Genomic DNA, 68,330 nt, shown 5'->3' with positions numbered 1-68,330 from the left:
TGTAGTTGAGTGACCTGGAACTCACTATGTAGTCCAGGCTGGTACCAAACTCACAGCGATCCTCCTGCCTCAGTCTTCTGAGTGCTGGGACTACAGGCGTGCGCCACCATGCCTGGCTGCTCAGCCTATTTTTAAAAATATATTTTCAATGCTTCCAGGAATTCATTATCACAACTGCCTGGCAAATTATTATTTAAAAAAAAAATCACAGTGAGCCCTAGTGGGGATGAAGACCTGTAATGTAAACCCAGTGCTTATGAGACAGGAGGATCAGGAGTGCAAAGGCCACACTGGCCCACTTTGTGACTTAGTGAAATCCTGCCTCAAAATTTTAAAATTGTAAAAAGGGCTAGGGATGTATCTCCATGGGAGGACCCTGGGCTCGATCCCAAGTACTACCAAAAAGAAAAGGAAAGAATGAAAGGAAAAAAGTCTTCCTTGCTGTTCCATGCCCCAGCAGGGACAAATGTTGACACAATATCTTTCCACCCCTCACCTGCCCCATCTTCCCCTCCCACACCAGCCAGGCAGAGAAACCTTGTACTTTCCCATAACAGCCAGGTGTGGTGGTGCACACCTGTAATCCCAGCCTTTGAGAAGCTGAGGCAGGAAGATCACTGCAAGTTTAAGGCCAGCCTGGCCTACATAATGAGTTCAAAATCAGCCTGAACTACATAGGGAGTTAAAACAAACAAATAAAAATAGTTTTTCTCTCCCATAAACATACAGTACTGCTTTGTCTTCTGTAGGATAGTAGCCCACTTTGTCCCACCAATGTGCACATAGTCCTTGCCTACTAGCCTGTGAGTCTGTTGCAGGTCAAGGTTCCCTGACAGCAAACACAGCTGCCCCTCTGATACCATCTGCTACAGTCAAGGGGAACTTGCCAGGTACCACATGTACACAGCACTTCTGTTTCACATGCATCGTGTGGTTGCAATGGCCACTTGTTTCTGCTCCAGCTCCCCTCCTGCTCTGTGAATAGGAATCACCTCATTACCTAAAGTAGCCACTTTAGTGCCAAACATGGTGGTAAACACCTATAATCCCAGCACTTGTGAGGCTCAGACAGGAGGATCATGTGAGTTTAAGGCCGGCATGGACTACAAAACAAGATGGTCTCAAACAAACAAATAATAGCCATTTTAGCATTTTGTGGTTGTGCACACCTGTAATCCCAGCACTCTGGGAGGCCAAAGCAGGAGGATCTCAAATGCAGGGATAGCTTGGGCAATTTAGTGAGACCCTGTCTCAAAATAAAAAATAAGAAAAAAGACTGGGGATATAACTTAGTGCAAAGGCCTTGGTTTCAATCCCCAGCCCTGCAGTCAGTCAAGCTATCAATCAATCAATCAACCACTTGCACTTAGAAAGCAGAGAATGTGGAGTAAGAGCTTCTACTTCTATAGCTCCAATGTGGCCCTGCTCTTGAAGAGGAATGAGCCAGGTCCTTAAGGGAGAAGAAAGCCTCAGAGTTTGGGATTCCAGATTCCAATTCCAGCTTCATCTGAGGACATGAAGGGAATTCCTCTCCTTTCCTATGGAGAGAAGACTATGGGGGAAGATTGTGAGATTGTGTAACACCCAGGAGCTTATGCATACATCTAATTGGGACATTCCCTCCCGCTTCCTTTGAGTATTAAACCCAAGGCCTATCATTGAGTTATTATATCCTCAGCTCAATAAATTGCCCAGGTTACACAGGTAACCAGTACTTGGGAGGCTGAGGCAGGAGGCTTGCCATGAGTTCAAGGCCAGCCTGGACTATATAGTGAGTTCAAGGCCAGCCTAAGTGAGATCTTGTCTCAAAAAAAAAAATTGTCCAGGCTGACCTCCAACTTGTAATCCTCCTGCCTCAGCCTCTCATGTAACTAGAATTAGGAGATGTCACCACCATGTCCAGTTTAAACTTTAAAAAAAAAAGTTAAGTCTTAGGTAGCTAGGGACTCTTCTGCTAATTTTGCTGGGGAAGAAGTTGGGTTGCATTAGGAGTAGGCGAGATATATAATTTTGCATAATTACCAAAGGAAAAGAAATCTAAAGTTAGACGGGCAGGCTCCTGGTTCCTTTCCCTTCCTAAGTCTGCCTCATCTGACTTTCTCCAGGGTCACTAGAGCCCATCTGGCTTTCTCCAGGATATCCTGGTGGACTTGACATGTGCAGGCCATTGGTATCACTCCAACGGTAACAGAGCCAAAGATCCAAAGGTGCCCCAGCTAATGGCCCAGGACAGCAGGTGGAGGAGAGGGGAAAGCTTTATGATTGTTACCAAACTGTATGATAGTTGACTTTGATTCTTATCACATTCTGCTTGGTTAAAAACAATGCCAGCAGGTATTGTGGTACAGGTCTGTAATCCCTGCCTCCCAGGAGGCTGAGGTGGGAAGATCACCACGAGTTTAAGGGCATCCCGGTTACATAGTGAGTTGAAGCCAGCCTAATATTTAGTGAGACCCTGTCTCAAAAGAAGAAAACAAACCAAAAAACTGATGCTAGCAGGTACGTTGGTGCACTTCTGTAATGCCAGCACTCAGGAAGCTGAAACAGAATTGAAAGTTTGAACCCCGCCTGGCAACTTAGCAACTTAGTGAGACCTTGTCTCAGAATAAAAAAACAAGGGAGCCAGGGATTTAGCTCAGTGGTGCCATGCCTACTTCACAAGCACAATGTCCTGAGTTCGATCCCTGGTACCGGAAAAAAAAAATAATAAAAATAAAAACCAAAAAGGACTGGGGATGTAGCTTGGTGCAAAGACCCTAGGTTCAATCCCCAGTATCACCATAAATAATAATGCTGTCTCAGTACTGTTTGGCTCCTCGGTGAGTTAGGCAAAGGGTCCAACTTTCTATACAGCTGCAGGCCCAGTTCCAGCTTACAAAGCCTCTGGGCCCTTGCAGAGAGCTACATTATTATATCAAAAAAGAGAGCAGAAGAAATCTCATTCTTTGTTTTTTTAACCAGAGCTTACCAAAATGGCAGTCACATCCACCTGGCTGATCAGAATAACAGTGACCCTGGACAAATTCAGAATCAAGACAATTTCTTTCCAAGTCAGTTCCAAACCAGTTTCTGTGTCTTCACTAGCCTTGGCCCTGCCTTGCTGTTGCCCCCCTTCCTGGCTGGAGGCTTCTCGTCCAGTGTGCATGTGGCCTTATAGTCCTGGCTGTCCCTGGCATGGCTTTGTCTCCTCCTCAGCTGCTGCCTCAACCTTCCCCAGGGATCCAGGGCAGCAGCTCTGGCCCACAAGTCCAACCCATTTGACTCAGAGATCATCTGGTTTCTCACCAGCAATGCCACCCAGACATGAGGGGCAGCTGATGGCCATGGGATAAACAAGGGCCGAAAAGGAGGGAGGCCTCCTGATTGTCCCCAGTACCCAGAGACATCCATGTGTGAGTGAGCAACCATGGCCATGCACTGTGGTAATGCACACCTTAGGTTGCTTTCCTTCCTTCCCTGCCTCACATTCCTTCTTCTATGTAGCCCAGACTGGACTCGAACTGGCAACAATCCTTCACTACAGACAGGCCTGCACTACCACTCCAGACCTCTTTCCTCACTCTTTGTTGTTGTTGTTTTGGTACCATCGGCACCATTGAGCTAAATTCCAGGGCCCTTTCCTTACTCTTGCTAGCAACCTCCACAGTTTCACACAGCCTCCAGCTGTTTCCCAGGAAGACAGGCAAGCTAGGCACTCACTGTAGGTAAAAGGTTTGCAAATTCTAGAGGCTTTCTGGGCGGTCTTCATCCCATAGCATTTCTCCTCTGAACCCTGAAGCAGAAACTTCCACTCTCCTCTCTGGGAGGGAAGGGTTCTGGGAAAGAACTAATCCGCCTCCCAGGCTGCAGCACTCCAAGGAGTGAGCAGCCATCCTTGGAGGAAGGATCAGTGGTTTCCCTGCACGTTACTCACCAGCATTGCCTCAGGATGGGGGTAAATTTGTCTCTGGAACAAAAGATAGGAAGTCCTCTTGGATGTCAGTACCAGTCACATATTTCCAGCCCAGCTTTATCAGTAGTAAAGCTGTATTTTCACCTCAGTTTATCTGTTCCTAGGTTTCATTCTCATTTGGTTCAGAACCTATGATAGCTGGAGTATATATTATATTATTTTATTTTATTTTTGAGACAGTGTCACTATGTAGCCCAGGCTGGCTTCAAACTCACTGAAATCCTCCTGTTTCAGCCTCCTGAGCTGGGATTACAGGTGTGTGCCACCACGCCAGGAAGAGGATTATGATGTTATGATTTTTACAATAATGATGGTGAACTCATATAGCGTCCAGGCTAGAAAAGATATGGAGAGTAGGCTTTGCAGGCCAAGGGTTCTCCAAATGTGGCCCAGGTGTGGTAAGCAGGCCAGAGCTTGATAAGAATGATGCTGGTGTGAGAAACAAGAGCATCATATTAAAATGTCTGTATTTTGCTTTAGGCCCAAATTTAAAATGTGCCCACAATATGTCAGTGTATTTTATCTCGTCATTGTGTAACTCCATCTATTACTTTTAGGCAGTTGTGTTTTGTTTTTCCCTCCGGTGGGTTTTGGGGTTTTAATGGTATGCTCAGGTGTGGGTTACAGATTTGTGGGGAGAAATGGGACCCCTCAGTGCTAGAGCAGCTGGGGCCTGCAGGAGGTGACCAGTCTGTCTACCTGCGTGTCACACAAATGTTACCACTGGCCAGCTGTGGGAGGAGAGGTGGGAAAGTCTGGGAGGCACAGAGGCAGACTGTACTGTTGTTTCTTTGTTTTCAGTACCGGGAATCAAACTCAGGACCTTGCACTTGCCAGGTAGGCATGACACCACTGAGCTACATCTGTGGTCTGGCACATCGTACTTTTAATAAAGGATCTTTTGCTTCCCTGAAGCAGCCTGCTAATTGAAAACATTTTAAAATTATTGATATAAAAAGAAGGTTCATGACAGGCATGGTGGAGCATGCCTGTAATCCCAGCACTCTGAGAGGCTGAGGCAGGAAGATCACAAGTGTGAGTCCAGCCTGGGCAACTTAATGGCTTAGTAAGACTCTGTCTCAAAATTAAAAATTTGAAAAGGGCCGGGGATGTAGCTCAGTGTGAAGGCCCTGGATTCAATCTCCAGTATCACAGAAAGGGGAAAGGGGGATAATAGGAATATTTGTTGAATGAACCAGTGAATTAATTAAATAAAGTGAAGACAAAGTGTCTTCATCTGGTATCTTATGATAAAGAGATGGTTAAAAAACATTTTGTCTGAGTAGGGAGATTGTATGAGATAGGGCATAAGTGAGTAGGACCACAGAAACTCCAAAGCTTTTCTTCTTTGGGCTTTTTCACTCCAACCCTTCTCAAAAATCATTAGAGAAATGCAATGAGCTATCATCTCATCCCAGTTATGATTATTGTTATGGAAAAATACAAAGAATAACACAAAGTGCTGGTGAGGATGTGGAGGAAAGGGACTCTCCTGCACTGCTGGTAGAAACGTAAGTGAATATAACCACTATGGGAAACAGCATGGAGATTCCCAAAAGACTCAAAACAGAACTCCCACATGATCCAGCAGTCCTGCTCCTCGGCGGCTATCCAAAGGGAAACAAGATCAGTGTCTCAAAGAGATCCTTGCACGCCCATGTGCACTGCAGCACTGCGCACAATGGCCAGGAAATAGAATTAACCACGGTGTCTACTCATGGAAAAGTGGATTAACAAAATGTAACTCATATACACAATGGAATATTATTTAGCTGTCGTTTGTGGCAATATGGATGGAGGACATCGCATTAAATGAACTGTTCCAGGCACAGAAAGACAGCACTTTCTCATTTTTGGAAGCTAACAAAGTCAATCTCTTAGAAGCAGAAGGGGGCATCAGTAGAGGCTAGGAAAGGAAGGAGGGGTAGAGAGGTAAGGTAAGGTAATATAGGGTAATGGGAGCCAACATAAAATGAAAAATGGAAGGAATCACTTCTGGTACCCTGTAGCACAGTGGGGTAACTAGAGTCTCCAACGGTTTGTTATGGTGTTTTCGTTTTGTTTTGTTTTTCTTTCTGAGACAGGGTCTCGTTATGTAGTTCAGGCTGGACTTGAACTCACTACATAGCCCAAGCTGGCCTTGAACAGTTCATTATGCATTTCATAATAAAGAGAAAAGTCCAAAGGTTCCCAACACATAGAAATGATTACTGTGTGAGGAGACAGAAATGTTACCATCACACATTTGTATACATGTATAGAATTGTTGCCCCATAAATACATGCAAATACCATGTGTCAATTAAGACTAATTTTAAAATCTTGTCTCTCTCTCTCTCTTTTTTTTTTTTTTTTTTTTTTTTTTTTTTTTTTTTTTTTTTGCTGTGGTGGGGATGGAACCCAGGACCTTCCCTCTGAGCTACTTCCCAAGCCCTTTTTATTAGCCATAGTGGCACCTCAGATAAACCTCATTGGCTATGATACTGCCATGGCACAAAGCTTCCCCCAGCCCTTTTTTAAAAATTCTGAGTCAAAAGCTGGGCATAGTGGGGCATGCCTGCAATCCCAGCATTTGGGAGGCTGAGGCAGGAGGGTGGCCACAAGTTCGAGGCGAGGTCAGTCTAGGATACATAGTGAATTCATGGCCAGACTGAATTACGTAGTAAGACCGGGTCTCAATAATTTAACATACATACATACATACACACATACATACTCTGAGACAGGCTCATTCCAAGTCACTAAATTATCCTGGCTGGGCTCAAACTTATGTTTCACCTGCCTCAGCCTCCCAAAGTGTGGCCATTACAGGGATATAAACCACATTTGTATTTCCTTGCCTCAGAAGTAAATCAGAGACTGACCCCATCCTTCCTAAACTACTCGACTTTACGGTCCCTTTAGGCCGGTTCCCTTCTCCCTCCCACCCCTAAATAGTTCTTGTCCCCCACCCCACTAGGAGGCTTGGCCCAGGCCTCAACTACCTCCTCTTCCCTGGGGATGTGGCCTTTTATGCTCCTGTGATTTGCCTGTCCGTTTGTTTGCATTCTGCTCACCTCTTTGGGGCTTTGAATTTTGAACTCCTGAAAAGGAAACCTTCTGGTATTCGCTGGCACTAAAGACAGGAAACAGTCATGCAGCTTGGAAGAGTTGCAGTACATGCTTTGTGATCGGGTTTCTTTGCCCAGGAATATCAACCAATATACAACAAGGGGCCGGGGTCCAACATCCAGCACTTCTGAAACACAATCAGGGTCTCAGGACCCCTTGCCTGGCCTCCTTCTCCCACCCATCAGGGCTGGTGTGGGTTCCCTCTGTGGCCACTCAGCCTGGCGTCCACCCCACCTCAGACAGGACTTATCTCATCTTTCCTGCTTCCCTCCTTAGCTTCTGATGACCAGTTACCTCCAGTGCTCAAATATCTCTCCCCTCTATGAAAGTGTAGAAAAGGGTGCAGAGTGGGTGACACTGCCTCTTTCTGCAGAGAGGAAAGAAGTCCCTAGGTGACCGGCAGTCAGCTCCCAGCCTGCTCTCCCCTGCCTGCCATCTGAGCTGTTGGCTTCCTCCTGAGGCCCCCAAGTGCACACCTGTCTGGTCTTCACCTGTGGCCTGCCGCACTTTAGCATGGTTCCAGCTAAAGACAGGTCAGAGCGGTGCCAGGTGCTCCTCCAAGCTGACCACACCAACTGCTGACCCAACCTCACAGGCCTTTTTCTCCTCACTGGGAACCAGAAGAGGACTGGTGGGGAAGATGTCCAAATTAAAAACATAATTCAAGCTGGGCGTGGTGGTGCACGCCTATAATCCCAGCACTCGGGAGGCTGAGGCAGGAGGATCACTGTGAGTTCGAGACCAGCCTGGGCTACTGTGGAGAACATAGACCAAGACAATGTAAATGTGTTCCCAAGAGTGGAGAGTGAAACCCCCCAAGAGTGACTTAATGTGTGAAACCTGTGTGTAACCCCAAGTGTGAAGTGTGATATCTAATCAAACACTCTATTAGTGACACCCTGTAACGCCCTGTGACACCCTACAACGCCCTATGACGTATGTAACCCCCAATATGTGTGAAGTGTTAAACCCGAACCAATGCCACACACCCCAAGCTAGAATAGTATATAAGAGAGAGCGCAGAAGACCAACTCATCCCACTCGGACACCCCATCCAGCTCGACGGCAACCTTCCAGAAGAGATCTTGGATGTCGCCAGACAAGACCTCGGAGGAGACCTCTGTCGAGACATTGGACGCCTGCCCCAGTGGACCCCCGGATGGAGGAGGAGGCAACCGGATTGACAACCACAATCACCAGGAAAGGAGAAACTAGGTTGCACTCCTTGGACTTGTACAGGTACAGGGAGTGACAACTGGCGGGTATGAATAATATGTTTGATAAGTGACATATGTATAAAATATATAAAAATCTAGGTGGCAACTACTACTGTCTCAGCCTCCATTTAGTGCACACTCCTGCTCGTGACAGCTACACAGTGAGTTCCAGAGCAGTCTGAACTACATAGTGAGATCCTGTCTCGAAAAACTAAAAAAATAAAAATAAAAAAACATAATTCAACTATGACTTCTGGTAGCCTTGAAAAAAGAAGCTCCCCTCCCACCCCAGTACTGGGGACTAAACTGAGGCCCTTTGCACTGAGTTACATCCTCAGCCTGTTTCTTTTTCATTTTTTAACTTTGAGATGGGGTCTCACTAAGGCTTGAAGTTGCCCAGGCTGGGCTTGAGCTCTCGGTTTTCCGTCCCAACCTCCAGAGTGCTAATGTCGCAGGTGTGCGCTTCCATGCCCAGCTGGGTCAAAGACTTGATTTTCACAAAGGTCATACAGTCATCAGCAATGCTGGGAAATGTCAGTCTGAAGACAATTGTTAGTAAATACCAACTACCTCCCCCCAAATTAACTTCTTTTTTGTTGTTGTTGTTGCAGTACTGGGGGTCAGACCCACGGGGGCACTACCACTACATCCCAGGCCTTATTTATTTTTTAAATGTTGAGAGTTTCCATACATTGACTAAGTGGGTCTCAAACTTGTGCTCCTCCTGCCTGCCTCAGTTTCCCTGAGCGTTGGGATTACAGGCATGCGTCACTCCTGGCTTTTCTCCTTTTATTGAAAGTCTACTTCTTCCGCTGGCCAGACTCCAGGTTTGTGTGGAGAAAGCTTCTCCCCGCTCTCTTGTCCCCCAAGGAGCCCCAAGGGCGTCTGTGCTGCTGAGACCTCAGTCATCTGTGCTCCTTCTCTTTCCTTTCTGCTCTTGTTCTCTCACTAGGGATTCTGTCTGGGGCAGGTTCGAGGCCTCGTGGTGGGCAGACCTCCTTCCCGTCGCCCCTCTGGGGTCAGGCAGTTCCAGACCCGTCCCCACAAGTCACAGCCAGGGCAACCTTCACATCCCACCTTGCCCAGCTGCACCTTGTATGGCAGATTTCAGGTGAAGGAGGGATATCTCTGATTCCAGTCCAAGAGTTTCTCCCACTGCATTCCCACTGCCTTCCAGATCAGGAATTGAGTCGAGGAAAAAAAGAAACCACAAATTTGTTTGGTCCGACTTGTTTTGTTGAGATGAGTGTGCATGTTATTAGATCCTTTCTTGAAAGCCCTGCTGGGTTTTGATCAGTGTCCCTAGAGGTCACACACTTGGATTGCTGGAATTAAATTTCCTTCGGGGAGGAAAAAAAATCCCTCGCTGAGGAATAACACATAATCTCTACCAAGATAATTGTGTGCATTTCCAGGGCCCCTGTGTCCAGGAAGGGACAGAGCGGAGATCTTGAGTCCCAGGGCTAAGGAGCCTCCTTTGGCCATGTGCCCTTCTGAGGCAGAACAGGCCTTACTTCTACGGTCAGTTATACTAACTGCTCATTTCCAGCACCGGTATCCAGAGCTGCTTTGGCTGTTTATTGTTTGGTCATTTTTATTAACACCTTGAAGCCAAAGTTTTAATGGAGCAAACACAAAACCAAACCAAAAACCTCCCCATCACACACAAGTAAATAAACCAATAAACAAAAAAACTGACCCAATTTCTGTCTCTCTCTCTCTCCTCTGTGTGTGTATGTGTGTGTGTGTGTGTCTGTCTGTCTGTCTCTCTCTCTCTCTCTCTCTCACACACACACACATACACACACACACACAAGAAGTCTTCCTATGTTTTTCTTGGGTGAAGCCTATGCTAATTATACTATTTTTTTTACAGACAGGATCTCACATAGTTCAGGCAGGCCTTGAACTCACTATGGAGCCCAAACTCATGCCAATCCTCCTGCCTCAGCCTCCCCAGGGCTAGGAAGTGCTAGGATTACAGGTGTGCACCACCACGCCGGCAAGAACATTATTTTTTAAAATAATGCGATCCATATGCTCATTGTTACCCAATGCTTCATTCCTATGATCTGTGTGGACTGCTCAGTCCGGACACCTACTCATGAGTGAGGGATTCCGGGAGCTCCTCCTGGAAGAGACCTAGGAATGGAGAAGTAAGGAAGATTAAGGCTGGGAAGTGGCGTTGGGAAGGAAGAGACAGCAACACAAAGAAAGGACAGGCAGGAGACCCAGGTACACTAACAGAGAGCACAGTGTGGCCAAGTGTGGAGAGAGGACAGAGGGGAGGCTTCGTGTCTCCTGTACCTTCAGGTTGGAGGTCAGTGAGGTAACCCCGCCACCCCCAAATGGCCTGCTACACCTTTCTCTGAACTCAGATCTACAGGGCATACATCAGTGGCCTCTGGCAGCTGCCAGTCCTTAGTAGCAGAGAGAACTACCCCTGTAGCGCCCTTTCTTTCAGGTAAATCCTAGGCAGTTTTGAGGCAGGAGGTTAGGGCATGGCAAAACTGACTGGGGAAGTAGGTGTGACCTGTTGATTACAAACCCTCCACACAAGTGCAAAAGAGTTCCGAAAGCCCTGCCCAAGGACTTCTCTGGGCAGGTTTTCCATAGGATGATTTAAACCTGATATCAGCCTGAGGCATGGGAGACACAAAAGGCCAGTCGACCTAGGGCTCTCTACTACTCTTTTTCCTTCCTTCTTCCTGTTTTGTTTTTTGAGACAGGACCTTGCTATGTATTTCAGGTTGGCTTTGAAGTCACTACGTAACTCAGACTGACCTCAAACTCATAGTAATCCTCTTGCCTCAGCCTCACCAGTGCTGGGATTACAGGCAAGTACCATCTCTCTCAGTGTGGCCTAATATTTATGATCCTCCTGCCTCAGCCTCCTGAGTACTTTGTGTAACCACACCAAAGTACTGCCCTAAATTCTTAACTGAAGTCCCAACTCCCAGTACCTGAGACTATGATCTTATCTTTAAAGATGATTAAATGGGGAGGGGAGGAGAGGGTGAAGGGAGGGGGGATAAAAAGAAAAAAAAAGATGATTAAATTCAAATGAGGCCATTAAGGCAATGCAATAATTTAATCTTTAATATGTCTGGTGTCCTTACAAGAAGACATCAGGACACATTGCAAATTGAAGGACAAGAGAAGAAGTAACAAGGGGCAAGTCACCTGTAAGCCATAGAAAGAGGCTCAGAGGAAACCAACCAGAAGCACCTTGATCTTTAGCATTTGCAGCCTCTAGCCTGCAGGAAAGGACATTTCTGTCACTCAGGGCACCCAGCCTGCAGTTGTTAGACAAGGCAGCCCAGACGTGGCCAGTACAGGGAAGGCTGGGGAAACCATGTTCAGTAAGAGGGACATCAGTGTGTGCAGAGGATTTTATGGCTTATAGCTAGATGTCTCTCCAAAGCCTCATGTACTCACTGGTAGGGCTTTTCAGAGGTGGCTGGATCACAAGTGTGGTGATGCTGGATTGGGATGTACGCATATGGATTAAGGTGTGATAACTAAATTAGTCTGCTGATTAGCATAGCTCTGGGTGTGGATAATGGGAAGCCCTACCTACCCTGGGAGTAGGTGGCACCAACCAATAGGCTTATAGCCTGGATGGGATGAAAGGAAAAGCAGAATGAAGGCTGCTGCTGCTGCTGCTTCCTGCCTACGCTGCCATGAACTGTTTCTCCTCCATGACGCCCTTCAGTCATGTCAGACTGCCTTGGAGCCAGGTGACTATGGCCTAAAACCTCTCCAAACTGTGAGCCGAAATAAACCTTTCCTCCTTTAACTTGTGGATGTCAGATATTATGAAAGGAAAAGTAACTAAGACAGGGGTGTAGATAATGACAATGGATCAAAGTTCTAATGAGGTTAAGCCTTGCTTCAGCTGGATGAGAGGCCCAGAGACCATGAGGTGAGGAAACAGGAAGGAAAGGTGGGACTGAAGGTGGGGCAGCTCCTCCCTCAGCTGGTGGCCAAAATGGCTTCCATGTGACTGAGCTGCTTCCAGAGCCAGGCAGATGGGACCGCATCTCACAGAGGAGGAGCCCCAAAGTGCGTGTTTTATGCACGTGTGTTGCTGGGAATTGAACCCAGGGCTTCATGCACGCTAGGCATGAGCTTGGCCACTGAGCTGCACTTCTAGTTCTCACAAGTGCTGGGATTACAGACATGTGCCACCACACCTGGCTAGAGTGCTTCTTTCTCTAAGAGCAGAAGTCTCCCCCAGAATGTCTGCAGAAGCTTTCCACTCGTATTTCAGAGGTGGGGAAATTGTACGTTTCTCTTATTAAATATATGTCAAGCTGGGTATGGAATTGCACACATGGAATCCCACAACTCTGGGAGCCTGAGGCAGGAAGATCTTAGGTTCAAGTCAAGCCTTGGCAACTTAGTGATTTAATGAGAAGCCAACCTCAAATAAAAATTAAAAGAGAGGGAGGTATGTGCTAGGGATGTAGCTCAGTATGAAGACCTTGGTTCAGTTCCTAGTCTCTTCCCCCTCAAAAAGAATGATTACCAGCAACCACCAGGAGCTGGGAAAAATCAAGGAAGAATGAACCCCTAGAGCCTTCAGATAGTGTGACCCTGCCAACACCTCAAGTTCAGACTCCTAGCTTCTAGAACTGTGAGAGAACAACTTTCTGTTCTTTTAAATCATCTGGCTTGTGCTAATTTGTTACAGCAGCCACTGAAAACTATCTTTCTTTTGCTGGAACAAAATACTTGATGTGCACAACTTAAAGGAGAATGGACTTATTGGCTCATGGTTCCAGGGGATCCAGTCCCTGGTCAGCTGGCTCCATTGCTTTTAGGCCCATGATAAGATAGAAACATCATGGCAGAAGGGCACAGTGGAGGAAAGCTGCTCATCTAATGACAGCCAGGAAGTAGAGAGAGCTAGAGAAGAGTCAGAGAGAGGGGAAGGGGCTGGGGACAGGCCCTCCCACAGGCCCCACATTGAGCCGTGAACTCACTAGTGAGTTAGCCCATCGATGTGGTTAGCACCCTCGATACAGGTGTCATTGAGGGACACTTCCCATTTAAACTTACATAGATCAAGTGCTCAATGACTCTACTTGCTTGGTAAATGTAATTAAAGCAAAACAGAATCAAGCTCGGAGTGGTAGCGTGTGCCTATAATCCCAGAGCTCTGGGAGGCTAAAGCAGTAAATCACAAGTTTGAGCCCAGTGAAGGCAATTTAATGACTTTGAGAGACCCTGTCACAAAATAAAGATTTTAAAAAGGGCTGGGGATGTAGCTCGGTGGGAAAGTCCCCTGGATTAAATCTCTATTATCACAAATGAAATGAAACAAAACAAAACAAACCCACTAGTTGTACTCCAACAACATTCAAGTTTACATGTCTAACCCAGACTCTTCCCTGAGCTCCAGACTGATATACAGAGCTAATTTCCTTCCTTCCAGCATTTTATGTGTGCACAGATTCTGCAGGTCATGAGTTTAGACAGATCCTGGAGGGGATGGTTTGTCTCCACAATGTTCAGGAACAGCCAGAAATACTCGAAGGCTAGCTGTGAATTAACAGCTAGAGGCTATCTCTTGTCTGCCTGTGCTCAGGCTAGAATGACTTAAAGACAGTCAAGCTTGATGGGCATGGTGACCCATTCCTGTAATCCCAGAATTCAGGAGGCTGAGGCAGGAGGATCACTGTAAGTTCGAGACCAGCCTGGGCTACATAGTGAGTTCCAGATCAGTCTCAACTACATAGTGAGACCCTGTCTCAAAAAACAAAAAACAAAAACAAACAAACAAACAAAAAAGGCCAATAGAGGGGCCAGGGATTTAACTCAGTGGTTCTGCTGCCTGCCTGACAAGCGCAAGGCCCTGAGCTCCATCCCTGGTACCAAACAAACAAATAAAAAAAAAAAAAAACCCAATAGACAGCTCAGGTAGACTGCTTTAGGTCATTAGCAAGTTGAGAAAATAGGTAAGTGGACACCTTGGACAGGTTAGGAGCCAAGTCACATAGGCACACAGCATTCTAAACAGACAGGAGACCAGAGCCCTTCCCTTCCACAGCTGGGCCCTACAGGGTGATCAAAACACCTCACATTTGTATCTGAATTAACACCCTTTCAAAGGGCTTTTACAAATGCTTACTTTTCACAGAAATCCTGTGAAAAAGACAGGATGGGTGCTATTTACCCTCCTGTTTCAGATGAGGAGGGAAGGTGGATTACCCACCATACCTGTGAGCCCAGAGCCAGGTAGGGACAGGGCCCAGCTGTCTCACCTCCTAGGGTGCCCCATCAGGCCTCTCCCAATGCCTCAGGCCAACAAGGCCACACAGCCAGCTCTCCATCCACTCAAGTGTCAAGATTCCCAGAGAAACCGGGCATGGTGGTGCATGACAGTAATCCTAAGTACTCAGGAGGCTGCAACAGGAAGACTGCAATTTCAAACCCAGTTTAGGCCATTTAGTGGCTTAGAACCTTTCTCAAAATTTAAAGGAGGGCTGGGAGTGTAGCTCATTGCAAAGGGCCTGTGTTCAATCCCCAGGAACAGGGTGAGGAAAAAGTCAACTTGAAAAGACCCTGTCCTAATGGACATTAAAAAGAGGGGAGAGATGGGGAATTTAGCTCAGTGGTGTTAGGAACCTGATGCTGCCATCACAGGCTGCATTTTCCTGGTGCTTCTTGGCTCTTAAAATGACCTCATGCTCTTTTCTTTAGTTTCCCTCCCCCCAAAGGCCACAGCGGTCTGGAGAGGTTAAACCTGTTTCTGCAGGACTGAACCCAGAAAGGGCAACCTGGCCTGTGATAAGTTAAAAGTAGCCCACTCCTCATAAATAAGCAATAGCCCAGCCCAAAAAGCAATAAAAAGACCTTCCTATGTTCCTCTCTCTCCTTCTCTCCTTTTCTCTCCTCTCTCCTGTCTGTCTTTTCTCTCTTCTTCTTTCTCCTCTCCCTAACCTGCCTTCCCTAATAAAATCTCCCGTCTGACCTCTCAGTGTGTGGCCTAGTTGGTGAGCGTTGCTGTGCCTCTACAAGTGGTTCCGCCACCTGCCTTGCAAGCACAAGGGCCCGAGTTCATCCCCAGTACCAAAAAAACAAACAAAAACAAAAACAAAAACAAAAACAAAAACAAAAGAGGGGGGCTAGGGAGCCCCTGGGCTCAATTCCCAGGATTTCAAGGAGGAGGAGGGGCCGGGGATTTAGCTCAGTGGTTCTGCTGCCTGCCTTGCAAGTGCAAGGACCTGAATTCGATCCTCTGTACAAAAGGAAGGAAGAGAAGGGAGAACAAGAGGAAGAGGAGAAAGGAGCGGGTGAGAAGGAGCAGCAGCTAGAACCCCCTGCCCTGTCCCAGACCGAGAGACAGTTCCTGAGCAGGAGGCCGGAAGTGCACAGTGCAGCCTATGAGGCTCAACTCAGCCAAGCCTCAGACCCCTCCAGGCCCACTTCAGAGGGCCCTCGGCCTCCTGCAGTACGAAGCCAGTGGCAGGAGTTTGAGAGCCCAGCCTCAAGTCTCCCCTTTTACCTGCTCCCTTCCTTTCATCTTTTAGGCAAAAGGAGAAATTCCTCACATAGGCTACAGGAATGTTACTGAAGTAAAAGATTACAGAAAGGAGAGTCACTTTGGTAATTTGGCATAATATGAGTAAGTCCTATGAGCTGAATGAACAGAAGAGACTTGATCCCCAGCATGGTGGTACATGCTTGTAGTCCCAGCACTGGGAAGGCTGAGGTAGGAGGATCACCACGAGTTCCAAGCCTAGATGGGCTACATAGTGAGTTCAAGACCAGCCTGAACTACATAATGAGACCCTTGCTCTCAAAACAAAAAACAAGTGGCAGGGGGTGGGGAGTAAACATTAAAAGGAAGCATACAAGGGCTGAGGCTGTAGCTCAGCCATACAGCGCCTGCCTGGCAAGCTCCAGGTCCTGAGTTGGAATCCTGGTACCAGAAACAAAACAAACAAAAAGGAAGCACACAAGATCACAACCACACCCGTGCAGAGACCACAGCACTAGGTCCAGACCCCAGCTTGAGGAAGCACTGAAAGTGGACTAAGACCCTGGAAGGCATTGAGGTGACCAGCTGTGGTCACAACGAGAGAGTGAGCCAGGTGTAGTGCTGCACACCTGTAACCACAGAACTTCAGAGGCTGAGGCAGGAGGATTGCTACATGTTCAAGGCCAGCTTGGGCTACATAGCAAGACCCTGTTCTCAAAACAAACAAACAACCACTGAGAGGGTGAATGAGTGTATTGCTGTCCACAAAATCCATGTTTGTCACTATGCATATAGAAGAAGAGACTGAAGGGTGGGTGGTGCAAGAGAACACCTCTCCGGAGCTCCAGGTCCACAAGCCCAGCTGACTGCTGGAGATCTCCAAATCCTCTGGTTGTGGTGGCATACACCTGCGGGAGGCTGAGGCAGGAGGATCACAGATTCAAGCCCAACCCAGGCAATTTAGTGATTTAGCAAAACCCTGCCTCAAAATTAAAAATGGTGGGGATGTAGCTCTGTATGAAGGCTCGGGATTTGATCCCCAGCATCACAAAACTAAACAACAACAAAAAATGCAAAAGAAAATTCCAAAGTAAACAATTCCTCAATTTTAGACTGAGCCCAATTCTGCATCATACATTGAAATCTGGTGCCTACCTGCAGGTGCCACCTGGGATACAAATTGTGCATTTGCTCAGTGTTTCCATGCTGTCTATGCTACCCACCCGAGAGTCACGTAGTAACCAGCTCTCTTATCAGATTAATGTCTGTGTTTGTGTCCCTATAACCTTTAGTTTACTTGAACATTATCCTACAGCACAAGAATAACGGTACCGTGCAGTTTAGCAATGGCAAAGAGATGTAGAGCACTTCCTCTAAGGGCAAAGGCCAGAGGACAATAAGAGACCACAGCTATTAATCTTTTGCTATGCCTAATTTAGAAAGCAAACTCTCTCTTCTTTGGGGATGTAGCTCAGGGGTGCCCAGGGCCCTGGGTTCCATCTCCAGCCCTGAACCCCTCCCCAGCCACCCTCCAAAAAAGCTATAAAACTACCTTTTCATAGGCATCTACGTGCAGGGAAAATAGTATGTGCAGTCCAGTATGATCAGAGGCTTCGGCGGCGTCTATTAGGGGGCTTGGCACGTATCCCCAAAGGACAAGGGAGGAGACTATATAGAGAATCTTTTTGTTTATATTTTGTATGTGTGTTACTGGGGGGTCAAACCTAGCGGTGCTCTACCACTGATCTCTACCCCAGTCCTTATTAATTAATTAATTTTTAATGTAAGACATGGTCTTACAGGACTGGAACCTGTGATCCTCCTGTATCAGCCTCCCGAGTGGTGGGATTACAGATGTGTGCCACCACGCCTGGCTAAAGAAATATTTGTAAGTAAAAAAAGAAAAACACTGGGTGCAGTAGGCAGCAGGATGACTTCCAATGCCCTTTAACGCCACGCCCCTTTCCTGCACTAACTGAAAGCTCTCCTTTTGCTCCCCATTCTGCAGGGCCTGAGTCAACTCCTTCCAACCTCTCACCACCCTGCCACACAGGAATGACGTGGATGAGGTGGACAGGCCGAGGACCACTGGCCAGGGAAATTCGCCTTCCCAGAGGACCTGGGCACAACCTCTCAGGCCCTGAGGCTTAGGCCTTCTTTGTAGCCTCTTTCCTTCCAGATAACCCAGGCTCTGTGGTCCTTCCCTGCCATGGACACTTGGACAGACTTCCCTTTGGAGTCTCCCTTTTCGTTCTGGGAAGACATCGTCTGCTCCAGGGTTTCCTCTCCTAAAATATTTGTTTGTTCATTTGTTTGTTGAGATAAAGTCTGTATGTAGCCCAGGCTGGCCGCAAATTTATGGCAATCTTCCTGCCTCAGCATCCCAAGTGTGGGGTTACAGGCATTCGTCACCACGCAGGGCTGGGGCTTCCTGCTCCTGTTGCCGTCTTACGGCAGGAACCAGACTGGTGTACCCCCTGGCGATGACTCAGGCACTCGGAGGTGACAGGCAACCTTCCTTCAACCACATTTTTCAGGCAGGCCAATTGAGGCGAAGGGGAAGGGAAGGTCCTGTGAGAGTCACAGAGCCACTTCCCTCTGATGCAGGAATTCAGTAAGTGTCCTCCCAGTGGGGTGGGGGCTGTAATCTCAGCATTCTGAGGCAGAGGCTGGAGGATGGCAAGTTCAAGCCCCCCATAGGTGGACTTAGTGAGATCTTGTCTTAAATTTAAAGGGCGGCGGGGGGGAGCAATACAACCTGAGTTCAATCCCCAGTACAAAAAAAAGGTGATGGGATCAATTGGGAGCTTTTGGGAAAATTTTAAAATCTCTTCTCAAGAACGAAGTCACATTGAATTAGGACCCATGCATAAAGCCTCAATTTATTTTATTTTATTTATTTTTGAGACAGAATCTTACTGTGTAGTCCAGACTAACCTTGAACTCAGTATATAACCCAGGCTTGCTTCAAACTTGCAGCAAGGGCCCAAGGGCCTCATTTTAATATAGTTACATCTTAAAGGCTCTGTCTTTGACTCTAGTTACATCATACTACTGAGCATTAGGGCTTCAACCTATGAATATTGAGGGGACACAATTTAGTCTGTAGCAGTGGGTGAGAAATCACCCTCCTAACACAAACCAGTCCAGTTGTAATTTTCTGTTACTTGCAGTTAAGAACATACTGCTTCATGGGCAGAGAGGAGTGGAAAAATAAAGAATTGAGATGTGCTATGAACACGTGCCATTTCCTCACAATGAATGTAATCATTATGTACTGCAAACATGTCCTAATAAAAATTTAAGCCAGTGGGCCAGGGATTTAGCTTAGTGGTTCTGCTGCCTGCCTTGCAAGTGTAAGGACCTGAGTTCAATCCCTGGTACAAAAAAAAAAAAAAAAAAAAAACCAGGCATGGTGGCACATACCTATAATCTCAGGAGGCTGAGGCAGGAGCATCACCATGAATTTGAGGCCAACCTGGGCTACATGGTGACAGCCTGTTTTTTAAAAAAAAATTCCTGCTTCAACATGGTGTGGTGGTGCACACCCATAATCCTAACACTCTGAGAGGCTGAGGCAGGAGGATCTCAAATTTGAGCCTAGCCTGGAAAACTTAGTGACTTTGCAACACCCCATCTCAAAATAAAAAACTAAAAAAAGGGCCAGGGATGCAGCTCAGTGCAAAGGCCTTGGGTTAATGCCCAGTACCAAAAAACAAAACAATTTGATTCCTTTCCTTTCTGAAGTGATCTGATTCCCTAATTTACTCATTTATTGACTGTGTCTCTCAGCAGCATATGAGCCCTGTGAAGGAGGGGACTGGCCTGGCGGATACCACTTGTGTCCAGGCCAGCATCTCACCAAGAACAGACAGACGCTTCCTGCATGAATGAGGCCAAGCCACCTCCTGGACCCTGTTCCTCTCGCTAACACTCCCATGGTTTATATTCAAAAGGAAGAATCTGATAAGCAAGAAAGCCAACTCCTCCGCCAGGCCAGCGGGAAGGCAGCCCTTCACTGGGGAGGTCTGGGACAGCACGGTTCCTGCTCTGCTTTATGCAGAAGCCAAAATGATGCTGGCTCCAACCTCAGCCTCTCGCGTTTCCAGTTTCAATCAAAACAAGGAAGTGAGAATCAAAGAGACCATGGCTGCTGAGGCACTGACTCTGCGTTCAGTGTGTGAATCAGAATCACCTGGAACCTATGCCTGGCTCCACCCCACACTCGGAGTTAATGGGTTTAAAGTGGGGCCCAGGCAGCTGTGTTTTGAACAAGCCGGTCAGGTGGTTTTGGAGACCACTTGTGTTTTGTGGACAACATACTAGGGCCAGCTGGAGGAGGAGTTGACCGAGGAAGTCTGGGAAGGGAAGGAGTCAGCTGTTGTAATCCTGGTGCTGAGCTGGGTGTGGTGGTGCATGCCTAGGATCCCACTACTTGGGAGACTGAGGCAGGAGGATTGCTGCTGAGGCCGGCCTGGGGGCTACAGAGTGAGTAGAAGAAGTCCAGTCTGAACTACACAGGGAGACCCTGTCTGGAGGAGGAGTTGACCGAGGAAGTCTGGGAAGGGAAGGAGTCAGCTGTTGTAATCCTGGTGCTGAGCTGGGTGTGGTGGTGCATGCCTAGGATCCCACTACTTGGGAGACTGAGGCAGGAGGATTGCTGCTGAGGCCGGCCTGGGGGCTACAGAGTGAGTAGAAGAAGTCCAGTCTGAACTACACAGGGAGACCCTGTCTCAAAAAAAAAAAAAAAAAAAAAAAAAAAAAAAAAAAAAAAAAGTCCTGGGGCTACAAAGAAGCCTTGGTTGGCCCTTGAGGGCCCCAAGGCTTGGGCGGACCGTGAGTACCTTTCTTCCTTCTGGGAAGGCACAGGAGGGCAGAGGAAGTGTTATTAGGAGAAATCATGCATGAAGTACCTCAGACCGAGGTCCGCCCCCTCAGGGACAGCTGTACCCTGGCTTTGCTGTGACTTGTCTTCTGCTTTTGGGTCAGCTCTGACGAGCACACAGACAAGGCCCAAGTTGCCGAAGGCTCTGCTGGTGGCCCGGGAGTAGAGCGAACCCAGCCTCCTGCGGAGTCTGAAATAGAAGCAAGCAGGGAGCAGCCAGCTGCTGGGCCTCCCAGTTGTCATCTCCCTCCCCTCCACACTGCCCCTGGTGGCTCCTCCAAGGTCAGCAGCTCTCATGTGACCCCAAACAAAGCTACCCCGTGGCCTGCGGTGGCCCGGCCACCCAAGAGCTCTATTTTCGATCTCGACTGTGTAGCCCCGTGGAACAGCTGAAGCCAGGGCTTAAATTAGAGACCTCTGCTTCCTCATCCACCCCGTCCCTGTCACCCTGCTGCCCATATCCCTGCCTCTGCCTGCCTGGCAGACAGCAGACCCCTTTGTGTCCCCAGGGACCCATAGTCGCATCGAATGTCCCCACGAGGAGGGACTGGGCAAGTGGCAAGCACCTGCTTGTACTTGTTCTGGTAATGTTTTCTTCATTTTTTTGAGACAGGGTTTTGCTGTGTAATCCAAGCTGGTCCTGAACTATGTAGCCCCGGGTGGCCTCAAACTCTTGGCGATCTTGCTGCCTCAGCCTCTTGAGTGTTGGGTTTACAAGCATTTGCCCACCACGCCCAGCTTTCTGATCTTTTTAAGTTTTATGTTTATAGTACATGATTAAATTCATCATGTGGACTTGGTACATAACACATCTTCATTCTTTTCTTCATCCCCTTCCCCTCCTTTTTTCTCCCTCCCTCCATCTCTTGGTCCTCTTCCCTTTTGCAAAAGATCTTTCCCCTTATTTCCTATTGTCTATCTTTTATTTTGCTCTTTATTTATATTTTGGGTTTCTCACATAAGAAATCATGTGATATTTAAGCTTGTGTGTCTGATTTATTTCACTTAACATTATGGTCTCAATGTGCAGCCATTTTCCTACAAATGACTCAAAATTTTCTTTTTTCTGGCAGTGTAGTACTCCACTGTATATAAATACCATGCTTTATTCAATCTCTTGGTGGACATACACTCTGTTTCTGGTTGAGCAGCTGCGTTTGTCAGGGGTATGTATATGCTTTATTCTGCAACAAATCTCATGTTGGTAGCTCCGTGTGAGATGGAGAGTGATGGAGGCAGCATGACAGATTTTTGTATCCTGCCGGGTGTGGTGGCACATCCCTGTAATCCCAGCACTGAAGAGGCAACTGAGGCGGGAGGGTTACATAGACTTAAGGCTGATCTGCATTACATATCAAGAGGCTATCTCAAACAAAACAAAACAAAACAAAAGTTACTCCCATGGTCCCTCTTCCTGGAAAAGCTGGAGAATTACTCTTTCACTTACCAAGCAAGGCTCGTGATGCAACAGGCCTTGAGTTTTCACAGCTATCTTACAGAGCGGTTTCAAGGCGTGACACAACTGCTCCTGTTCTCGAGATTAGCTGAGGCACACGGCTGCAGCTCATGAGGGACAGAGCTGATCCCGGACCCATGGCTGGCCGGTCACACTGTCTCGCTGTGTGGCCAGCACAGGGCGGGTGTGGCTCTGTGGTCACCCCCTCGCCCAGAGTGCACCAGGCCCTGGGTTCCAGCCCCAGCACTGGAGAATCAAAATGGCTGCATGGACTGGGGACTGGAGGTGCTGCCAAGGGGAGCTCATGACTAGGAAGGGCTAAGATCGTTTTTAGAAGAAGTAGAACCTATAGAGGCACAGCGATGCTCAACAACAGGCCACAGGCCACACACCGAGAGGTGTGACAGGAGACTATTTGGGAAGGTAGGTCAGGGAGAGAGGAGAGAGGGAAGACAGGGAGAGAGAGAGGAAGAAAGAACAAAGGAGGGAAGGCCCTTTTATTGGTTTTGGGCTGGGCTATTGTTTATTTATAAGGAGTGGGCTACTTTTAACCTATCACAGGCCAGGTTGCCTTATGGGTTCAGTTCTGCAGAAATTTAAATTTGACTCCTCTGGACCGCTGTGGCCTTGCAGGGAGGGAAACTAAAGTTAAGAGCCTGAGGCCATTCTAAGAGCCAAGAAGCACCAGGAGAACGCAGCCTGTGATGGCAGGGTCAGGTCCCTAACAGAACCAGGGCTCTCAGGTTTAAGGGCAGGTCGGCTGTGGAGAAGGTCACCACAGTGCATCCCCTTGAGCTCTCCGAGAGTCGGGAAGCTGCACAGAGATGCCGGGCGCCTCCACGCAGCCTAGGACTCCCACTCACAGCTGTTTCCAGAGACAGCTTTTTATCAGGATAACTGTGTGCTGAGGCAGGTGTCTGAGGCCAGCCTAGATTACATAGTGAGACCCTGTGTGAAAGAAAATAGAAAAAGAATAGGAGGAGGAGGAGGAGGAGGAGGAGAATGTGCCTCAGAAACAAATTTATTTGTCCACAATGTTACTTCCTAGCTTTATCACAGAAGTTACTTGCCAGAGTTAACTTGAAATGCCTTTTGACTATTTCTCCTCCTTCACTGGGTACTGGGGATGGGACCCAGGAGCACTGATTTTTACTTTGAGGCAGGATCTCACCAAGTTGCCCAGACTGGCCTAGAATTTGTGATCCTCCTGTCTCAGGCTCCCCATTAGCTGGGGTGCTCTTTTGGCTACTTCTAAGTTAGATCTGTGTTACCATTGAGGTCACTCAAAAGAATGTGCCAGAGGCTCTCAAAACCATTTCAGGGGGAAAAAAAAGCTAAAATACAAAAATCAAACAAAATTTGCTGAGCCGTGGCAGCCTTGTTAGAAGGAGACAGGCAGGTTTTATCTCATTTGTAAGCTTTGCTCCTCTGTGTGTTTCAATTCTAGGCTACATACAGAGTTTGAGGCCAGCCTGGACTACATAGCGAGATCTCAAAACAAAACAACTGCAAAAAGATATTTTAAAAAATACCAAGATGAACACATTCAGTTGTGGGTCAGCTCAGTGCTGTCAAAGTGGGCAAGTTGAAGAAATGAGGGAAATTGATGCTGGTTCTAACCGGGCACTGATCTAGACACAAAGCTGTCATCGTGAAGAACATTAATGCTGGCACCTCAGATATTCCTCCAGCCGTGCTCTGGTACTTGCAATGGAGCATTATTCTCACAAAAGAATGGAAAGACAGGAAAGAAGAAAATCACTAAGAGGCCAGAGGTCAAGTCTGCTGTGAAAGTTTATGATCACACCCTATGCCCACAGGGCAGTCTGTGGGTGCCCCCTGGATGGAACAGTTGTCCACAAAGATGTCTTCAGAGATCCCACTCTAACCCAAGACTGGGCAGGGAGCCAAAGTCAAGTTTGAAGAGAGATACAAGAGAGGCAAAAGAACAAGTGGACTGGGTAAAGTGGCACACATCTATAATCCCAGTGCTCAGTAGGCTGAGGCAGGAGGATTGCTGTGCATTCAAGGCCAGCCTGGGCTTCACAGTGAGTTCAGGGCCAGCGTGAACTTCACAGGAAGACCCTGTCTCAAAAAAGCAAAGACAAGTTAAAAACAAACGTAAAAAGTGAACTTCAGCTAGATGCATGAATATTCCCCCTGAAACTGGCTTGTCAGTGTGTGGCTAATGAAAAGGTGGGAGGCCGTCAAGACCATCCTAGGGTGGACCATCAGCTGTAGACCAAGGAAGATGCAGGCTCGAGATAATGGTTTTGTAACTCTGCTAAAGAAAGACTGCCCTATCTGGACATGGTTAGTGAAAATTCTACCTACAGTTTAGAAAAAAGGAAGTTGAAAATACCAGTCAGTGTGGTTCCTGAGGGCAGATCCCCAGAAAGGTAGTGCCCTCAGCATCATATCTACCCGCAAAACCAGACTGCCTGGGTGGCAGCATGTACCAGTAAGCCCAGCACTAGGGAGGCTGAGGCAGGAAGATTGATCACCATGAGTTCAAGGCTAGCCTGGGCTGCAGAGCAAGACCCTGTTTCAAAACAAAACAAATAGCCGGGCGTGGTGGCACTCGCCTGTAATCCCAGCACTTGGGAGGCTGAAGCAGGAGAATTGCTCTGAGTTCAACACCAGCCTGGGCTACATAGTAAATTCCAGGTCAGTCTCAACTACACAGTGAGACCCTGTCTCAAACCACCCCCAAAAAACAAAAAACAAACAAACAAAACAAAACAAAACAAATAGCCCTGTAGAGGGCAAGGGAGCCCTAAATAACCAGTCCCAAATGCCCCCAGTGGGTATGGTCTCTTGCCCTGGCCTCTGACATGTTCTGAAGCATTTTTTTGTTTGTTTTTATTTTTGGTACTGGGTATCAAACTCAGGTCCTTGTGCTTGCAAGGCAGGTGGCAGAACCACTGAGCTAAATCTACAGCCCTGTTCTGAGGAATCTTTAGAAAAAATTTCTCCATAAATATTTCGAAACATGCACATTTGGAGAGCTGGTTGAGCATTTGCAGGGAATCTGATTTCTATAAACCAGTTTCTCTGTACTGGGTTCCCTGCAGCTTGGCTTACAGGATCGGGCTTCTGGGTCCATGTGGTCCAGGTCTGGGCCAAGGTGACTCCCAAATGATAGTAGCCTAGTCCCTCTGATATCTAACAGAGACAATGCAGTAATGGGAGAGATCATTAGAAACAGCCAACAAAGCTGGGCATGGTGTTGTATGCCGTAATCCCAGAGTTCTGAGAGCCTGAGGCAGGAGGATCCCAAATTCAAGGACAGCCTGGGAAATTTAGCAACTTGGCAAAAGGAACAAAACCAGAGCCAGCAACCCTAACTCTATGCCAGGCATTATTCTAAGCATTTTTTTCTAGGGTGAAGCAGTTAAATTGTAAAATATATGCTCATTGAATGTGTCTAGTTAACCCTAAGTGTACACAGGGATTCAGTGTTATGCAGTAAGTAGCATCATTATCTGTTTCTAGAGGCTTTTTGTCATCCCAAACAGAAACTCTGTGCCCTTTAAACCATACCTTCATCCCCGTTTCCCCCAGCCCCTGGACGTCTCCATTCTACTTCATGGGTCCATCCCTTTCCCTATTTTACATGCCTCAGAATGAGTGAAGTCATCTAGTATTGTCCTTCTGAGTCTAGCTGCTTTTGCTGTATGTCATACTTGTATGATATTTTAAGAGAAGACCTCACTTAGACATGTTAAATATGACGATGTGCTAGAATCTAAATCTGTGATTTCAAGTTATTGGAGAAACCAGACAGGGTGCTACACATTTGTTACCTCAGCTGCTCAGAAGGCTGAGGCAGGAGGACTGCAGTTTGAGACCAGTCTGGAAAACCCAGTGAGACCCTACATCACAATACATTTGGGGCTGGGGATTTAGCTCAGTGGCACTGCACCTGTCTCAAAAGTGTCCTGAGTTTGACCCCTGGTAATTAAAAAATAAACAAAAAAATAAATTTTACTTATTTATTTAGGATTTTGGAGGCAGGTCTCGCTACGTAACCCAGGCTGACCTCAAACTGTTACCAAAGCCAGGCCGCATACTCGCTGTGTGCACCGTCCTCTCTACTTTGGGTCTCTAAGGCTTCCTTTTCAGTCCTCAGCTAGTTTCCTTTTCCACTTCCTACCCTCATTTGTCCACTTCTCCCTATTTATCTTTTTGAGACAGGGTCTCTTGTGTAGTCCAGGCTGGCCTCAAACTCACTGTGATCTTTCTGTCTCAGCTTCCCAAGAGCTAGAATTTCAGGTGTGCACTGCCATGCCCCACTTACAAGGTGCTGCCTAGAAAGACATTTAACCCAGCTATTCCCTTTCTAGGTATCTTTCCCAGAGAGTTAAAGTCACCACATTACAGTGGTACATGCGTACCATGTTTATAGCAGCAACTCATAATAGCTAAATCTTGGAAAACGTCTATGTGTCCATCAACAGATGAATGAGTAAAGAAAGTGTATTTATGGGCGCTGTGCCTGCCTGGCAAGTGAAAGGTCCTGAGATCAATTCCTAGTACCAAAAAAGAAAAAAAAATGTATTTATACACAATGGAGCACCATTCTGCCATAAGTGATAAACTTGAGGCACTTGTAGGAAAATGGAGGTACCTTATGAACATAATATTAATTGAAATAAATCAGATACACAAGTTTAAATATCACATGGTTTCTCTTATATGAGAAACTCAGACACACACACATATATATGTATATTTGGCAAAATACAAGATAGATAAATACGAAGTAAGGAGATCTGCAAGTGGATAAGATGGGAGGGGAGAGAGGGGAGGAAAAAGGAATGGGAAAAAAAGTGTAATCAAGGCAGGGATGACTTGCAATACTGAATGCTAAAGCAGGGGTCAAAAAGGAAGAGGACGAAGAAAAGACTTTTAAATGTTCCTACAAATAAGAGTTTTTTTTGTGGTATGTGGTGGTGTGTGCCTATAACCCCAGCACTTGGGAGACTGAGGCAGGAGGATCACCATGTAGTTCAAGGCTAGCCTGAACTACATAATGAGACCCTGTTTCAAAACCAAAAAAAAAAAGTAGAAGTTTTTTTGGTGAGAATAATTTTTAAGAGAGTGCTATAATGGAAATGAACAGTAGGTTTAAAAAGTCAGAAAACATTACCTGGCTGACATTAACACTTAAGAAGAGAAAGGACAGGGACAGGGATTTAGCTCAGTGGTGCCCTGCCTGCCTTGAAAGCACAAGGTCCTGAGTTCAATCCCCTATACCACAAAAAAGAAAAGAAAAGGGACAACCAAGTTAAATGAGGTATTTTTTAAAATTGCACACTTCACCATCTTCACTTTAGGTACTATCATTGCAATAAATAATGCACTTGAAATAAATAAAGGGCCACCTGGCTGACCTCTGCTTCCTTCTTCCTGAATGAGGCCATCTTGAAGGGAGGGCTGGGATTGGTAGGTTGGCCAGGAAGCCAGTCATTATGACACTGAGGTCATGTTTTAGTCAGGGAGGCCAGAAGTAGGTCTTCTTCTACCTGCCTCTCCCTGCCCTCAGGGGACCTCTGTGGTCAGACTCCTTCCAGACCAGCTAGCAAGTAGGGGGCTGTGGGAGAGGGGAGCTGTGGTGCTATAGCTGCATCCAGTCAGATCTCATGCTGACTCCCTCTCTGTGTTCCCTGATCTTTTCATCAGTATTGAGCTTTATGGGGGCTCTTTGAGCTCATTCCTTGGCCCAAGGAGTTGCTCAGGACCTTAAAACATGGCTTCCTACTTAGGGGCTTGGTGTCGCATGCCTGTAATCCCAGGGAGGCTGAGGCAGGTGGATCACTGTGAGTCCGAGGGCAGTCTGGGCTACATAGGAAGACCCTGTTTTTAAAAGAATCAAGAAAAAACCAAAACAAAACATAACATGACTTCCTGTTTCTCCTGTTCCACCCACAGTATCCCTGCTTGGCCTTCTTAGGTCTCTTCTACCAGCTGGGCCACAGACAAGGGCTCCATGGAATCCCCTCAGGGCACAAGCATCTTCTTCTGAGGTCCAATTGGGCGCCTCCATTTTTTTCTCATCTGTCATATCTTTCTTGCTTCCTTGGCCCAGAAAGAGCAGGGAACTTGTTTATTCATTTTGTCTTTCAGTACTGGGGCTTGAACCCAGGGCTTTCACACTGAGCTTCTTTCTCAGCACTTTTTGTTCCCTTTTAAAAACAAAGTCTCGGGCTGGGGATTTAGCTCAGCGGTTCGGTGGCCTGCCTTGCAAGTGCAAGGACCTGAGTTCAATCCCCGGTACCAAAAAAAACCAAAACAAAAAAAAAAAAAACAAAGTCTCGGGCTGGGGATTTAGCTCAGCGGTTCGGTGGCCTGCCTTGCAAGTGCAAGGACCTGAGTTCAATCCCCGGTACCAAAAAAAACCAAAAACAAAAAAACAAAAACAAAGTCTCTCTTAGTTGCTAAGCTGCCCGGGCTGGCTCTAACTTCTGATCCTCCTGTCTCAGCCTCCCAAAGTGATGGGATTTTTGAACAATTTTATTGTGAAATACAGCACCTATTTTCTTCCTCATTTACTTTGGAAAACCCTTGGGTTGAGTTTGTGGGAGTTAAGTCCAGATCACAGATGACTGGCTGGGTGGGCCCAGTCAGATCCAGGGCTAAGCAGGGGGACCCAAGGCCCTTGAGGACCAGCAGGGCACAGGGAGCAGCTGGATGGCGTGGTGGGGGCGCCATCTGCTGCAGTGCCTTTTCTCCATCTCTTCATTCCTCTCTGATCTGGGAGATGATTTTCCAGACTCTGAGGCCAGGGCTGTGGATTTGGTTCAGTGGTTCTGCCGCCTGCTTCAAAGACTCTTAGGCCTGAGCTCTGGTTCTGTTTGCCCGAGTATGGGCCCTGGGTACTTGGCCAGTTGTCAGGCCCGGGCCAGGCTCTGCTGTCTCAGCTGTGTGTGGAGCTAAGCTGCCTGGACTGGCTTTCAGTGGGGACGGCCACAGGAGGTGCTGGCGCAGGCCGAGTTCACGCACAGATGCTGGAGCCTGGCGGCCTGCTGGTCCCGCTCCAGGCCAGGTGGCTGCAGGCCCCAGGGCAGATGACTCAGGTAAGGGGTGCTGGACAAACACGCCTGTGTTCCCAGCCCAGCAGAAGGATTCCTGTAATTAGCTCTGCCTTGTCATTGTGCCACCGCCTCCCAAGCTTGGCCTCATCAGGCCCGAAGCCAGGGCCCATGGAGACTGGCAGGAATGTGGGTTATCTCAGGTGGAGCCTGTTACCTAAGGTGCTTCGTGATGGTTTCAAAACTGGGCTTGGAACTGAACCACCAGCACCTGCGCTGTGTGAGGATAGCTAGTGGCTGCTGGGCTCAGAGATCAAGGATAGTTCAGTGAGGGACGTTGGGCCTCCTTCTGATGCCAACACCTACTATCTCGGTGCTCCTCATCCCAGAAGTCCATGCAGACTGCAGATAGCTGGCCAGAGACCACTGGCCTTAAACCAGTGTGCAGCTAAGAACTGCTGTACCTGCCTCATTTAAATCATCACACTAAGTAAACCGAGAACATGCCTGACAGAGGCTGAGGCAGGAGGATTCCAAGTTCAAGGCCAACTTGGGAAACTTATTGAGACCCTATCTGAAAATAAATAAAAAGGACTCCAGGTGTTAGTAGCTCAGCAATAGAGCACTTGTTTAGCATATATGAGGCTCTAGTCCACTCCCTAGAACAGCAATAAATAAATAAGCACAAACAATGCAGGGCTGCTGCAGTACTCACTGATAATTGCTTGTGGGAGGCAGGACAAGTACCCAAAACAACACATACTAAACAAATTGTTTTGGCTGGAAAGGGGGCAGTCACTGCCAACCTGTTCTAGCTTATGTGTTGAGGACTAAAACGACAAGTACTGGGACAAAATTCAAGTACCAAATCTGACGAGTTTCAGAGCAGCTCAGTACCAAGGTAGGAACTGCACTGAACACTGAGTGCCACTGTGTGCCAGGTGACTAAGCTCTGCAATGTCTCCTTCCTCCCCAGACATCCTGTGACGTGGTGACTAGCACTGTCCTCATTTTACAGATGAAGAAACCGAGGCTCTGACGAGTTGGCTCTGAAGCACATGGCCGCGCACCAGTGAATCCAGGATTTATTTGAACCCAGACTCCAGGTTCTGGTGTCTCTGAGCTCTCCCTGGGGTGACGTGACCCCAGCTGATGCCCTTCCCCATCCCAGGACTCTGCTGCGCTGCTCTGCCCCTGTGGCTGGAGTGGGAAGGAGACCGAGATGGAGCCTCAGGACTGGCCCAGCTCGGCCACCCGCACTGGGATCTCGGCTGTCACCCCACATCTGGCCTTCAGATTCCTCATGCAGTGGTTAGGGTGCAGCCTTTGTGACTGTTTCCAGTTTTGTGGCTCCACAGGCACAGAATAGGACTATGGTAAGGCCCTGGCTCCTGGCCCTGAACAGCCTCGTTGGAAGCCTTTACTCCGATGGTCAAAGGCAGCTCCTTGGACATTGGAGCAGGGGCATGAAACTTGCGACTGGCTGCCACTGACTCATGGAGCACAGCTGCTTCCCTACTCCACACCTCAGTTTCCCCACTTGCTCCAGTGGAGGTAATGACTGCTCTGCACGCGGTGCTGCCGAGTGCTGGGCTAATTAGTGTGAGTCAGACTTGGAAGGCTCGCGAGCCCAGGGCCATCTGCTGGGTTTGAGCTGCCTGTGGCCGGGGTGACACACCACTCTGGCCCGGGCCTCTCGCAGCACACCTTCGAAGTGTCATTACTGGCTTGGCCATGGGGTGACCCAGCCTGGGTGCTGGAGACCAGGCATGAGGAAGGCACACCAGGAGGGCTGTCAGTGCTTCACGTGAGCCCATGAGACTGCCAATGCCAATGGCTCGACTTCCCCGGGTGTCCTTCTTCTTTTTAAAATTATTTACTTATTTGGTACTAGGCATAGAACCAGGAGCCTTTGCTCTGAGCTGCTGCCCCAGATCTGTTTTTTATTTTGAGACAGGCTCTAGCTAAATTGACGCATCACCCAGACTAGGCTCAACTTGTAATCCTCCTGCTTCAGCCTCCCAGAGTGCTGAGATTACAGGCATACATCACTAAATTCAGCTCAGTGTCATTCTTTTCTTGTTTGGTTTAGAGACAAGATCTTGCTATATGGTCCAGGGTGGATTCAAACTTAGTATATAGCCAAGGCTAGTCTTGAATTCATGATCCATCTTACCTCAGCCTCCCAAGTGCCGGCATTACAGCATGTTGCCATCATGCCTGGCTTCAACCTGGTTCTTATCCTGGCTCCCTTTTTAGGGGGGGAGGGGGGTTTCAGGGATCAAACTAAGGACTTGTGCTTGCCAAGCAGGCTCTGTGCTGCTGAGCTAACTCCCCAGCCCACTTATCCTGGTTCTTATCTTTGCATGGCTCTGTACTTAGGTGCAGGGTCTTAATCCTAACCTTAAGTTATGGCTGTCCAATAGTTATTCTCATTTATTTCCCTATCAACCAATTCAGTGCTTGCAGTCTCTGTCACTGAACCAACCTATGACAGAAACCAGGCAGCTTTGGCCTCAAGCAGCTTTTAAAATATTTACTTATTTATGTTTTTTTGAAACAAGGTCTTGCTGTTAGTTCAGGCTGGCCTTGAACTTGCAGCAATCCTCCTGACTCAGCCTCCTCTGAGTGCGGGGACATGTACCATCATGCCCAGCTGGCCTCAAGCAGCTTAAATTAGGCTAGCAAGGAAAACTTGTAACAAAATAAGGACAAAATGAGAATGATGGTGAAATAAAAATAAGCCTTTGTGTGTGTGTATGCACGTTAATAGGTATTGTACCCAAAGCCTGGTCATGCTAGGCAAGTGCTTTACTTTTGAGTTGAATTCTAGTCTTTTCTTTTAATGTTTTTTTTTTGGTACTGGGAATCAAACTTGGGTCCTCATGCTTGTAAGGCAGGCGGTGGCCCCACTGAGCTAAATCCCCGGCCCATATCCAACATTTTAAATTTTTCTTTATTTTGTGACAAGGTCTTGCTAAATTGTTCAGCCTTAGTGTTGAACTTAGGATCCTGTTGCCACAGCCTCACGAATACCTGGGATTCGAGGTGTGTGCCAATGAACCCGGCCAGGGTTAGCTGTCTGACAGTGCTGCGTTGCCCACCTCTGTGGATTTGAAGATCTGTATAAAGTGAGATGCAAAGTTTATTTTGCCTCTGAAATTCAAGTAGGGAAGGAAGTAAGATGTGGAACGCTGGGGGCGCCTAGTGGGTCAGGTTGGTACTGCTGGCATTAATGCCTGGCACTAAGCCACAGACTGTACCTGACCTTGAGTCTCAGACTACAGTGACTTACCCAGCTCTTGGAGACTTGGGAGATGATACCATCCTAAAAAGAGCAGATTTTTTTAGCCACTTAAAATCAATTGTCACATTTTCTTTGACATCTGGATTTTTAGAAGAAAGATCTCACTTTTTTTTTTGTTTTTGGTACCAGGGATCGAACTTGAGAACTTGCGCTTGTAAGGCAGGCAGTGGAACCACTCAGTTAAATTCCTGGCTTACTTTTTTTTTTTTGTTTCTGAGACAAGGTTTCACTAAGTTGACCAGGCTGCCCTAGAATTTATGATCCTCCTGCCTCAGCCTTCCAACAGCTGGGATTACTGCTTTCACCACTGAACCTGGGTGAAAGATCTTTTAGTTTCATATTCATTTTCTTCTCACATTACAGGAGCAATTTAAACTCCAGGAAAACCAAGACCATGGCAAAACCAGAGGGCCACAGAGCAAAGAAATAATCAGATTTGGCAACAGAAGGAAAGGGAATGATGAACCATGCTGCCCACACCTCAACTGGAAGACTGAAGAGACAGAATTTGGGGTTCACTGGTAACTTTGTTCTATGTGTATAAAATGTTGGTGGCAGTAGAAGTGGCCATTTTTTTTTTTCTTTTTGATCCTGGGGATTGGACCCAGGGCAGTCACACTAAGCTACATCTCCAGCTCTTTATATTTTTTATTTTTGAAACAATCTTGTTAAGGTACCAATTGTCCAGGCTGGGCTTGAATTTGTGATCCTCCTGCCTCAGCTTCCCAAAGAACTTGGATTACAGGCATGTGCTACCACACCTGGCATATAGAACTTTTTTTTTTTTTTTTTTTTTTTTTTTAAAAACTATTCTTCTTATCCAGATTAAATTGTAGTGTGTGGTCCAGTAATTATCTGTGTGGTGTTATGAAAATTCCAGAGACACCAAAGGACAGTTAAAGACTCAACTTTCTGCTTGCTCTAGAACTATGCCCACTGACTAGATCCTCCCATTTCTAGTTGGAGCCTAGGCCAGGGATTTGTACTCAGGCCCTTCCTTGTGCTTGTGAAGCAGGCAGTGGAACCACTGAGCCAAATCTCTGGCCTAGGCTCCTACTCCTTTCTTCTTGAGGGCTGTTGCTGATCCACCACAGGAAATAGTCCAACTTCCCCTGTATCTGCCTGCTGGGGTATCAACAGGTGGTTTATAGAAGTGTGTGCAGAAAGTCGACAAGTATTATTAGAATGACCTGAATCTTCAGATAAATGACCTACCTGTCCCACCTGAGTCCTTTGTGGTTCCTCTTTCCCTCTTCTGGCTTCAGCTACATGACAGGCAGTTCAACTAGAGGCACTGTGGAAAGAAAAGTGATACAACCATGGCCAAGGCACAGTGAGAGGACAGAATGTGTGCTAAAGATGGAATGAATGATCTCTCATTAAAGGGCTCAAGGGCAGCATGCTTTTCTGGGGACATGGGTCAAATGACCAGATGACAGCTATATAAAGCCAAAGAAAATCCAGAATAGGAATATAACTAAAAATAGAAGGGAAAACCAAAGAGGAAGCATCCACAATCTTGCTGTTGGTCAAGCTGTACATGTAGCTGTTTTTTGCTAAGATGGGACAGCATAGCAGGGACTGAAAAACTGGCTGGGAGCCCGTCACAGCTGGCCTGAGAGTATAAGGAGTATGCAAGGAAAGGCCCCAAAGAAGATCTTCCTCGCTAAAGTTATGAAAGTTGGTTAACATCTAAAGGAGCCAGGAGAAAGACTCCTTTCTGGACACAAGTATCCCACGAATGACTGCAAGCTCTTGCTTGCTGTTCTTTTCTGTTGTGAGAGCTTGGGAAATGCAGATCACAGGATCACAGTGCTTGAAAGATATTCCCAGCTGCACTGTAGCAGAAAGAACAGGAGGCTGGGAAAGATGGACTCAAGTGTTGCTCTACCACGCTCTAACTGGGACAAAGCTGAATGTCTTCGAGCTTCAGCCTTCCTCTTCATAACCAAACAAACAGAAAAAAAACCTCAAAATCTACTGAGATGAAAGATGTAATCTTTCTTAAAATTAAACAAAATTCTAGAAGACCTAATATAGGAAAAATGTGAAAGGAAGTGCAAAGGCTGGAAGGAGGGGTGAATAACCCCATCGAGAGTTCTGTAAGATACCACCACCAGCTCTGATCCCTGGGATTGGGGATGCAAAAAAAAACGTGCTCAGCAGGCACAGGGGAAGTCTGTGAAGTTGTTTACCAGAAGGAGACAATTCACACAAGTTACAGAGTATCCTACAAGCTACCCACCATGGCTAATGCCAATGGGAAAATTCTGTAGCATGCTGAGTTATACTACTTCTGTAAATTGTACATGTCTATGTCTGCTTTGTGTTGCTGTAACAAAATATCTGAAACTGGATATTTCATAAAGGAAAGGGGCTTATTTAGCTCACAGATTTGGAGGTTCAGGAGCATGGTACAGCATGACACCTTCCAACGAAGGCCTTATTGGGGGTGGCAGCACATGGTGGCAACATGAGTGAGACAGTCACATGTTGTGGGGGGACCAGTCTCATGATAACCAAGCCAGGAAAACCTCAGTCCCTCTCTTAGCTCCACCAACACCACAGTGAAGACCAGTGTGACTTCGGTGGACACAAACTATATTCAGACCATTATAGTAAAGCTATAAGTTGAAATTTTAGGCAATTGCCTTCTTTCAAAGAAAAAAAAATTCAAATAAGAGATCAAATCAGGAAGAATGGATACCTAGGAAGGTGAAAACAAAACTTTTAGAGGAGAAAGGCACAGATGAAGGAGTGAGCCTGGGACTCAAGTAAGGTCCTGGTGTGTGTGGGAGAGCTCATGTGCTCAAGCCTGAGATCACTCGGCCTGAACACTCCCACCAGCCAGGCAGCACAGACAACAGGAATCGTGAGAGGTGGCTGTTTAATGGGCTGGCAGCAAGATCTCTTGTGCCAGGTGTGGTGGTGCACACCTATAATCTCAGCTTCTCAGGAGGGTGAGGCAGGAAGATTCAAGTTGGAGGCCAGCCCAGGCAACTTAATGAAAGCCCGTCTCAAACATTTTTAAAGGGGTTGAAGTATAGCTCAGTGGCACAGTGCTTGCCTAGTTCAATCCCTAGCACCCTCCGCCCCCCACGCATGCATGTGCACACAATCCTGCAAGAAGACAAGGGTTTCACTCTGCACAGTCATACAGGTTCTGAGCATCTGGATCAAGGAGCTCTGACTTCTTGAATAGGATGAATCCTTCCTCTGGAACTGCAGAGCACCATTTCCAGACAGATGTCTGTGCCAAATTCACATTAAAGCAAGTCTTTCCTTCTCACCTTTGATGGTTCCCCTTTCCCTCCTGTCTGAACCAATTGTGTTGAAGGCATCTGACATCACTCCTATCAATTCCCGTCCCGTCATCCTGAACAGGCACACCTCACACCTGCTGTGTCCCCTAACCAGGCTACTGAGGGGCCCTATGAGCTTCCTAAGCATGTCATCCTCCTGCTCAGAAATTCAAGACCAAGTCCTAGCTCCCAAGCAATGACACAGCAGACTGCAGTCTAGCCCGACTTGCATTCTCATTGCCTCCATCTTCTATTCAGTTCAAGGCTCTGACCACGGCAGAGCACCTGTTCTTTCTGGAACACATCTCACATTCTGCTCATTTTCTGTGCTCCTCCAGCCTCAAATGTATTTCTATTGCATATGCACCATGGAGCAAGTACTGTTGGACATGCTGGGATTAAAATCAAGATAGACAAGGTCCCTGTTCTCACGGACCCTCCTTCCCCCTCTCAGACGCAGCTCAAATCTACTTTCCTTGAAATTCTCTCCTATTCCATACGTGTACATTAACTTCTTCCTCTTTTTCTTTGGAGACAGGTTCTCTCACTATGTACTTCAGGCTGTCCTTGAACTCACCATGTAGCTGTCTGGCATCCAACTCATGGCCATCCTCCTGCCTGTCTCTGGAGTTCTGGGATTATAGGTGTGAGACACCATGCCCGGCTCTTCTTCTATTAATACTTCTAGAGCAGCTGGTAGTTTTAACGTTTTTTTTTTTTTTTTTTTTTTTGAGACAGGGTTTTGCTATATAGTTCAGGCTGGCCTTGAACTCAGATACCCCTGCCTCACCCTCCTGAGTGCTGGGGTTACAGGCATGCACCACCACATCCAGCTGGTTTGTGTACATTTATACACCCAAACTATGTGTGTGTCTTCTGGCCTGGACTATATACTTCTTGCAGGTAGAAACTAGGGAGCCATTGATCTTTGAGGGTTTACCTAGTCTTCACACAAACAAGAGGCTTAATGTCTTTTGAAATATACCAGGTAAGAGTCAGAGATTTAGCTCAGTGGTGCTGCCACCTGCCTCACAAGCTCAAAGTCCTCAGTTTGATCCCCAGTGCTGGAAAAAAAAAAAAAAAAAAAAAAAAAAAAAGAAAAATACTAAGTCTATCTCAATCTGCTTCCATTTATGATAAAAGAAATAATAAAATGTAAAGTTTTATCTATTTTAAAGAAATGTAAATACTTTTTAGAGGGAATACAAATTAAAAATTATAATGGAAAGACTTGAAAAACACCCAAATGATTAGAACCTGAATTTACAGCTTATAGCTTATACAAGTACCTTTTATTAATGATTCTGTATGACTTCTTACAAATTATGTAGAAGCAAAGATCTCAAAAGCAGACTTCTGCTGGGGAATTAGCTCAGTGGTATTGCCACCTGCCTCAAAAGCACGAGGTCCTAAATTTAATCTCCGGTACCAAAAAAAAGCAGACTTCTGATTTACTTAGTCACCAATCAGCACATGGGCCAAGCTGGGCCAGTAATCTCATTTCTAAGCATTAGAGAGCTGCCCAGTAGCTTCCTAAGGAGGTCCATGGAGACCAACAATAACCAAAAGACCAAAGTGGTGAAGTCATTTACCACCGAAAAAGGCCTCAGGAAAGGAACTCAAAAGCAATGTCTAACTGGCCTTGTCCTTTGGTACACAATTCACTTAGAGATATCAGCACTGCTTATTCTTTTTCAACTTAGGACTGGCTATCTGGGTGTGGTGGCGCATGCCTATTATCCCAGCACTCTGGAGGCTGAGGCACGAGGATCGCTGTGAGGTCCAGGGTCGCTGTGAGGTAGAGACCAGCCTGGGCTACATAGTGAGTTCCAGGTCAGTCTCAACTACATAGTGAGACCCTGTCTCAAAATACCAAAACCAAACCAAAACAAAACAAAAAAACCTAGGACTGGCTAGGAGTGGTGGCACACACCTGTAATCGTAGCACTTGGGAGGCTGAGGAAGGAGGACAGCCATAAGTTTGAGGCCAGCCTGGGCTACACAGTGAGTTCAAGGCCAGCCTGGATTACACAGCAAGACCCTGTCTCAACAAAACAAAAAGTGAATTCTAAAACAAATCAAGCAGTCGTCCCTTTCCCTTTCCAGACTTCAGTGGGTCATGGTGTTCCACCAGTGGGAAGGGTTGGGGGTTCAGGGCTGATCTTCTGTACCACAGAGGCTGACGGTTGCACAAGCAGGGACAGAGTCCTGCACCATAATCAGAGGCAGGCATGAGAAGCACATAGAGGGGCCTCTTCTGGGCACCTTCCTCCTCCTCCTGTTCTTACTTTGTTGTCATTGAAGCAAGGAGAAAATGATCAGTTCACCCACACTGTATCACCCAGCTCTCCTGATGACATAACAGAACACCCTTGTCCCTGGTTTAAGGAAGACTACACATATCTTTTTGGCTGGAATTAACAAATACATTAGCTTTTGCAATTGCTGACAACCCAAAGTTTGACTCTGTTCACTGTTACACTGAAGTCTCCAGCACACTAGACAGGCAGAAAGCAATTCACCAGCAGGAGGAATCTTAGCAAATATTTTATTAACACACAGCCATACTCCTGGGGTATATGGGGACTCAGAACACTGCCTACACCAAAGCTGCTGAAGTAAGTGATCTGATCCTTAGTCTTCCTTCACCTGGCTTCATAACTCTGTAGTCGTTAAGTCCCTAACAGAACAGCGCCTGCGCTATCTTTCTCTGTCCACTTCCCCCAAGAACTCAGGTTTCCCCTCAACATGTGGATGACTGACACTCACTGCCTTTGCAATGGCCGGGCCTCCTTATGATAAAGCCCAAATTAATTTTTCACAAAGTTGCTCTCATTCCAATTCTCTCCCGAGAGGGGCTGGAACATCTTCAGGATGAACATAAAGATTCCCACTGCCGGAATATTCGGAATACTTTCCTTGACTTCTCAGATAGACTCTATAGGTATTGCAAAAAACAAAAACAAATTAAATCAAAGATTAAATTTTTATAGAGAAAATGCATAGCTAAAAGTTTTAGGGATTAATCCAAATTTCTCCTAAAATGCGCTAGATAGACCTAGAACTGTATAAAAACTCTTATTATGCTATTTATAATGTATAGCTAATGTCTAACAAAGTCAAGAAAGCTCTTTCTTACTGTTAGACTGATGCTAACACACCCTGAGCCTCCAAATTGTGGCACGTATCATCCCTCCTGGTGCTGTACCTGTTCTCATCTGTACATGACATGGTGCTTCTGATTGCCACTATTTTGACTACCATATATTTTGCGATGATCCACCCTCACTGCTTAACTGGCCCTAGTTCATTATTTCTGTGGCTAACAGTTCACACTTGGTACCTAACTTGGGTACCAGTAAAATCCAAGGTGAGGAAAAACAACAAAATTGAATGGTCCCCTAAGAATTTAAGCTATGACCTTGGCTTTCTTGGTTTCATGTTTTAGTCAGCTAAGCTAAAAATAGGAAGATTTTCACTGCCACTTGATCATACCTATCATGTGCTTTAAGATTATGAGAAATGATAGTACAGGGAGAAAAAACAATTCATTAAAAGATGAAAGTTCTCAATAAATGGGAACATTCAGTTTTCTCTGAATGTGAAACAATGAAGAACAGACATTCTAAACAGCAAAGGTCTCGGTGAAGGTATAAAGAATTTTAACAAAACCACCCATAAGCGAGGCATGGGGTGCATGCCTGTAATCCCAGTACTCTGGAAGACTGAGGCAGGAGGATCCAATGTTGGAGCCCAGCCTGGGAAACTTAGTAACTCAGCAAAAGGCTTTCTCAAAGTGAAAAATAAAAAGTTGTAGGGGTATAGCTCAAAGCGAGCTGCATTAGTTGTCAGTATTGGGAAAAAAACAAAACAAAATCCCATAAAGTCATCTCCAGTCTAATATGAGATGGCATATAGACAGAGTTATACTATATAGTTCAGGCTGGCCTTGAACTCACTAGGTATCCCAAACTGGCCTTGAACTGGTGATGATCCTGCTGCCTCAGCCCCCCAAGCAGTAGGATTACAGGCTTGTGCCACCATACCTGATTCTTATCCTTTTTTATAGATGAGCGTATCAATAAAATAAAGTAAAATAAAATCTTTGGGGGGAAAAGCTTGAGCTCTAATTCAGGTAACTGAGAGTAAATTTATTTAATTTAGTGACCAAACAAAGTTGAGAGAACCTAAATTAAAACAACAACAACAACAAACAAAATACAGACATGGTGGTACAGGCCTGTACACTCAGGAGGCTGAGGCAAGAAGATTGTGAGTTTGAGACCTGCCTGGGATACATAATGAGGCTTTGTCTCAAGGGGGGAAAAAAAAAGTGAAAGAAAAGAAAACAAACAAAAAAGTATAAACTTTTTTTCCCCAATGTTAAGATCCTTGCCACAGTCCTATTAAGCCTTGTACTGTATTAACCATTTATAGAAGCCAAGGGGTAGCTCACCAACAAGGATCTTAAAAGTCCTAACATCCATGGCCAACATTTTCCACTTAAAAAACAAAACACAACACCAAAAGGCAACAACAATGACAAACACCCTGTGCTGTCTCTTTTTAGTATGACAGCAACAAAACATTATTTCCTCTAGGCAGAAAGAATTTTATGTGTAAAGACAAATTTAATATCTCTAATTTGAATAATGGGTTAAATATTTGTCTTCAAATAGCTTTGTATTTCCAAAAGCTTTTAAATTGGAAAAATAAAAAAAGTTTTTTTCCTGCAAAATCCTGGAAAGCCTTCATATACGTATTCACTGACAGCACTAATGTACATGGTTAGGCTTTATCATCGCTACATCTGCTTCCAGTGGAACCCTGTGACCCTATAAAACCATGCATCTAGGAATGCTGGCAAGTGCTATTTCATTTGTCTTTGGAGACTGTAGAGGTCAGAAACCGTTATATTTATACCAGGCAAATATGGAAGTAAGCCCACAGAGGAAAGAGAAATGAGTTTTCACGATTTCTTAATATCCACCTATCACTTTCATTCCCGACACAGAGCAAACACCTGACTTGTTTTCTCAGCTGTCAGGAAGGCTTTGCACTTAAACCCCCAGTAACCACAGCAGTCAGGACGGCGATAGTAATGACAGGCTAGCACACATGCCTGGGCTGCGGAGAGGGTGAAGTAATGTGCTCAACTTGGGGAGTGGAATCATCAGTGTAGTGTCAGAGCACAGAGCTTCCAACAGCCAAACTCATTGGCTAGGCCCCAAAGGCAGTGACAGCCACTGACAGAGTAAGCAGCTGATCTGCAACAGGAGGCTGGGGCAGCTGCCCATTCATCTGTTTCCCTGTCTGTACTCCTTTCCTACTTCCTTCAAGTCATTTCAGTTGAGAGAACAAAGAATCCAACAGAATTTGATGGAACCCCATTTTCTAAGTTGCAGCTACTGAACCACTTCCGTGGCTTTCTCTAGGATGAAACCAGAGTATGTCCAACTCGACCTAGAAAAGCTGAAGGCAGGCAAGGTACTAACTACAGCACCGGCTTCTGCCACTTGTCCCATGAACAGAGGTGCTGCACTCATGCAGGCAACAGCTCATCTCACCATGGGGTCCGCGTCAGCTGGCTGGCTGGACTGCTTATGTGCCAGCAGCATGGTCAGCACTGCCTTCCAGCCCGGTTCTACTGGGGTGCTGGCATCCTGCTCTGTTCCCCTATTTTCCTCGGCTTCTCTGCCAAGTGTGCTGTTCACCCATGGGCACCAGTCTCTGTGCTGAGACGTGGGATCAAAGAAGCTTCTTGAAGATGTGTCCTGAGGGAGGAGAAAGAGACTGCATCAATGAAGGGCAGGCAGATACTACATTGATTCTGGGGTGCACTGCTATTAGTCACCATGGCCAGAATCTCACAGTTGTCCACGGTTCTAGTTTTTACATTCTCTTCTAACTCTTATCTTCCCTTATTCTTTCAGTCTTTTTGTGTAAAAAAAACTTACCAGGTTTGCTCCTTTACCTTCACTTCTGTCCTATTAGCCAGAAATATTCATTAGCTCTCAAACTTCATCCCAAAGGAACAAATGACAAGCCTTCACTTTTTTCCCTTTGGTCACGCATATGGCCCATTTTAAATTTATTTCACAATCTACTTCTGGCCACAGGACCAGGAGGACAACTACCTGCTGCAGGAGCAGGTGGACTCACCGAGCTGCCTGAGGAGCAGAGGCGAGCGCGCTTGGCTCTCCGCAGAGGGCTGGTCGGCACTTCTAGGCCAGCAGCATCCCCTCCTCCCATGCTCCGGGTCACAGGGCGGGTTCTGGGGGTGGGGCTGGCTGCTTCTGGCTCCAGTCGGTCCACGGGACTGGAAGAGTCCCAGCTCCGTGTTCGGGAGACAGTGGGACCTGGGCTCTTTTCAGCCTGAAGGGGAGTAAATAAGAATATATGAATGATGTTAATGGTTAGGCCAATGAAGTATATCTAAGTAGTTTCTGAACTGCCTGCATAACTAAAATCTTCAAGAGCATTGTATTTCTTTCCTGAATCTCTGTAATGAATTTAGCTTCCTTAGTGGTGAACAGAAACACGACAGGATAGTCTGATCTATGTGCTTAGAAGTAAAGACTATCTAACCTGGCTCCCCTGGCCCTGTAATTCCAACACTCTGGGGAGGCTGAGGCAGAAGAATTGCAAATTTGAGCCCAGCCTGGGAAACTTAGTGACTTAAGAGACCCTGTCTCAAAATAAAAAGGGCTGGGAATGTGGTTTAGTGTGAAGGCCCTAGGCTCAATCAGTAGTATAGCCCCCGCAAAAAGTAAAGGCTACCAATTTCCAACTTTTCATTACCAACATTTTTTGGCAAGAATGCTGTTAAGGTATCTACTGTCAATGGGCTGGGGGTTTAGCTCAGTGGCACTGTGCCTGCCTCCTAAGTGCAAGGTCCTGAGTTTGATCCCTGGTAGAAAAAAAAAAAAAAAAAAAATCTACCCCCCAAAGCTAAGTCAAAACCTGCTCTGAGCACGGGGAAAATGAGGCATCCTGGCTCCGGGTCATTATCCTTCGAGGAGATTCGGGTACCGGAGGGAAGCGGTCTGGCCGACCCTCAGGACCTGTGATGGGGGAGCTGGTCTGGCCAAAGGACGAATCCAGGTCGGTCATGGATGACTCAATCTGCTGGAAGCCCCAGAGCCCCACCTTCCTCATACACTGTGAGCAGGTTATCAGCGAGAGCTGCATGGGTTCCAGAGATGAACTAGGAAGGAATGGAAAACAAAGTGGGTGTTTCCAAATAACACTGCCACACGACTAAGCATAGTGATTGGTGAGCATGCTTCATCTCACCTAGCACATCTCTGTGGTGGCCCAGTGAACCGGGAATCCCATCCTCCCACAGGCCTGTTCTCTGATCTCAGACCCAGCCCTGCTCATGTATTTCCCACACAGAGATCTGGGCATTGGTGTGATCTCCACGGCAAGGCTACTTTGAAATATGTTTTATAAACTTCTGTGCCTCTTAAAGCTCTTTCCCTAGCCTACCATGGAATATAAATTGAGATTTGTTCGGACTGTCTTCTTTTTCTTTTTTGGTTTTTTGGTTTTTTGAGACAGGGTCTCACTATGTAGTTGAGACTGATCTGGAACTCACTATGTAGCCCAGGCTGGTCTCACAGCGATCCTCCTGCCTCAGCCTCCCGAATGCTGGGATTACAGGCGTGCGCCACTACGCCCGGCAGGTTCTGACTGTCTTCCATCTCAGGGGAGGTCTCTGGTGAACGGGGAGCAGATGGAATGGAAATACCAACACAGGCCAGGGGTTCCAGATGATATTTACTCTGGTATTTTTTTTAATCAATTAATCTGACTTTTCTTGTGTCTAACTACAGAAAGGAACTTTCTTCTTTACAGGAACATAAACTCCCAGGTAGGAAGTAACAATATAAGAAACAAAGTGTGTGAACACTAAGGATCCTACGCTCTAATTCTAGGTTTGTTAGTTAATTCTGATTATCTGCCTTCCCCAACTTCTGACCCTAATTTCTCTTCATCTCTGTTTTCTTTTAGGAATTTCCAAATACTGTTAGTGACCGATGTATATGGGGTATACAATGTCACAGTTCATGTACCCAGGGCAAGATTCTCTTACTAACCTACATGCCCAGCCGCACACAGAGAGAATACAGGCAGTGATGTGGACCTGGACGTCTGAGCCCAATTTGCTTGTAGCTTTTGTCTCATCAGTTCGATGATCAAGTTCCTCTTCAAGCAGGTTTAGCAGAAGGCTGACCTTGTCTTCTGTCAAGCACTACAAAGGAACCAAGGTAAACAACTTAAAGTTTCAGCCATCACAAAAAGAAAACTTATACATAATGATGTACCTACATGGTAAGAGGCAAAAATCAGAAAAGAAATGAACGAAGTTGGAGACAGCAGCCCCATAAACAAGACTCACTCTAGGGCAGGGCTACAATGTCACACAGAGGCGCCCAGAATGGCCCTGGATCTGCAGACTGGGGAAAGTGGCAATTTTCTAAATCTTTCTTTTTAGTACTAAATTGTTTTCAATTTTCCAATTGCCAATTTTCTCTGAAACTTGTGCATTTCAAACCCAAATAATGAAAATATTACTGCTTATGTCTTGGTCTGACACTAAATTTACTTTGAGAATGAACAACAGAGCTTGCCAGCCTTGATTTTTGTTCTAAGAATAAGAGTTATAATAAAGAGGGGAAATGAGCCGGGGATTGGCTCAGTGGTTCTGCCGCCTGCATCACAAGTGCAAGGACCTGTGTTTGATTCCTGGTACCAAAAAAAAAAAAAGAGGGGAAATGAGAAAAGAAAAAAATGGAAACAAAGTCTTTGTAAATAAGGAAAGGTGGAGGGGCTGAAGGGAGGGCAGGGGTATGGGGTAAAAATAAGAACCAAGATATGTCATGCAATGATACAAGATCCCAATAATGAATGTAACTGTACTGTATACCAAAAAGTACCAAAAAACTCAATGAAAAAAAAAAAAAGCGGGGAAAAAGAAATCAAGCTGGCCAAGGACAGGGTGACATAAATATATGCCAGAGGTTGACAATCTGGTCAAAAAGCCAAGCCAGACTGTCACCTAAAGAAGGAAAATACAGCTGCTATTTCCTACAACATAGCTTGTCTTCACAGAGTATTCACAGGCTGATGAAATGGGACAGTAAATATTCAATTTCAAAATACAGATGGGCCAGAGTATTTCAACATTTCTATTTACAAGAAGGGATTTATAAGCTGGGTGCAGCAGTGCACACCTGTAATACCAGCACTTGGGAGGCTGGGGCAGGAGGATCACCCTGAGTTTGAGGCCAGCCTGAGCTACATAGCAAGAGACTGTCTAAAAAAACCAACCCCTCCCCCTAAAAAAGGATTTATAACTTGTCCTCTTGCACTTTAGAAAAATGGTATGCAATAAACTATAGTCACATTTAAGCATCTTCTGTTGACTAATTTAATAAATCAAGGTAAATTTGAATTTATGCCATTAAAGAATAAATAGGCAGGCACAGTGGTACACACTGGCAAGCTCAGAACTCTGGGAGGCTAAGGAGGGAGGATCAAGTCTCATCTGGGAAATTTAGCAAATTTTGTTGTGCAGGTTTAGTCCCTGGTACCACACCAAAAAACAAAAGATTCATGTCTAAGTTGGGTTTGATGGCACATGCACCTATAGCTTACAATCTCAGCTATTTGGGAGGCTGAGGCATGAGGAGCAAGAAAGTTCAAGCCTCGGTGGAAAATTCAGGGAGAATCTGTCTCAAAATAAAGTTCTATTAAAAAGGCTGGGATGTAGCTCTGTGGTACAGCACTTGCCCAGTATGTATGAGGCCCTAGGTTTGATCCTCTGTACTGCCCAAAAAAATCCCACACAGAAACCCCTAAAAACATATCTAAATATTTTTATATGGAACACATTTTCTGGTAAAAATTGAAAAGGTCAGATGAGAGACAAGTAAGTAGCTCCCTTCACAACAATCTATCCTTTGTCATTAAAAGAAATCTTTCATGTATAAATGCTGGTAACAACTAGAGGCCATTGAAACCCAGCCAAGATAAACTCACCATAGTTTTTAAGTCTTCTGGCCTCAGGGAAGGGAGCTGGAGATCCAGGTGACAAAGGCTTTGAAATCTATCAAGGAAGTCACTGATTAGAACCGCAGGTTCATCCAATGGCAACATCCCAAATCGATCTGTGGAAGAAGTAAACTAGATTATATTGATATTCAAAAAAAAGGGTAGAGGTTTGGGGATTTAGCTTATTGGCACTGTGCCTGCCTCGAAAGCACAAGGTCCTGAGTTCAATCCCTGGTAACAACAACAAAAAATAGAGAGCCAAATTTGGCAAATGCTTGTATTCCCAGATCTTGGGAGACTGAGGCAGGAGGACAGCTAGCCTGGGCTACAGAATGAGTTCAAGGCCAGATTGCACCCCATACAGAAAAGCTACTTCAAAAAAGACCATATAAACTGGGTGTGGTGGCACATGCCTATAATCCCAGCACTCGGGAGGCTGAGGCAGGAGGATTGCTGTGAGTTCAAAACCAGCCTGGGCTACATAGTTCCAGGTCAGTCTCAACTACATAGTGAGACCCTATCTCAAAAACCAAATCAAACCAAAATAAAACAAAACAAAAAACAAACAAAAAAAGACCATATAAACAAAAAAAGAAATTACTGGAGCCAGGTATCAGTGGTATATGCCTGTGGTCTCAACTAGTCAGCAGGCTGTGGTAAGAGGTTCACTTAAGCCCAGGAGTTCAAGAGCAGCCTGCAGAAGGGCCAGAAGGTGTTAGGAACACAGAAGAAACAAGACTGGTTATGAGTAGGGCTAGGGACATAGCTCAGTTACTATCTTAGGCATTACCAGATTAATCTATTAGGCATCCAGTACAAGCCCAGCCTGGGCAACTCAGTGAGACCATGTCTCAAAATACAAAATGATAAAAAGGGGCTGGAGATATAACTCAGCTTGAAGGCCCTGGATTTAATCCCCAGCACAAAAGCAAAGCAAAATGAAACACTAAAAGGAAAGTTTGAGGATGTCTCACCAAATAGAGAATATCAGTAAAGAGGAAAACATTATTAAAGAACCAAACAGAAACTATGGAGTTGGAAAGCACAAAAATTGAGATGAAATATTCAGTAGAAGAGTTCAACAGCAGATTTGAGCTGGCAGGAGAAAGAATCAGCAAACACTGAGATAAGTAGATTGAGATTATCTGTCTGAGAAGGAAAAGGAAAAAAAGAATGAACCACAGAAGGATAGATAAGAGGAGAAAGAGGAAGAAAATTTGATGAAAACTATTAATATACATATTCAAAAAGTTTAAAACCTGTGTAAATAGAGAAGGGAACCACAAATGTGCTAAAGAGAACTTATGTAGGAACCTGCACCAAGAACAGGAAGACTTGCTCAGCCTCTGTGATGACACAGCTAGTAGAAAAGGCTGTTAAATTAGTTACACACAGTCATCATGGGGAAGGAGGGTGTGGCAGTGGGTTCTAAAATGAGAATAACACAAATTTCCTGGTGGGTGCTATCACTCAGTGGGAGAGACCATGGTCATGTGTGAGTCACTGGGCTTGATTTCCAGTATCAAAACAACCAATACCACCACCAAACAAAAAATATTAACTTTAATAAGGGAGAGGCTAACTGGGAAAACTACAAAAAATAATAAAAATTAAAATATCAAGGAGGATATGAAGGCAACATGTTCTAATGACCAGTAGCCCAGATTTGGCAAAACTTGGGATAAGAAACCAAGTCCCAAGACTTTTCTGATTATCTTCTAATTTAGGGTTTGGTCTGATTATTCTAATACGAAGAAAATAACTGTAAAATCCTATAAGGGTAAAAGAGCAAACACAGAAGAAATTAAAGCCATCATAAAAATGCCTTAACATAAGCTTAAACATGTTTTATAATGTACTTATATATTTGTGTAGTTTAAAGTATCTGGCATATGCAGTCAGCCTGAGTAAATTAATAACTATCATTTAAAATATTTAAAGGGAAAGGCCAGGGATTTAGCTCAGTGGTTCCGGTGCCTGCTTCACAAGCACAAGGGCCTGAGTTCGATCCCCGGAAAAAAACAAAAACAAAACAAAACAAAAAAAAAAGGGCAATTTTTAAGTATTGGTAAATATCACCTAATAAAGTACATTTATTAGGTATGCTTAATAAATTTAGGCATTAAAGTATAAAAAGTTATGAGTGTTCCCTTCTCCACACAAAAGCCCTTTGAACGTTAAAGAAGCAAACAAAGAGATGGCATAACTGAAAGGTCAAATTTGAGATCTATTTAGGAGGAAGAATGGACAGGACAAGGTGGATGATGATAGGAAATGGGTATTTAAAGTGACTTTCAGATTCTAGCTAGGAACAACAGGATGGTGAGGTCAATGCCATTTACCAACATGGACAAAATTTTAGATACAAGATGAAGCATTCAGCTTTGTATATGCTGAGATATGGGTATGTGTATTATTTGGAAAAAAAAATTTTTTTTGAGACAGGGTCTCACTATGTAGTTCAGGTTGGCCTTGAACTATGCAGCCCATGCTGGTCTCAAACCTGGCAGCAATCCTCCTGCCTCAGTCTCCTGAGTGCTGGAATCACAGGTGTGCACCACCACACCTGGCTATATGGAAATGTTTAGAGGATAGTTGGAAAGATGAGTAAAGCTCAAAAGAGAGGTCTAGATAGGAATTAGAGGTCTCCAAGGTAGATGAAATTGTGAATGAGAAAAGCAGAGCACAGAGTAACAAAAGCTGGGACCCATTAACACAGCCTGGGCAGTGTTAATAAAAATATGGACTGAGTGCATTGGGCAGGGATGGACTCAAATACTCACAGGACAGAGTTGCATCATACCACACAATGAAATACCTAGGTGTTATGCGTTAACCTTTACTTTCACAATTTCATCAGAGGTAGACAACAATCTATTTTTCCTTCTTGGTGTTCATTCATGGAATATTCCTAGCCATCAGTGATCCCAGAATTGGCCAGAGCTGCCCTATTGAAATTAAAAATATATCTGCACTGTACTTATCCCTGATAGATGGATAGTGCTGCTTTGTAACGATGGGTCTGAGGAATTAACTGGTCTTGGAGAGATTTCTCCACCAGAGGGCTCTGCTCTTGAAGCTGTTTACTTGGCAGAAATATTCCTGTGTAACCAACAAAATATATAAAAAACCCAGTTGATACTGTATTTTGGGCTCTCTTATTTCACTGTGTTCTGTGCATACATCAGTGGTTGCTGATTCCCGAAGACCATGTCCTGCCATGGCCTTTCTACAGGAAAAGCAGAGATGCTTAGACCTGACCACTACAGTCCCCTTGCTGAAGCACCCTAGGCTGTGAAGACATCTGTACTTCAGTGCCGTTAGAGTGTACAGTTTTACTGTAATAACTGTAGCTTTTTATCACTCTCATTTGGGATCCTGTGAGTCTTATATAGCAAACAAACCCCTTTTAACTGCCACTATTAGTGAAGTTAGTGCACCCTGTAAGGGAAGCCTAGGTAAAACAAGGGGCTGCTCAGTTTGGTAGGGAAAAAAGCAGTTTGCAATCAGAGAAGACCACAGCTATAGCTTCTCTCTAGTTTATTTTACTTTGTCTGGTTGTTATGGTACCAGGGATCAAACTCAGGACCTTGCATTTGCAAGGAAGGCAGCAGCACCTCTGAGCTAAATCTCTGGCCCTTATTTTAGATTTTTGATTCTTCCTCACCTAAAAAAATTGAGTTGATGATATTTATCTTGCAGGCTCCTATGATGATTAAATGGGGTAACATACATGGCTAAATCACTGGCAGGACAAATGCACTTAATGTTAAATAATAATATCAATGAATGTGAGTTCTTAAAAATCAAATAAAAGAAAAAGAAACTTCAAATACTAGACTTTCACAAAGAAATAAACAACATTGGAGCTGGATGTCATGGTGCATGCCTGTAATCCCAGCCCTTGGGAACCTGAGGCAGGACTGCCTTAAGTTTGAGGTCAGCCTGGGCTACAGAGTGAGTTCAAGGCCAGACTGAATTACACAGTGAGATGATGTCTCAAAAAAAAAAAAAAAGGAGTAACAAAATGGACAATTAGAAATCCAATGGGCTGGGGATTTAGCTCAGAGGTTCCACCAACTGCCTCACAAGGCAAGGACCTGAGTTTGATTCCCAGTGCCAAAAAAAAAAAAAGAAAAGAAAAGAAATCCAATGATTGCAGGAAAGATGCTAGATAGGAAATCTTGGAAATAATTACCTGGACAGGGGCTGTCTGGCCAAAAACAGAACTTCTCATGGGCAGTACACAAAGATTTCTTCAGCTCATCACATCGTTCCTTATCTGAAATCCACACAGGCAGCAGTGCTTTAAAAAACACTATACAGATTCAAAATCCAATAGTCAAAAGAGTCTTTAATACACACACGACCACAAATAAAAATAACATGAAAATAATAGCAACTACATCATCTTAATAATTTTCACAAAATAAGTTGTAAACTGAGATCCTATAATCAGCAATGCAGATATATCATGTAACTTAAAAGGCAGAGCATTTCAAAGTGTGAGCCTTCAGAAATCCTCTGTCTTTTTGTGTCTGAAGTATATGTTTTTGAATGAAAAAGTAAAGATACTGCTATCAGTTACCTAGAATACATAAAGTCAAGCCGACTCTGCAGAAGCTTGGTTTTTAAGAAAAGTAACAAATGGAGCTAATAATTTGTGAAAGCCTTCACAAAGTCACCTTTTATACAAACTAGAGGATATTCTTTGCTCAAACAGACGTGAATTTTTCCCCCAGAAAAATTAGCATATCTTTGAATGTAAAGAAAAGTGTCATCTGTGCTTTATACTTACATCTGTCAAAGTCAAAAGCTGGCTGTAAACTGGCACAGAGAAAAGCCTGACAGCTGGAGCACTTGAGCATGTCACACTCAACTGTGACCCAGCCATATTTTGCACACATGAGTGGGGACAGCTCAGGGGGCTTGCCTGCCCATTTCAAAGAGTATTCAGGTTAAGAAAAACAATGCTGCAAGTATATTTAAATGAATAAAATTTAAGCAAGTAAGTCAGAATCAAAACTTTAATTCATTCTTAATGTATACTGGAATAGATACATTAAAGAGAAAAGCAGTAAGAAAAATGGTGAAGACTATTTTTACAGTGCAGATAGACACATACTTTAATAAAATAATGGTCATTTGAGTAATAAGTGGAGTAAAAAGTCACTAACCGTTTTTCTAGGGAACACTCTGTATAATACATGATTCAAAAATTTATTTTGTAGCACATCTGTAGACCTAGCTACTAGAAGGCTAAGGAGAACTTAGCCTTGAGCTCACCATGGACAACTAAGCAAAATCTGATCTTAAAAAAAAATTCATTACAGCTGGGCATGGTAGCGTACACCTGTAATCCCAGCACTCGGGAGGCTGAGGCAGAAAGATTGCTGAGTGTTCAAGACCAGCCTGGGCTACACAGTGAGTTCCAGAGCAGTCTTAACTACATAGTGAGACCCTGTCTCAAACCGCACTCCCCCAAAACAAATTCATTACTGGTGGTGGGCTGCAATATAGAAACCACTCACTGTTATTTAATCGGAACACTAGGAACTTAAAGACACTAGTGAACACACTAGGATATGCCTAATCAATAAGAGGTAGTAAAAAATGCAGGGATGGGCCAGGGATTTAGCTCAATGATGCCCTGACTGCCTGGCAAGCACACGGCCCTGAGTTTGATCCCCGGTACCAAAACAAAAAAACAAAAAACAGGCAGGAATATTTCCTGCTACTTGTTTTGTTTTGAGACAGGGTCTTTGTACTTGAGGTTGGCCTTGAACTCACTATGTAGTCCAGGCTGGCCTCACACTCATGGAAATTTTCCTGCCTCAGTCTCCTGAATGCTGGGATTACAGGTATGTGCCACCACATCCCACTACTTCCTGTTACTTGAGTATGCTCTCCTTCTGTACCATATCCACTTTAATATTTTTCATCTCCCCCCTCAATTGTTATATACTAAGGTATGTGAATAGACATTTTAATAAGTGAGAGTAGCCAAAAATGTCCTTAAATGTTAATTGATCTTTATATTTAACACTCATTCTTTATTTTTATTTTTTGTGAGTGATACTAGGCATTGAACCCAGGACCTTCATGCAGAGCTATATCCCCAGTCCTTCTATTTTTACTTTTAGTTTTTTATTTTGGTACTGGGAATCGAACTTAGGCCCCTGCGCTTGCAAGGCAGCAGGCAGAACCACTGAGCTAAATCCCCAGTCCTACTTTTAGTTTTGAGGCAAGGTCTTGTTAAGTCAAATTGCCCAGGCTGGGTTGCCTCAATCTCCTGGAGTCCTGGGATTACAGGTGTGCAGCGCCACACCCAGCTTTTTTTAAAATACCTTACCTAGTGAGTTCTTATTTAAGGGAAGAAAAGATAAAGCAGGAAAATTCTATATTTTATAAGGGATACAGGAATTTGGAAAACATTCCAATATCAGCAAAAGGAATGAAGATTAGATATAAATGTTAAAGGGCTGCGATTATCTAGAATAAAAGTAACAATCACTTTACTACATTAAGTTAGATAAATGATCACCGTATCCAACAAAGTGATCAATTTATAGCCAATAAGAGCAAAAGGAAATGGATCTAAATAATGTATCCAAAACTGAATTGAATCCAAAGAACAACCGTTAGAGGTTAAAATACCTTTTCCCTGAGCAATTTCATCTTAGTCATTAGGTAGGGAACAAGGAAGATGTCTGTGCTTAGATGATGTGGAGAGGCACATGGCAAAGCCCAAATCCAAGTGGGGTGAAAAGAGAGGCCCATGTTAGGGCGTCAAAGCAAAGCACGACATCCACGTGGGGCAATTACATGTGGAGTGCTAGGGCCCGAATGGGTTAAAGAAAGAGCTGATATGGTGGTGTGTGCCTGTAATCAATCCCTGCACTCTGGGAGGATGAACCAAGATGATCACAAGTTTGAAGCCAGCCTGGGCAATACAGTGACTTAGCAAGACCTTGTCTCAAGATAATGAATTTTTAAAAAAGGGTCAGGGCTGCCAGGCATGGTGGCACACACCTGCAATCCTAGCACTTGAGTGGCTGGGGCAGGAGGATCGCTGTGAGTTCGAGACCATGGTGAGTTCCAGGTCAACTACATAGTGAGACCCAGTCTCAAAAATAAATAAATGAATGAATGAATGAATGAATGGGGTAGGGATGTAGTTCAATATAAAGACCCTGAGTTCAATTCCCAATGCCATGAAAAAAAAAAAAAAACGTCATTCATGCATAAAGGCAACAGCAACACAGTGGAAGTGGGAGAGTGAGTGCATAAAGGGAGTGTGATCAAAGTAAATGTATTAAGGATAAAAGGAATTGGGCTTTACAATGTCAAATAAAGGCAGGACAGTATGGAAAGGAGAAAATTAGAATAAAATCCATGGCGCAGAACAAGAATTAGAAGCACCAGCAGGTACTCATATAGGGTTTTTTGTTTTGTTATGTTTTGGTACTGGGGATCAACTCTGGGCTCTGGACTTGCCAGGCAGGCATTGTGTTACTGAGCTACATTCCCAGTCCTAGTTTTTAAAATATAGAGGTAAATACAGATACAAATTTAGACATAAACATGTACAGTTGCTGTATTTGTACGGTCTACACCTGCAAGCTTAGCTAGCCATAAATTCAAGGTTTGTTTTTTTTAATATCAGGGATCAAACTTAGGACCTTGCACTTTTGAGGCAGGTGTGGTGTCACTGAGCTAAATCCCTGGCCCTTTGTTTTTGTTTTGTTTCCCAAAGACTGCATCTGAGGGCTGAGGCTATAACTAAATGGTAGAATGCTTGCCTAGTTTGTGTGAGGCACTGGGTTTAATAATTGTATAGTCCAGGCTGGCTTCAAACTCAAGGAGATCCTCCCGCCTCAGCCCATTGAGGGCTGGGAATACAGGTGTTTGCTACCACATCCAGCCCATACCAACATTATTGCTTGTCAATATTCTCAAAAAGCACTTACACTGTGATAGTATAAATAAGTAATCTAGAGATGACAAACTACATAGAAGAATATGCGTTAAGTCATAGTAAGCACTATGCCACTTTATAAGAAACCTGAACATCCGGGGATTTTGTTGTCCAAGGGGGTCCTGAAGTCAACCCCCCGTGGATACGGAGGGTAACTGTACATGCACACATACATGTGGGCCCACACATCTACACATATTTGTATCTATGTCTATCTAGCTATACATAGTCACTAATTCCTTAGCTTTTTCCTATAAGGGTGCCCAGGAGCTACAAGTTCACACTGTAACACCCCTCAGATCTTGGCTTATTTTCCCCCCAGTACTAAGAATCGAACCTAGGGCCTTTACCCCGAGTTACATTCCCAGTTCTTTTTTTTTCCCCCAGCTCTTTAAGATAAGGGCCCAAAATGTGTAATAGATATTGGGAAATGGGAAGAAACTGTTCAAATGAGAAAGGGAACAAGGGAGGGGGAGGGGAAAGGAAAGAAAGAACAAGAAAAAAATAAAAGAAAATGGAAGGAAAAAAATGGAAGCAAAGCTTTTGTAATTAAGAGGGGAAGCCAGGCTGAAGGTAGTAGAGAAGCAAGATATAATCATGTAGAGCCAGGGATTTAGCTCAGTGGTGCTACTGCCTGCCTCCCAAGTGCAAGGTCTTGAGTTCAATCCCTGGTACAAAAAAAAAAAAGATATATCATGTACAGGTGCAAATTCCCTATGATGAATTTTATCATTATGTATCATTATATCTAGAATGTACCAATAAAAAAAATTGTGGGGGGTTATTGGGGATCGAACGCAGGATCTTGCACTTGCAAGGCAGACAGCAGCACCACTGAGCTAAATCCCTGGCCCACCAATAAAATTTTTTAAAATGCAAAAAAAAAAAAAAAAAAAAGAGGGAGAGAGAAACCATGCAATATTTAATAAAATATTAGGAGTGAGAGAGTTACAATTTCAGAGAACCTCCTTATGAAGTGCTTTTTATTACAATGGAGGTGTTACTGCACAGTGGATAACCAAACCATTCAGCCAACATTCCCTTCATCAAGTGATCATCACCAAAAGAGATAAGCCTTAATATGTGTCACCTGATTAAATCCAAAAACATGCAGCATTACTTCACAATCTTCCTGTAGAACTTGAACCTATCAGAAGGAAACTTCAGCCATTTGCAAGTTGAGGTATGCTCTACACTTTACTCTTCAAAGCTATCAAGATCATTAAATTAAAGGGGAAAAAAATCTGAGGAAATGTTCCAGATTACAGGAGACTAAAGCAATACGACAACAAAATGCAATGATTGATTTTCAACAAGATTTTTTCTGCTACAAAAAACATTATTAGTACAACTGATTAAAACTGTCTGGGGTTTGAGAATTAGATGGTAATTTTTCACTGTCAATTTTCTGGTTTATCAATTGATGGTATGAAGGATTGAAACCAGGGCCTAGAGCATGGTAGGCAAGTGATCTACCACTGAACTACATCCTCAACACTTTTTATTTTGAAAGAGGGTCTCATGAAATTTTTCAGGCTGTCCTATAACTTGCCTCAGCCTCTCAAGAAGCTGGGATTACAAGTATGGCAATTTCCTAATTCTGAATGTTGCATTCTGGGGATAGAGGAGAAAGTCCTTGTTTGAGGGAAATATTTGGGAGTAATGAGGCATAACTTTGGCAACTTATCTACAAATACCTCAGAAATAAATATTCTTTATAATCTCTGCAAACTTTCCATAGGTCTGAATAGTCAGCCCCCTATAGCCTCAGGTTCTCCATCTACATATTCAACCCACCATGGACAGAAATATGAGGTCAGCCCAGGCAACTTAGCAAGAACTTGTCTCAAAATAAAATAATAAAAAGGCTGGGGATGTAGCTTAGTATGCCCTAGGTTCAATCTCCAGTGCGGGGAAAAAAAAAAATTAAAAATACGCATACACATACACAAATCAGCTGGAGCTAGGAATGGTGGCATGGTGGTATATACCTATAATCTCAGTGCTATGGGAGGCCCAGGCAGATGGACCACAAGTTTAATCCCAGCCTGGACAACTCAGTGGCTTAGCCAGACCCCGTCTCATAAAATAAAAAAGGAGATGTAGTTCAGTGTAGAGACCCTGGTTTCAATCCCAGTAAAACACACACACACACACACACACACACACACACACACAAAGGTAGGCAGCTTTTAAGGTGGCTCTAATAACGTCTTCTGGTATTTATGCCTTTGGTTAATCTCTTCAGTATGGGATGGCCTAGTGGCTTGCTTCTAATCTTTTTTTTTTGGTACCGGGGATTGAACTCGGGTCCTTGTCCTTGCAAGGCAGACGGCAGAACCACTGAGCTAAATCCCCAGCCCTATGTGACTTACTTCTAATAAACAAATATGGCAAAAATGATGGGATATCACTTCTGAGATTAGGTTACTCAAATAAATGGCTTTCAGTTTATTCTCATTTGTTCACCCTGACAGAAACCAGCTGCCAAGTTGTAAATGATTCGTACAGAGAGGCCTACATAATAGGGAATCAAGGGAGGTCTCTAGCTAATGGACAGTATAGAACTGAAACTCTCAATCCAAGAGGCATGAGGACATGAACCCTGACAACAATCACATGAGAGAGCTTTGAAGTGGAACCTTTCCTAGCTGAGCTTTGACATGACTGCACTCCAGCTGCCCCGACTACAGCCTGTGAGAGAGACTGAACCAGAAACTTAACTAAGCCTTGCCTAGAATCCTGAACTCACAGACACTGTGAGACATGAGCCACTAGGTTTTAGGGCGATCTGTTAGGCAACAACTATATGAAAGAAAATCTAGAAAGAGATGATATAATAGTAAAGTCTTTAAAAAATTAGATAATAATCTGCCTCTCCATTTGCTAGTAGGGTATCTTGGGCAAGTCATACAACCTACTGTTATGACTATTTCCTGCTACATAAAATGAGGGGATTTAGCTCAGTGGTGCTGCTGCTTGTTTTGCAACTGCAAATTCCTGAGTTTGATCCGTTACATAAAATTAATAATAATACACAGGTTTTAGGTGAAGATCAAATAGATAATATATGTGAGAATATAAGTATTAGTTATTAATTCTTTCAGGCTATTCATCTTTTCTTCTGTTAAAAAAAAAGATTAGTCTCAAAGAGTAATTTGAGGGATAACATACTATGATGTTAATTTTCCTATATAAGTTCGTATCAAGGTTGATTCTTCAATACATTAGAGTAAGTGGTATGATGCCCTGAAAGATAACCATTTCAGGCACAGACAGAAAGCACAAATTATATAAATTGAAAAAGGATATAGAAAATGTTTCTACTCTGCTAAAGAAGGCTTCTTTACTTGTAGATTCCAGTGGAGGATGCTCTGCTTGAGGTGATCCATTAACGGACTGGAATGTGGCAGACATGTCCTTTCTAAAATAAATTGGTAGAACACTTGGTAACTTTTCACAGTACAACTAAATTTAAATGTTTTGTATCTAGTTTCTCTTTATATCATATCAGATCCAAACTGGATTTTAAGCTTCCTAAAAATAATTTCAGTCATGTCATTCCTCTGCTTAATATTTTTAATGGTTTCAAAATTCTTACTAAATAGAATCCAAATTCTCCAATCTGGCATTCCTAACTCTTTATAGTTTAGTCAAGACTAAATTTCTATCTGTTTCATGCAGTTTGTACATTTATAGTGCTCCACTAATACCAAACTATTTTCCTAGTTCACTTTTTCTATTCAATTATATTTCACTTACCTTTAGTAAATACAAAATAAGACAATTTGAGTCACTTCAGAAATTTTAGTTTCTCTAACAGCAGAAAAACAACTCTGACATACTACCTGGATGGACCCTTGACACTCTTTCCAAAAAGAACCAATTTAAAAAATCAAATCACAGTTAAGATCTTTAGATTTCATGAAAAAAAAAATTAGCCAAGTAATTCTTTCATTTTCAGTAAAAGGCATTTCTTTTTTCTTTTCTTTTTAGCAACGGGGGTCTCGCTACATAGTTCAGGCTGGCCCTGCAGTATGCAACCCAGGCTGGCCTGGAACTCCCTGCAATCTTCCTGCCTCAGCTTCCCCCAAGTGCTGGAACTACAGGGATGTGTCACCATGCCTAGCAGTGAAAGGTAGGTATTTCAATAGCAACGAGGAATGAAGACTGGGGCTTGGAAATACTAAGGCAAAAATCATTTTTTAAATAAAAATAACATTACACAAACACTTTTGGCTTGAAAGAAATAAATTTAAGAATCCACCTCAGATCCAGAGCCGAGAAAGATGTGGTTCTTGGAAAAAACTGATTACCTACAAAGCTGGATAGGAATAAAATGACATTTCACTAGCCTCTGAGTAGTATTTCAATTATAAAAGTTTTAAAAAATCCACTGTAGTTTAGTCAGTATCTGTGATTCTGTCACATACGGAAATAATTTTTGTCACCAATGGAAATAATTTTCTCATGTCATATTTGTTGGCCACGTTTTGAATACTAGTTGAGTTCAACATTATTTCAAAATTATGGTTGGTAGTAGATATGTTACTATGTATTATTTACCGCTTTAATAAAAAAAAGCACGTTACTGCACATTTTTCTCTCTTTTACTATCTCAATTACATTCTAAAGTAATTGGTAGTCAGGTGTGATGGCGTGCGCCTGTAATCCTAGTTACATGGGAGTTCGAACGCGAGTTCGAGGCCAATCCGGGCAACATAGTGAGAACCTACCTTTACAAAAAGCAGAAGCAAAATAAAAAAAAAATAATCCTACGTAATTTGCTATATGAATTTAAACACATTTTTCAGGGAAAAAAAGGGGGGGATCGTAAACTTTACCAGACTGCCGAAGCGGTCTCCGGCGTAAAAAAGGTAGGAACCCCAACTAACCTCAACTGTCCTCTTCTTCTTCCAAAAAAATCTCAGGGCAAAATCTGACCCTAGTGCGGAATTAAGTAAATCATGAGGAAATTGGAGCCCACCAATCATAGAAGCCTCTTTCAAAACCCAAGAAGCCGTCCCACAGGCAATTTGGCCCACCGAGGAGGCACTCCCCAACCTCTGCTCTTTCCAGACCTAAATTCCCCCAGCCCTCTTCAATCTTTCAGCGCCAGACCAGGGCCGACTAAAGAACTCACGCCTCTGCTCCTCCCTCTTCCGAGGCAATCCCCTCATCGATCAGCTGCCGTATTTTCTGGGGTGTTCCTTCTGGGGAACGAACAACACCCCAATTCTTTTGAACCCCCGCGGCAAATTCCTGCCCCTCACTGGAGGCCGCCATCTTGGTCCGTTGATGAATTGCGTCCCCAGGGGTTTGAAGGTTTACGAACTTCCGTTCTGGGCGGTTAACATCCGCCTGTCCGGGCTACCTCAAGCAGCAAGAACTTCACCCCTGGGTCCATCACTTCCTGGTTGGGAGACATTTAAAATGAAGGTTTAAGAGCTAAACCTAGGTTAATCATTTCCTTTATGACCTAACTTATTTAGGTTTAGAGGAATGACTCAAAATTCAGAAGGAGTGAGAATCCTAATGTCTTTTAGTAATTAACTCTTTCTTACTAGGCTTTCCTAGGTTACGTCTTTTTACAAGTTAGGAAATAGCGACCTTCACATGAGAACAATAATATAGAATCTTTAGAAGTTGGGTTCCAAATGGGGAAAAAATAAGAACCAAGATACATCGTGTAAAGGTAAAAGTTCCCAGTGATGAATGTAAATGTATTGTATACCTAAAATATACCAATAAAAAAATTTAAGAGAAGAGGGGGGAAAAAAAAAAGAAGAAGAAAAGGAATTGGGTTCCAGGTAGATGTAGAAGTATGAGGTACTGGACACTAGTGAGAACTCTCTCCTTTGTCTAGCAACTATTGAATATCCTACTATTCTTGTATTAGACATTGGCAGTGACAATAGCGAACAAAAGAGATGTAAGTGGTTCTTGGTAGAGTTCAACATCAAACAAGTATATTTTCCTATAGTTTTGCTTTGTTTGTGATGCTGGGGATCAAACCCAGGACCTCCCACTAGCTCTACCACTAAGCTATATCCCCAGAGTCCTCCTGTAGTTTTAAAATTATAAGTAATTCAAAGAAGATCCACGAAGGATGTAATAGAAGAACCTAATTTGGTTTCAGATTCCCCTGAGAGAATCACGTGCTGGAACTGAGAGGGATGAGATTGAAGGGAAGAAATCTGCACAGACTCAAAGCCTCATCTGGGTATGAACAGTGGGAAGTGGAATTTGCCTGACTCCTTTAGCTCTCTTCTATGCGCTCCTGACTCCAACAGTGTTCCCAACTACCAGGACTTGCAGCTTATTGATCCAAGCATGTTTCTGCTGTTTCTAATTCTACCAGTGCTCTTGTTCTCTCTTTAACCAGCTTACATTCATTGCTAATCTTTATCACCATTCCTTGGCAATATTTGAACATGGGCTGAAAGTTAATGAATCGAATATCAAAGAATTACTGTTAATTTTCTTACATATGATAATGGCATTTTGTTTGTTTTGGTACCAGGGATTGAACTCGGGTCCTTGCGCTTGCAAGGCTGGCCACTGAACCGCTGAGCTAAATCCCTGGCCCTGTTTGTTTTTTGAGACAGGGTTTTGCTGTGTAGTTGAGGCTGGCCTTGTACTCACTATGTAGCCCAGGCTGGCCTTGAATTAGGGGCAATCCTCCTGCTTCAGTCTCCCCAGTGCTAGGATTATAGGCATGTGCCACCACCCCCAGCTTTGTTTTTGTTTTTGAGTTAGGTTTCACTAGGTAGTCCATGCCAGCCTTGAATTTGCCACATAGACAGGCTGGTTTTTGTGACCCTCCTGCCTCAGCCTTCCAAGTGCTGGGATTATAGGCATGTGCCAGCACACCTGGCTTGTGGTTATGGTTTTAAAAAGTCTTTATTAAGATATATCTTGAGACATTTGTGGGTGAACTGATGTGATGTTTGAGATCTGTTTTGAAATTCTCCTAAAAGAGAAAACATGAGGAGGATTAGATGACAGAGGATTGCAAAATGTTTTTAACTGTTGGATTTGAGTGGTAGAGTTATGGAGTACATTATATTAGTCTTTCTACTATTGAATATGCTTGACAACATATAATAAAAAGTAAAACCAATAAGCTAAAAATAATACATTCTCTGAATATTCTGTCACTTTCCTCAAACCTCTTAATTTGTATTGGTCACTTTGCAAAATCTCAATACAGTAGAATTCAACTCTCCACAATTCTGCCTCTGTACCTATAACAAAATATGGCTAAAGAAAAACACACATTGACTTGTCTGTATGTATGTTTTTTTGTTTTTTGGGTTTTTTTGTTTTGTTTTTTTTTTTGTACTGGGGATAGAACTCGGGTCCTTGCACTTGCAACGCAGGTGGTGGCAACACTGAGCTAAATCCCCAGCCTTTGTCTGTATATTCTTGACTTCAAGTGGGACTTTAATTCTGCCCGTAGTGAAACTTCATTTCTCTAGTCCACTTCCTCTTCCATTTTTTTGTTTTGTTTGGTTTTGGTTTTTTTTTGAGACAGGGCCTCACTACATAGCCCAGTTTGTCCTCAGGTTTGTGGCAGTCCTTCTGCTTCAGCCTCCTGTGGGTATATGTTACCAGACCTAGCTCTCTCCTACTCTCATAGATGACTATTTTGTACCTCTCTCCATCAATACCTTGAACACCTCCACGTAGGCTACCCTCCCTTTCTGCTAACGACTTTGCCTCCTTTTTGGCTTAAAAAAAGAAAAGCAATAGAAAGAGAACTTCCACTACCACAATTTACCCACTAGCATATAGATTACTGGGTATTTTTTAAATTCCCATATTTCTGAGAAGTGATTGGTTTTTCTGTTAGCCTTAGTGACAATGAGCAATCAGCCAAGTTAAAATTCAGTTGATTAGCGGTAATTCAACCCAGTGAACACACTTTTGTAAGCCCAATCAATGACAACCCTTTTATTCAGCCAATTACAAAGAGAATCACTTCAGTAAACATCTTCAAGTGCCAATCAACCGTACTCTAAAAAAAAAATAGTCTCGCTCAAGTTATCACTTGCATGCCTCGAGCTCTGATGGTTTGTCAGTCACTGAGTTTCATGCTTTCTCAAAAATCCAATAGATCAGCTGTCTGGCTTGCTTGAAGACTGTGCCTGACCTATGTAGCTCTAATTTTCTATAATAAGTGTTAAATGAAATAACAGAGAGATGTTCCAAGGATAATTTCTTTGGAATAAGCAGAGCATTTAAATGGGAATGCAAGTGCCATAGTAAGTTGTGGGTGGATTTTCATTTTAAATGTTGTGCTTATTCAGCTTGGTCTCTTCATTTTGTATGTGAGTAGTGTTCTCATTTATTCTCTAATAGCATTCTGTCATCCCTTCTATTACTTTTGATCAGTGGTTTTCAAATAAACATGACTTTGCCTTTCAGGGACTATTTGGGATGTCCCTAGATTATGTGCAAAAAACTACATCATTTTCACTATTTTTCATATATAAACCTTTGAGCATCTGCTGATATTGGTATTGCAATGAATCCTGGAACCAATTATCCATGTAAATTCTCTTTGTATTTCTCTCTCCCCCATTTGATTTATTTGTTTCATTAAAGTATACTCTTCAGAAACATGGGGTGTTTTTTTTTTTCAGTGCTGGAGATTGAACCCAAGGTCTTACACATGCTACACAAGTGCTCTACCATTGAGCTACATTCTCAGCCCTATTGGTTTTTATTGCTGTGTCCCTAGTGTTTACAACGGTGCTTGGATGAAGTAGGTGCTTAATAAATAGTTATGAAATGGATGTATGTAAAACATCTAAAGGATTTGGATCTTACCCTAAAAGTCAAGGGCAGCCATTGGAAGACTTTAAGTAGGGCAGAAACATGACAGTTGTGCATCTAGGAAAGATCACTCCATAGACTACATCAGTGACCACTAGGAGGTTGCTGAAGAAGCTCAGGCAGAACAGAAGGCAAAGATGTGTAAGATGAGGAGGATGATAGTTGGAAGTGAGGAGATGCAAGATTTATTCTGGATCTAGAAACAGTGGGATTTAGTGATAGATTGTATATGGCAGGTGAGGGATAGGTTTTAAGGAGGGACTCCAGGCCTGATAACTGATATATACATTCATTCTTGACATTTTCTGCGTGTCTCCAGTGTCTGGCACATAGTACAGTAGATGTTCAGAAATGTTTATTTTAAGATTTGAATCGGTAGGCCAGGGATTTAGCTCAGTGATTCTGTCACCTGCCTCTCAAGCGCAAGGACGCAATAAGAATCAGTAAATGCTTGAATTGTCCAGTTTTCGATAGTCACTGTGCAAATGTGAATGGAGGAAAGAATTGGAGTCAGAAATGGCTCCTCTAATCCCTACCATGTGGTTAGAAGATTCAATGATGCTCTATATGGATGTGTTCAGTGCATAGCAGCTTCCTGGTGGTTCTAGTTTCTGCCTAAGCTTTACTTCAAAACAAAACAAAACAAAATGCTTAGGCAGAAAAAACTAAGGGGGCCAGGAGCCTGAGTTCAATCCCTGGTACACACACACAAAAAAAATCCAAAACAAAAATCTAAGGATTGAGCCAGAGCCTTTCCACTGAGTTACATCCTCAGCCCTTTTTAAAAATTTTATTTTGAAACAGATTCTCATTAAGTTGTTGAATTGCCCAGGCTGGGTTTGGACCTTCAATTCACCTGCCTCAGCCTCCCAGAGTGCTGGTGTTACAGGTGTGTGCCACCCACTTGGCTTCTGCCTAAGCACTTTAGTGTAGCTGGTAGAAGCTATGATGATGGCCTGGATCCTCCTTCAGAAATGAGGAACTAGTCTTCCCAGCCACTGGGAAGCCCTTGGCTGCCAGTTCCATTGGGAGTTACCTGATTAAAGGCAGTCATTTTTCCCAAGGTCCCTCCCTCCCCTTTTTCCCGAGACATCCAGTGGCCAATCAAGAAAGAGGAGAGGTCTAGGCCCCTTGTCACACTCAGAACCACACTGAGATATTTGTAGAAAAATGGATGCTTTTGAGACCATACTGTTAATTAAAATAAATCAGGCACACGAGCTTAAATACAGCATGGTTTCTCTCCTTCTTTCTTCTTTCTAGACAGGAGCTTGCTCTGTAACCCAGGCTGGCCTCAAACTCATGATGACCTAGGCATGGTTTCTCTCCTTTCTTCTTTCTAGACAGGAGCTTGCTCTGTAACCCAGGCTGGCCTCAAACTCATGATGACCTTCCTTCCTAAGCCTCCTGACTGCAGGGATTACTGGGGTGCACCACTGCACCTGACTAGGCATGATTTCTCTTACATAAGAAAGCCAAAGTTTCAAAAAAAAAATTTTTTTGGAGACAGGGTCTCACTGTGTAGTTGCGACTGACCTGGAACTCACTATGTAGCCCAGGCTGGTCTATATAAGAAAGCCAAAGTTTCAAAAAAAATTTTTTTTTGAGACAGGGTCTCACTGTGTAGTTGCGACTGACCTGGAACTCACTATGTAGCCCAGGCTGGTCTCGAACTCACAGCGATCCTCCTGCCTCAGCCACCTGAGTGCTGGGATTACAGGCGTGTGCCACCACACCTGGCTGCCAAAGTTTAAATGAATGAAAGAGCAAAATAAAAGGTAGATGATCACAAACAAGGAGATAAGAGTTTTTGCAAATGGGAAGGGAATTAAGAGATGGAGGGGGGGAAGAGGATTAAAAAGAATTAAGAAGTGTTATGTACATGTACCAACTCATAATGAATGCAGTCATTATATATTGCAAACATGTACTAATAAAAATAAAAAAAAATATTTTAAAGTGCCATACTAATACGCCGTCCAGCTTTAGAATTCCCTGTAGGATCCCTGGGCCTCCCTTGAGATGCATGGCAGTTCAGGTTCTCCTCCTGCCCAATCCTGCTTCCTTCTCCTTTCCATGGAATTGATGCCTGTTCCCTCCCACAACCTCCTGTCTGCTGATCTGCTTCTCAGGCTCTGCTGTGAACCATTTTGTTTCTTCCCGGAAGCAGCAGCTCTGCTGATAGCTCAGCTGTCAGACTGTCTATTGTGTACGTGGTTTTTAATGTGAGAACATGCCAAAGTTTAAGCCTATAAGTCTTTTATGTTACATAGGACCTCACCAGAATACATCAGCCATCCTGTATTTGCTAGTAGAAAAATGTGTCACAAGGTAGAAAAATGTGTCAAAAAGCTTATTTTTTCCTGAAAACCTCTCCCTCTTCCCTCTCTCTCACCACCTCTCCTCCCCAGTGCTAGGAGTTGAATCTAGGGCCTTGTGCATGCTACAGTTTGATCCACAAAACTGAAAAACAAAACAAAACAAAAACTAAAAAAAACCCCAAAACACAAGTTTTTATATAGTTGTTTCTAATTTGCCTTCCTCCAAAACAATTTGAAAAAGAATAGGATTTCCATATGGTAGTTTTGTGTGTATGATACTGAATATTGACTCCATAAGTACTCTACTACTGATCACTTCTTTAAAAAATCTGAAGCACTTTTTGTTTTTTTATTTGGAGACAAGGTCTCACTAAATTGCCCAGGCTGACCTTGAACTTGTGCTCCTTCTGCCTCAGCCCCCTGAGTAGCTGGGATTCCAGGCATTTGCCACCTTCCCTGGCTTCAAAAAGTAGTATTTTGAACTGATACATTATCGTTAGAATAAAACCTATATGAATAGTCTTTGCCTTTTTTGTGTATTTCTCATTTTACCAATAGACTAAAGCTTCTCAAAAACTAATGTAATTTATAATTCCTCTTTAAAGCCCAGCACTTTGCACAATCCTATGAATTCAAAGGGTCCTCCGACTGTGTGTATTTTGATGATTATAATCATGGTCAAGCGCTAGCTAATTCCACGAAGCCTAAAATGTAGGCATAAAGGCCATGCTACAAAAACGGTTTTCACGCGTTAACAGAACACTACAATTTCCTCCTCTGCTGTGCCACACAGGTGATTGTCTTCAGGGATGGTACAGTACCATTGCAGGCACAGAGACCTAAACCTGGAGATGCTCCGTCTGACCCCTTTGTTTAAGCAGAGCTTGAGTGGTGTGGGGGAGGTTTCCAGCTCTTTGGTCATGCATAATTCTCTGTATTTTCCTTGCCTCAAAGTGAGTGTGAATATCTTTTTATTGTTGTTTTTGGGGTTGAACTCAGGACCTTGCTCTTGCAAGGCAGGTGGAGGCACCACTGAGCTAAATCCCCAGCCCTAGTGTAAATATCTTTAGAGCACACATTACAGGGGCTTCTCACTGTCCTTCCCTCCTTGCCCGAGGGGCCCTTTGATTCAACAAGGGTGGATGGAACAGTCCTAGGAAGGGATGGACACTGGCAGCAGAGAGTAAGAATCGCCTTGTCAGAGTAGATAGTGAGTTAGAGGAGATGACGGGGGTGGTGAGTGACAAAGAGGACCAGAATGCTTGACATGGAAGACAAAGCTCCAAAGAATTCTAACACAAGGACTGGGGGTTTAGCTCAGTGGCTCTGTACCTGTCTGAATTCAATTCCCAGTACAGAAAAAAGAATTCTAACACAGGGCCAGAGATGTAGCTCAGTGGTGCCATACCTGCCTGGCAAGCACAAGGTCCTGAGTTTGACCCCTGGTACACCCCCCAAATTCTAATACAGAGTAAATTCACATACATGCGAGGAAAGGAGATGTGACCAGAACTGGGAAGAAGCCATCTTAATTTAGTCTCTTTTGTTGCTCTCATCCTTAACACCTAGTATAGAATTGGTCACTCGATAATATAACAAATATTATAATATGGACACATACTATGTGCCAGATACAGTTCTAGGTGCTGGGGATATATATATATATACACACACACACACACACACACACACACACACACACACACACATGTACTGGGGTTGAACTCAGGGCATTTGGCTCTGGGCCATAACCTCAGTTCTCTTTTTGTGTGTGGAGGAATTGAACTCAGGACCTTGTGCTTGCCAGGCAGGTGCAATCCCACTGAGCTAAGTCCCCAGCCCTCCTAGTCCTTTTCTATTCTTTATTTGAAGAACAGGGTCTCACTAACTCACTAAAGTACCTAGGCTGAGCTTGAACTTGTCCTCCTGTCTCAGACTCCCAGAGCATTGAGATTACAGACATGAGCCACCATGCCCAGCTTTGATTGGCCTTTTGTTTCTTTTTGTCCCCATTTAAAGTTCTGTATGCTAAAGTCATGTTTGGCTACAAACCATGAGTTCTTGTGTAACCAGGACACACACACACACACACACACACACACACACACAGACGGACTCAAGAAAGAGAACTGAGTCCACCTCTTTCATTTTACAGAGAAGGAAATGACCCAGAAAGTGAAGAACTTTGCCCTCATGAGCAACTTTAGGCAGAAAACTATTTTTGTTAGCAAGTGAAGTTCAGGCTTCGAGTTTGCTTGATGCTGGGGACTGAACCCAGGGCCTCGCACATGCTAGGCAAGTGTTCTGGCACTGAGCACACCCTCAGCCTGAGGAGTAAACCTTGGATATTTTATATAATAACTTTTTTTCTTGGAGATTTTCACTGCCAAGTTCATTATCAAATGAATATGAGAATGTTGCCAATAGAATAAGGTATACTTTTCATTAAAATTCCTTTGAAATACTTTTTACAAAGAAAGCCACATTAAACAGAATTTTGTTTTTTAACATTATTGTATATATTCAGTCTTTTTCTGGCATTCCTGTTTTATTCCAAGAGTTCCTCCCTTACCTCTCTCGTTTTATTGTATAAAAATATATAACAAAAAATTTCCCATTTAAATAATTTACAAATGCAAAATTAATTATTGTTAATTACACATAATGTCACACAACTATCACCGTTATTTTCAAAGCTGTTTAATCGCTTCAAACACATTCTGTCCATTAAGCAATTCCTTCCTCCTCTCAGCCCTGATAACCTTCACTTTATGGTCTTTCTCTATGAATTTGACTATTCTAGATGTTTTGTATTATCAGAATCATACAATCTTTGTCCTTTTTTGTTTGATTTATTTGGCATAGCAAATGTTCGAGGTTAATTCAGGATATAGCACATATCAGAACTTCATTCCTCCCCTCATTGCCCACCCCCGTGCTAGAGATTAAAGCCAGGCCTCACACTGAGCTATATTCTCAGCCCTTTTTTATTTATTTATTTTTTTGGTTTTTTTGAGACAGTGTCTCACTATGTAGTTGAGACTGAAATGGAACTCACTATGTAGCCCAGGTTGGTCTCGAACTCACAGTGATTCTCCTGCCTCAGCCTCCACACCTGGTCCCCCTTTTTATTTTGAGGCGGAGGCTCATTAAATTGATAAATTGCCTAGGTTAGACTCAAATTTGGGATCCTTTTGCCTTAACCTCCCAGAGTTCTGGGATTACAGGAATGCACCACCATGCCTAACCTATGCTTTTCCTTGAGCAAATTTTTTCAAATTGGTCTGCAATCTGACATATACAATCAAGAGCCTGATTCTTTTTGACCTACTCAAGTCCCTTTGCCTTTATGGGAATGAATTTTCCAAAGCCATATTCA

The 68,330-nt window shown here is 44.2% G+C and overlaps 1 protein-coding gene and 1 long non-coding RNA gene across 3 annotated transcripts; one reads left to right on the top strand and one right to left on the bottom strand.

Annotated features, from left to right (window-relative positions):
• Nucleotides 1-38,286: 38,286 nt before the first annotated feature.
• Nucleotides 38,287-59,116, bottom strand: Zc3hc1 (zinc finger C3HC-type containing 1). Of its 2 annotated transcripts, none has more exons than XM_010633500.3 (10): nucleotides 58,933-59,116; nucleotides 57,102-57,213; nucleotides 50,610-50,760; nucleotides 50,010-50,093; nucleotides 45,800-45,927; nucleotides 43,855-44,009; nucleotides 42,716-42,959; nucleotides 41,915-42,127; nucleotides 41,320-41,526; nucleotides 38,287-38,690 (listed from the first exon to the last, which is right to left on the bottom strand). In XM_010633500.3, exons 1-10 carry the CDS (start codon nucleotides 59,073-59,075, stop codon nucleotides 38,622-38,624), a joined length of 1,506 nt encoding a protein of 501 aa, XP_010631802.1. In that variant the 5' UTR covers nucleotides 59,076-59,116; the 3' UTR covers nucleotides 38,287-38,621. The 2 variants fall into 2 exon arrangements, with proteins under 2 accessions (XP_010631802.1, XP_010631803.1); XM_010633501.3 differs by having other exon boundaries at nucleotides 42,785-42,959.
• A 2-nt stretch (nucleotides 59,117-59,118) lies between these two features.
• On the top strand, nucleotides 59,119-60,222 carry LOC104868625. The gene is made up of 3 exons (XR_782054.3): nucleotides 59,119-59,247; nucleotides 59,357-59,484; nucleotides 59,929-60,222. It is a non-coding gene; the product is annotated as an uncharacterized LOC104868625 (long non-coding RNA).
• Nucleotides 60,223-68,330: the final 8,108 nt, after the last annotated feature.

The sequence above is a fragment of the Fukomys damarensis genome, unplaced genomic scaffold, assembly GCF_012274545.1.
Source record: "Fukomys damarensis isolate Sample0158 unplaced genomic scaffold, DMR_v1.0_HiC HiC_scaffold_4, whole genome shotgun sequence".
NCBI lineage: Eukaryota > Metazoa > Chordata > Mammalia > Rodentia > Bathyergidae > Fukomys > Fukomys damarensis.
This window is presented reverse-complemented; position numbering and strand designations above follow the sequence as displayed.

Coding starts and splice junctions, on each gene's coding strand:
- Zc3hc1 (XM_010633500.3), bottom strand. CDS start 59,075: ATGGCGGCCTCCAGTGAGGGGCAGGAATTTGCCGCGGGGGTTCAAAAG. Junction 42,128..42,715: donor TTTCCCCGTGCTCAGAGCAG/GTTTTGACTTAG, acceptor ACTCCCCTTCAG/GCTGAAAAGAGCCCAGGTCC. Junction 41,527..41,914: donor TCTGCTCCTCAGGCAGCTCG/GTGAGTCCACCT, acceptor CTCCTCCCTCAG/GACACATCTTCAAGAAGCTT.